We start from the raw sequence: 72,089 nt of genomic DNA, 5'->3' as shown, positions 1-72,089 counted from the left end.
TACAATAAATTTCAACTACTCTAATACAATAGAGTTCGACTACTCAAATACAATAAAGTTCGACGACTCAAATACAATAAAGGTCGACTACTCAAATATAATAAAGTTTGACTATTCAAATATAATAAATATCGACTACTCAAATACAATAAAGTTCGATTACTCAAATTTAATAAAGTTCTACTTCTCAAATTTAATAAAGTTCGACAACTCAAATACAATAAAGTTCGACTATTCAAATAGAATAAATTGAAGTATGTAAATTTCATTGAAAGAATAGTACTTTAATCGCCGAATTAAAAGTAAAATGGAAAGTTAAACTTGACTTACTTTGACAACATTATCGAGTGGTAGAGCGCACGACTGTGTACCCAAAAGCCTTGAGTTCAAATCAAGTCCGCAGGACGTCCTTGAGTACACTCAGCTTTAATGGGTACCCGGTTCTAATCAGGATAAGTTAAGATGGCTAGGCATAGTGCTGACCTCACAATCGCTTCCTATGCCTAGATCCCAGTTACTGGTGCCCTGTGATTCATAACCCACACGGACCGACAGTTTCAAAAGGGCACATTTTTATGGGTCCCAGAAAGAATTAGTTGTGGAAATTGTTTTGTGTCCCACCAGCTTTTCAGGACACTGCACTCGGTCCTGGTCTGGTAGCCCCTAATTTCCCCAGTGTAGCTACTGGTACATCAATAAATTTATTTGACGACAGAATCATCCTAGCTGCAGTACTTTGTTTCTGTAAAGTAAAAAACCCTCCAATTGAAGTTAGCTACAATACAATGTTTGTAACTCATGGATGTACTTTACTGTGCAACGTCAAAACGGCCGGAATGATGAGAGTTGTTTTGTCGAGAGCCTGAATGATTGGAGCCTTTTTGTTGTGAGCCTAAATGACGGGAGCCTATTTTTCGGGAGCCTAAATAACGGGAGCCTTTATGTCGGGAGCCCAAATGACGGGAACCTATCTATCGGTAGCCTAAATAACGGGAGCCTTTATGTCGGGAGCCCAAATGACGGGAACCTATCTATCGGTAGCCTAAATAACGGGAGCCTTTTTGTCGGGAGCCTATAAGACGGGGGTCCATTTATCACTGGCACTTTTGACGGGGTCGATTCGACGTGGCTCTTTTATCGGGGCCGTTTTGTCACGGTCGTTTCGACCTGGCCGTTAGGTCACTGGCCGTTTTGAAGCCGCAACGTACTTTATATGTGCATTTATTCTTTAAAATACATTGTTCCAAGTGTTAGTTGGATGACATTTGACTCTGCTCAATACTGAGATAGTTGGGCATGACGTAGTATATGAAAGTAGTGAGTTCAAAGTATCCCTTCATATATTGGTCCGTGCTTCCGTAAACTCCATTTGAATTATTATGTCTGGTTGTTTTTCTTAAATTTCTGGTCGCGACGTTCCAAATCCGGGTAATGGATTAAGAAAGCAAAAAACAAATTAAAGATTTGTATTTCATTAAAGATATCCGCGTGGACTGTTAGTTAATTGGTTTCTAATTAGTGGGCCGTAATCGAGCCACTTGAAACTGGGCCGCGGCCTAGTATGACGTAAGGTACAATGTTTTTTCCAGACTATTTTCTCCGGGGGGGGGGGGGGCACTTGTAATTTTCGGGGGGCGGACTAAAATTCCGGGGGGCGGGGCTCTGCGAGATGCCTGGAAGAAACACTGGTAAGGTAGTGGGCCAGTAGCGAGTCTCAAGCAAAAGAGCCGTTAACTAGTTTGTATGTAGCTAGTACGACACCTGCTAGTTGAATACAAGATAGTCGACCGCTAGATAGTGAACCACAGACTTGTGAGCTACCAAGAATTGGGCTTCAGACTACAAGGCCACACGCTTGTATGAAGTCTAACAGACCACGGCCTTGCCATTAAATACGAACAGTATTTCTAAGGGTGGTGTGTTTAAGAGGTAGAGAGTACAATGACTAATCCGAAAGTCTCGAGTTCAATTCACTAGTTCAAGTCTGTATGATGCCATTTAGCCCAAACATCTTTGATAGCTACATGACTTAAGTAAAGAATGTAAAGACGTCTTGGCATAAGCCTGACTACACTATCCCTTGTTATATCGAGGTCAGATAACTAGACAAACTCTTCTTCAACTATCACCGACCGTCTAAAAAAACTAACATTTTATCATGCTGGTTAGAAGGTAACCGCCTTATTACCAAACATTTCGTGACCCCCATCTTCTGTTGTGTCGGTGCCGCTAATTAAGTAGAAAATAAAACATTAAAAAACAATAACCTGGAAATCCCAGCAGTAAATTAAGTTAGAAGGGGAAAAAATGTAGCTTAGGGTTAGCGTAAAAAAAAAATGACCACGCAATTTTTTTTATCTATATATCGCGTACAAACGGCGACGAGCAAAGAAAATTGGGAACCGCCCATTCTTGCTTAATTAGCATGTTCGTGTAATTAAGCAATATGCAACCTGCGGATTCTGCGCCGCACGGGGCCCTTTGAAAGAATAAATGTGGCTTTTTGTATTGGGTATGTGAAAATATTGATAAGAAAATAGTGTCTGAAATGTTTAATACAATATTTCAGTGTAGTTTTAATGATTTAAAATGTCTTTGCTAAATTCAATTTCTATGACGGGCGTCCTTAAATTTTTAGCAAGGGAATTTACTATTATATTAAGTGATTTTTCTCCGATATTCGGTTATGATATAAAAAAAAAACCTTATGACTCAATTGACTTCAGGTACAAATAAGTCCAATAAAAGCTTTAAATTAGATATAAATTTAAATTATTTTTTTTTTTACCTTTTTTATCTTGCATTTAATATTCTGAGTGTTGCTATTTCGAAGTGTTAACCCTTAACGAAGGTTTCTGAAAACTGTTTTTAGCATCATTATTTGTGTTTATTAATGGTATGATTTATTCGGTGCTAATATTTTAATGGTTGGGAGTTGTTAAAAAAAGGAGTTGTTTTTTTTAAATCCAATACATTGTATCTAAAAATGTGGTTGCTTTGAAAGCAACAAATTCGTCTTTGCATGACAGACAATTTTGCCCACACGATCGCAGTTTTCTCCCCTTGTGGTATCAGCGTTTACAAGCAGAGATTACTGCGCGGAGAGATCGCTGGGCAGGAAAAAAAAAGGAATTGAAAGACAAACAGAACAAAACAAGGAACGTGCCAGTGTAAATGCACTCAGCCTTGACCTAAACACCCTTCGTAGCCATGGTAACGTGTTGATGCGGAAGACAAACTGGTTATAGTACATCAGATTTTGTGATAACGTGAATATTCAGGGTGTGGCGAATAGAGCTCCGTATGCCAAGAAAAAAAAATGGAAACGAAAAATGTATCAGGCAGTATCATGGCCGGCAGAGTTTCTTCCAAGCATCTCTTCGGGGGGGGGGGCAAACCACACCGAAATTTTTTTACGCCCCCCCCCCCCCCCCCGAACGAAATGAAATTTATATAATTTATATAGAAAATATATACTTTTAATAGTGCCCGCCCCCCCCCCCCCCTCCCGAAGAAAGTAAAAGTCTGGAAGAAACACTGATGGCCGGTATACTCGCCAAATACTAAAGGCAAGGTACTTGTTATAGCTGAGTATGCGGCGAGTCTTCCAGACGTTGGTCAAAGTACTGGAGTGGAAAACAATTAGCATTGATCACACAGTTATATGTCAACAGCACGATGCATTCTGTTCGTTTTGTCAGAAATTGGAAACATTAAAGGAGTTAACCAATGAACATGTTAATATTAAATTTATAATACTCTTGGCGTTAGATTTCAGCTTTTTAAATTTTAAACTTTTGAAGTTCGGCTACTCAAATACAATACATCGATGTATGTAAAGTTAAAGTATAGTAATTTAATCGTAAAATTTCACTGTTAAAGAGCTAAAATTAACCTAAACACGATATTTAGTAATTTGCCATTAAAAGATTGAGTTCGTTGCTTCAGGTAATATTAAAATAAATCCTCTTGCGTTGCTTTAATTGAAGGGTACGTAAAATCTGATTACTCACTTATTTTATATCAAGCAAACTACAACATAATATTGAGCATGTCACAATAATACGAAATATCATAATATTACAATATTAAATATATCACAAATATCAAACATAGTACAATATTGAACATATCACAATATTGAATGTATCACAATATCGAACATATTGTACATAGCATAATATTGAACACATATTAATTATATCACACACAATTTGTAAAATATCGCAATATAGAACATACACCAATATTGAACACATCACAATATCGAACATATCACAGTTTCAAAGACAACAAATCACCTGACAAGTGTCTAATTATTTACACAGATTGCGTTGCGTGTTCCACTCTACTCCTTCCCTATTATCATGCCCCTGACTGGTGTGTAATTCGACCCCTCCAGCCCGCTCCCACTTCACGCAATTAAACAAGGATTTTCAAATCCCCACTGAGGTTTAGTATCCCCACCAGTAAATACAGGACCCCACACTTTGTCTTGTTCGGCCACAGTCGCCATTAAAGCATGAACATATCTTGTAACAAACCCACCCGGGTCGTAAAATAAAAATCGTAACATACAGCCGCGGTTTTAAGCTTATAGTCAGTTAAGTGTTCGACATGACAGTTTATTAAAGGTCAGAAAGGTTAGTATCGATTTGCCATAGCCGTGTATTCTTATAGATGGTATCGTTGATAACGATACTTTAAACATGGTTGGGTATCGGGTTACAGTTAGTTTTTAAGGGGAGTCGAGCTAGGCTTTGTGGTAGGTGTAGAGTTTAAGTACCATAGTCTGCTATACTTGATATATACATATGTGGGTATGTATACGTGACAATAACAACCAGGAATCTTATTTTATTTGTAATATATTCGCAATAACAAACAGGAATTTTATTTTATTTAAAATTTATTCACAAAAACAACCAGAAATCTTATTTTATTTGTAGTATATTCAGAATAACAAACAAGAATCTTATTTTATTTAAAATTTATTCACAAAAACAACCAGAAATCTAATTTTACTTGAAACATATTCACCGTAGAATAGATCCATGAACTCAAATATTTTTAAAAGAGCTGTCAGTAAAGTAAGTTATGGCGGAAATGATTACTCCTTTATTTATAAAAAAAAACAACAACAAAAAATAGACCGGGAATACGTAAAGTTCTTTTATACAAGCGACGCGCATGTAATGAAACAAAAAAAATGTGCAAATATCGTTGTGACAGATTGTGTGCCAATTTCATATCGTGCAGCGTAGAATTCTGGTGACATAGAAAAACGACCAAAAAACAACAACAACAGCAATAATAATAGCATAAAATTTGAGGAGAGGCTAAATACGGATTGGAAATGAAAGACGGGATCTATTTTTGGAGATTGCCACCAAGCTCATTAATTTGGAGGTAATTTTTTTTTTTACAGATTCTTATCACGCATGCGCGTTGTAATATTTACAGCCAAATGCCTCTCTAGATATTGTCAACTTTTCTTCTTACATCTCTAAATTACATATGCCCATATTATTTCTTTAGAAGGCTCACGTTTGACCTAATCAAATATGTATTACATTGCTTATGTTTATTGTTCATTTTTTTTACAGTTTACACTTATATATTGAAAGCAAAATAATAAAGACGTTAATCGTTTGTCTTTATATCGCAGGGAAGTTGTTTTCAAATAAGTCTTTTAACCAATTTCAGAACAAAAATTTATGATGACATACGCTTAAAGTAGACTTAAACATACACATATTAATGTCGCGGAAACAATTTTATTTCCTGTTGGGTTTATCGTTATATGAAAAAGTGAGTTCGAACCGTAAACCCCACATTGTATTCGTTAAATGAAGTTTGTCCATTGGGCAGATTCAGATGCTATGGATACCCAGCATCTAGATACGCCATAATAGCAAAGTAAACCAAAATGACATCATGACGTTGGTCGATCTAGTTCAGAATAAACCAAGATGATTATTAGAATCGGGTTTTGTTATACTTAGTGAACCCTGGGTGGTTTTAATTATTTTCGAATTTATTTTAATTAACCCAATCTGTTTATAATTACCAAATCTCGCTGCCCGCGCGTTAGAGACGATTTCCTGGTCTGATTACCCGACCGTTTGCCAGTGAAATGGATTACAAACATTTAGACACAGTGCGATGAAAACGACCCGGAGACACCCCCCCCCCCTCTCCCACCCCTCCCTCACTTCCGTCGTTGGGTCTGGCTCACCGTCTTGATAACAGGGCGCCGCTTATCAAATGATGAACGTCGCGGTCACCACCCGTGTTTGACAGTGTGTGGGGGGGGGGGGGGTGGTGGCACCCCCCCCCACACACACTCACTCACCTGCCACACACAGATACCCGGGGGCAGGATCGTGGCACCCCCACCCACACACACACTCACCTGCCACAAACAGATACCCGGGGGCAAGATCGTGGCACCCCCACCCCCCACCCCCCCTACACACACTCACCTACCACACACAGATACCCGGGGGCAGGATCGTGGCACCCCCAATCCCCCCCCCCCCCCACACACACACTAACCTTCCACACACAGAAACCCGGGGTTAAGATCGTGGCACCCCACCCACCAGCCACACGCAGATACCCTGGGACAGGATCATGGCACCCCCACCCCCCACACACCTGCCACACACAGATACCCTGGGGCAGGATCGTGGCACCCCCACCCCCACACTCACCTGCCACACACAGATACCCGGGGGTAAGATCGTGGCACCCCTCACACACACTCACCTGCCACACACAGACGGGCATCCATCACCCTTGATGTGATGGCGGACACTGGAGCTGATATGAACACGGGGTGGCTTCGCGGATTTCTTTCACCGGTGATTTGCTCCGTGGAGCACGATGACAAAACGCCTACAGCCCGTCAAGAACTTACTCTAAGGGGAGAATTTGACGGACCAAGGCGAATAAAAAAATAAATTAAATAAACACATTTTTAAAAGTCGTCTTTCGAAATTCTGAAAGTTAGGCCTAGAGAATAGGTTTTTTTTGTACCTTTCTACACCAGTAAAACTATTCCCTTCAGCGTATATGGTTAAGCTTTTATTCCAGGATAAAACTAATGTTACAGATACCATGTTTAAAATTTGCTAAAAATATAAATTCATTTGGCTTGTTGTCTGGAAATGGATATGGTCAAAGTGCACTGGGTGATATTAGACATACTGCATTTCCCCAGGAGCTAATACAAACTATAATCATGAGGTGTCCTGAGGCGCAAACAGACATTGTATCGTTTCTCCTTATTTATCGCTCATACGAATTGATCGCATACACCTTTTAACACAATCAGTAAAAAAGTAAAGTTATTTTTTTTTCCAAATTTGGTGATCCATTGAAAGCCTGCGATCCGCAATACCACATATAAACATACGATCACCAGGGGTATGTGGCTTCATGGCCAACATAACAAAATACGTGTGGATAGTTTTCACCCACTCACACATCCACACACACCCGCACACACACATACCACACACTTATACCACATACACACACCACATACCACAAACTCACCCCCCACACCCACACACACACCCACACCCACACACATACCACACACACATACACACACAACACATACCACACACACACACATACCACATACCACAAACACACCCACCCACACACACACACGTACCACACACCCACACACCATCTCGTGAACACCTTTATCACCTAGGCCCAAGCAAACATCGACTACCTGTTACCTGATACGTCCGGTGATAGCGTGCCTAACATTAAAACCCCCGCACCAATTCTTTATATTTCCTCAATCACACAGCACACCCATTGGTGGTTATTGGTCTATTGTTCTCTGGCTTTTGTCAAACAGTTTTTTTTTAATAACCGGACGCCTTGCCATTAAAAAATAATTACCCTGCAATCATCTTTAGTAGGGAGATTCGGGTTTAAACCTTGTAAACGGATAATTTAATCTCTTCTATTTGTTTGGAATATAAAAGACATTGTCCCAATCTACCCTAGCAAAGAATGTAGAGACGATGTCACTAGTTTAAATGGGACGGCGTGGCCTAGCGGTAGAGCACTGAACTGCTAACCCGAACGTCTCGATCAGTTAAATAGTGTAGACTGATGCTGCGCATTAGCATTGAGAGAATCTGGCTAGTAAAAATAAATTCACGTACTTCCATTCGATGTAGGAGTTAGAATTATCTCATGTTGAGTAAGAGGCGTAGCGACCCCTTCCGGCGCCCGGGGACAAACTTTCAATTTGGCGCCCCCCCATATAATTTTATATTTATAATTCAAAATAGCAGCTAAAATGAGGTTATTTTGGCGCCCCTATGGTCGGCGCCCGTGGACTACGTCGCTACGCCTCTGTGTTGAGTACTGGGCTCACACTATCTTAAATATACGGTTGGCTTTACCTTCCTCGCTGTATAGCTTACGTTTAATCTAAAGCTAAGACTAATTTCAAATCTTTGTTTTAAGGCTGCAAAAAGTTTCCAGAATTACGTTACGTTATGACGTGTAACGGAATAACCCTTTAACTCCAATTTTTACTCTAGCCTGGAACTTCTACTACTCTCACGACGATGCCGAGACGAGTAGAAGAAAAAAAAAACACATCATTCAGACTTGCTTTCAGAACTACTTCCGGTCTCTGACGTAATAAACCCCCAAAGTTGTGATGTCACGGTCACTAAAGCTGTTTGCCTTCGGTTGATAAATGTGTCGCGTTAGTATGTCTAGACGTCAACACGTCTTGTCTGTCTAGACGTCAGTACTTTTAGTATGTCAGGACGTCAGTACTTTTAGTATGTCTAGACGTCATTACGTCTTGTATGTCTAGACGTCAGTACTTTTAGTATGTCTAGACGTCAATACGTCTTGTCTGTCTAGACGTCAGTACTTTTAGTATGTCTAGACGTCAATACGTCTTGTCTGTCTGGACGTCAGTACGTCTTGTCTGTCTAGACGTCAGTACTTTTAGTATGTCTAGACGTCAATAGGTATCAGTGGACGTCAGTACTTTTAGTATGTCTACACGTCAATACGTCTTGTCTGATTAGACGTCAATACATCTTGTCTGTATGAACGTCAGTACTTTTCCTATGTCTGGACGTCAGTATTGTCTTGTTTGTTCATACGTCAGGACTTTGTATATGTCTGGACGTCAATACCTCTTGTCTGTCTCGACGTCAATATATCTGTGTCGACGTAAATGTCTGTAAAGTCTGTACGTCAATATGTATAGTTTCTCAGGACGTCAACCTATCTTGTACGTCTGTACGTCAATACGTCTAGTCTTTATGGGCGGCAATATGTTCCGTCTGATTAGACCTCTATAGGTGTAGTGTATCTGTAAGTTTGTAGTCTAGTCTGTTTAGACCTCTCTGTGTGTAGTCTAGTCTGTTTAGACCTCTCTGTGTGTCTAGTCTGTCTGTAAGTCTGTAATCTGTACGTCTAGCCATGTGTAGTCTGTCTGTAAGTTTCTACTTCCAGTTAGATTAGACGTATATATGTGTAGTCTGTCTGCAAGTCTGTACTTCTGCTCAGTCTGTCCACGAAATTTTTGACGGGGATACCTTCCCCCACCTCCCAGTACCGTTACATCCCAACACTTTACCGTCATAAATTCAATCACAAAGAGTTCTCTCAGCTAGCGGTAATTTTAAATGTGATCTGCCTTTACACACGCCACTCCATTCAACTTTTCACACCGTCCTTTCTCCCACAATATCCAAGCTATTTAGGCCCAAACACGTGACTTTCTTTAAAAGTACGCGTGAAAGAAACTAGGAGTGCTTAGTTTTATTCGAGAATTTAGATTTCATATACACGTAGTGGGGAGTACTTTTGCAAAATCTCTATCACCAATTTAAAAAAAAATGAGGTACTCTTAACGCCTTATTAATTAAGTGGAAATTAAAACAGAATACTAATTTATGTTCTAAAATGTATAATGTGAAATACTTTTCTTAAAAGTAAAATATAAAAATAACCATAAGGTTAGTTAACAAGAAAAAAAAGTTTTAAAGTCGATCTTCTCAAAATCAGTCAGAAGTGATTTAGCAGGTTTTTGCAAGTGGACTCTTGAAGTATTCTTGCTTACAAATCAAGATCATACGCTTTAAATGCTCTGTTAGTTCAAGGTTAAATTCGATTTTTATAGCAGTACATTACCTACGTAAATTGTATTCGTAATCTCCTTACATGTACTGGACCATGAGTAAAAGCTGAACTCGTCAAACTTTAACATTTACATTTCACATGGAACATTCCGTAATGTTCGAGTTTTCTGCTTGAGAAGACATCCTGCCCAGGTCTCTGTGTGTGAAGCTTGGATGTAACCAGGTCACGAGTCTCTAACTTCCGATCTATACAATCGTAATGGTATCAATTTCTGCTTAAAAGCCACCTAAAAGATGTATTGATCTCTTAAAAAACACGTACACGATGTATTGATTACCCCCCTACCCCCCTCCCACCTTAAATGATGTATTAAACCATGTTTTTAAATTTTAAGAACCTTGAATTCTATGTCCGGGTTCTAGATCGTGGATTATCTTTCATCTACAGCGGAGACAAGAGGCCAGAGGCACGCGCGAATATGTAATGTAGCTATTTATAGCTCCGTCTGGGTTGCCAGACTGGCCTGCGCAGTGAACTGGAATTAAAATCAGAACATTTGGCCGGGATTTATTGCCGAGGGTGGATCGAGTCAATCCATGGTGTATTTATTACAAAGACGTTGGAAGGAAGTCGACTTGGTGAGATGGTTAGACCAGGGGCGTGACCTTTACGGACTAGGCCAGTGCAAGAATATAAATAATATTTTAGAACTGTGGAGCTGTGAGAGAAATAATCTTCAAGGATTGTGGTGTGGTGCTATATATGTAAATAATGTGCCAGTACCAGGACACATATATCGATGTGGTGTGGTGCTATATATGTAAATAATGTGTCAGTACCAGAACACATATATCAATGTGGTGTGGCGCTATATATGTAAATAATGTGCCAGTACCAGGACACATATATCGATGTGGTGTGCCGCTATATATGTAAATAATGTGCCAGTACCAGGACACATATATCGATGTGGTGTGGTGCTATATATGTAAATAATGTGTCAGTACCAGAACACATATATCAATGTGGTGTGGTGCTATATATGTAAATAATGTGCCAGTACCAGGACACATATATCAATGTGGTGTGGTGCTATATATGTAAATAATGTGCCAGTACCAGGACACATATATCGATAGGAAACTCGATGGCTTAGATGGTAATATGACAAGTGTAGCTTGTGATAGGGAGCGCGCTTACAGCTTGTTTTCTAGCGTCTCAAAGAAGAGAATTATATATATATATATATATATATATATATATATATATATATATATATATATATATATGGTTATGTTATCATAAAGCAGGATATTACCCTCTGGTATTTTGATACCCCCACTTTACATAAAATTAATTACCCGTAAGGGTAATTATAAGGTGGGTAATTCACCTGTGGTAATTGAACCGGGGGGGGGGCTGGTTTCGTAGATTCGTCTAAGTACTGAACTTGCCATGAGACAGTGTAATCTTTCACGAATTGAAAAAAAATTATTTCAAGTAGTAAACTACTAAGAATGGCATATTTTCCACACCATGTTAAGCAAAAATTTAACGAAATGTTTTCTACAGAATAGATTTTGGTAACCTATTTATAATGGATAAAAAAAAAACAACCAAAAAAGAAACAAAACAAAAAACAGCAGTAGCTAAACTAACTACTGCTCCTAATAATGGCAGTATAATTAAGTATTTTGGTAGTATTTCAACATTCAAAAACCCCATACACAAAGAGTCTAAATACTCTCCTCGACCTCCCACAAATAACGCACTGTTTAACCCTAGGCTAAAAGAGCATGTGTTTAATCTGGGCACATTTATGTGAAAAACGAGGCATAAAACAGGAAATATTACAGCTCTGTGACATGCAGTCTTGGTTATCATGGCACCGCCCGTGGGTGGGGAGCATCCAGCACCGCCCGAGGGTGGGGACCATCCAGCCTGGTGAGTGTCCGAGTGATGTCAGAAACTGCCCCTCCCTGACATAGTGGTATGTTTCGGGGTTTGTAAGACCCCGTCTAGCTTTGTTTATGATCTATGAGACCCCTTGTGTGTTGTTGCTGGGTTACTATGACCTTCATGTGTGTTGTTGCTGGGTTACTATGACCTTCATGTGGGTCGTTGCTGGGTTACTGAGACCCCCATGTGGGTCGTTGCTGGGTTACTTAGACCCCATGAGGGTCGTTGCTGGGTTACTGAGACCCCCATGTGGGTCGTTGCTAGGTTACTGAGACCCCCATGTGTGTTGGTGCAAGGTCTGATCTAAGTCACCTGAAAACCAAGACTCATCTTGATATTGACAACCTATGGCCAGTGTTTCTTCCAGACTTTTTTTCTCCGGGGGGGGGGCACTTGAAATTTTCGGGGGCGGGGGGGGGTAGACTTTCTTCGGGGGGGGGGGGGCGGACACTGTTAAAAGTTTATATTTTCTATATAAATTATATAAATTTTATTTCGTTCGGGGGGGGGGGGGGGGGCGATAACATTTTTTCGAAGAGATGCCTGGAAGAAACTCTTCCTATGGCTGACAGCTTTGGTCATATTCCCTACCATCTGAAGTAATTCTATCCAATCGGAAATGAACTTTTTCGCAAACTTTTATAGTCTACCTCCACCTACTGGAGTTGGTACATATGAACTCACGTTGCAATGAATCCAAGATTTCCCTGTTAAGATATACTTGTTATTTTATACCTTTTTATTTCATAAAGCACTAAACATTTCAATTTCTTGCCCATTTTTTGCTAAGATGTAAAGACAAAGTCATATTTAATTCATAGATGGATGTATAATGAACCGGAATTTCAGAAAAAAAACTAATATTTTTACATTTAAAACAGCGCATCCGATAAGGCTTTTAACCCTTTAGAATTCAGATAATAAAATTTTATACCGGTAAAGTTTAGAATAGAATAAAATATAAACCAGCATATTTAAAACTTATTTTTTTTTTTATTAATGAAATAGAGTTTAAGTTATGTTGAGTAAGGGGACGATACTCCGGAGAATCATTAATGTCCAAGAAAAACAACTGCGGACCCAACCTATAAGAGCGGGCAATAAAACTGGGCAATAAATTTTAATGTCCACAACCCCCAAGATCAGCGGGTTCCATCTTATGTATGGGTTGTGATGGTGTGTGATCTAACTGAAGAATATTTTTACGCTTCTTTTTGCGATGTTAATGATGTTGTTATATCACTTGTGTTGATTAAGTTGATGTGGAGAGATCTAACTGAAGAATATTTTTACGCTTCTTCTTGCGATGTTAATGATGTTGTTATATCACTTGTGTTGATTAAGTTGATGTGTAGAGATCTAACTGAAAAATATTTTTAAGCTTCTACTTGCGATGTTAATGTTAGTTATTATATCACTTGCGTTGATGGAGTTAATGTGTAGAGATCTAACTGAAGAATATTTTTACGCTTCTTTTTGCGATGTTAATGTTATCACGTGTGTTGATGGCGTTGATCTAACTGGAGTATATTTTACACTAATCCTGTTCATATTTTTGTCAGTCAATACATCACTTGTGTTAATTGTTGTGTTATGTAGAGATCTAACTTGCGTGTATTTTTGTGTTACTCCTTCCAATGTTAATTTATCAATGGTCGTCGTTATATCACTTGCGTTGATTTAGTTGATGTGTAGAGATCTAACTGGCGTGTATTTTAACGCTACCACTTTTAATGTTTCTGTTAGTCATTACATCCCTTGTGTTGATAGTCGTGATGTGTAGAGATCTAATTGGAATGTATTTTTACGATACTCCTTTTGATGATCGTCTTAGATATAAAATCACATCAATCGGTTCTGATGAGATGTAGAGGAGATCGAACATAATTATTCATCTAATATACACAAGTCCGCATTAATTGCACTATTGGGGAGCTTTTTCTTGTAAGAAAAATAAACTTTTATTCATCGAAATTAAATTTCCTGATTTATTTTTTATCATAATCTTTCTTTAAATACAGAAAAAAAAACGAACGTTGCAAGAAATTAATTAATTATTTTTTATATTATTTTCTATTTTTATCTCGTATTTAAAAGAATGTTTACATGCACACATTCCGATAAAACATTTTTTTGTGATGAATTTATAAACGCGTCTTATTTATTGTGATTAAACTTAAACATATTTTTTGAATACTTTCTAAATGTTTTGAAATACTTAAATAATTGAAAAAAAAATGAAGCTTTTTTCGAACCCGAAACTCGCGACCCTGGATAAAAGGACACTGGAAGATTTGTCTCAGTTTTAGTTAAAATCAAATCATAATGCCAATAACGTTATGACTTTTAATTTGCATGAATGTTGAATAAATAATAATAGAAAAACCTTAACCTGAAATTTACATAAAAACTCAGTCAGTAATTAAGTAAGGAAAGGACGATAGTAGTAATAAGGTAAACATAGCCAACAGCTATTTTTTTCAAGTTTTCATGAGATTTTAAAGTTCATTATTGCTAATTATCTCAATTTGTCTTAATTTGATGAAACCGGTGCCAATTTGATAGATCCGAAAATTTAGGAATTTTCTTCTTAGTTCTTAAATGTAATAATGAAGGTGATGACCACCAACACAATTAAGTACTACATGCCGTCATGGTGTGCGCTAGATGGATCGTTTGCTTCGATTTCAGCCTACTTTTCTTTTTGGATTTGCTTCAGTAACCTTTGTCCGACCGATAGTATCTTTACTTCTGCTTCGTTCTTAATTCTAGTGTTGGTAGACATTCCCTCCAACACAATTAAGTATTACGTGTCAACTTGTTTTGCGTCATGTAGGCTTATGGCGCCGTTTTTAGACTGCTTTTTTGGATTATCTTCTATAGCCTTTGTTCAACCAAGAACAAACAACAAGGCAGCAGTTGTTTGATTTTGAAGTTGTCTCTCCTAGAAGGGTTGGAACTCGAGACTTTTTGGTTATACACTTATGAACTTTACCGACTCTACCACGCCGACCCCTCGACCAAGAACGACCTCTATGCCAGCAGTTGTTTCTTATGCTCCCCAAGATGGTTAGCTGTCTCCAGTTAACGAGCCTCAACTTCACAGGGATTCGAACTCTGGACTATTACAGTTAACACTCGTACGCTCTCGTGTCCAACCACACTGTCCCCTTTCGGGGCCACCACGCCCCACTATAGTTCGACACACTCTCCCTTGGTCCGGACAGACCCATCTAGAATGTTCTTGTATAATCTCTAAGAACAAGTCTAGTACTTACCTCATTTCCCTCTACTTATCCGGCCCGCTGACTAATGGCTCGGGTATTCCCGCATGAGCGATCTCAAAAGGTTTTTAATGAAACAAACCCTACAACCGGAAGTGAAGCGTCTCATATCCCAGCATCCCGTTATTTGCTTTAATCAACTACACCTTGGGTCTAGTCGATCTTGTCATTTTCTTCTTTACTAAATAAACAAATTATTCCCACATGAACCTATGACCTAATCACATTATTTTTTGTAGTTACCGTGCTGTTGTTCTGCAGTACGTGTTAATGGAGTTCAATGTTGATGATGGAGACGGTTTGTTTGTGCCAAAACAGTGGCTCATAACATTTAATGTATAGCTCGTCCGACAATATAAACAATGACCGCATTCTAAACCTCTCACTGTCAACTATGCACGCATCAACTAGCTGCAGAATATCTTAAACACTTCGGTCTGTGCACTATATATTCATTCTATTTAACGACAACCAAATACATATGTACACACGCACTCACACACACACACGCACACAAACACACACACACACATACACAGACAGACAGACACACACATATCGTTATATATGTGGTGTGTTAATAATATAATTTTATGTTTATATATAAATAAATTTTAAAAAAATATAAATATATATATATATATATATATATATATATATATATATATATATATATGTCTATGTGCGTGTTTGTTGAATGCTTTATAAATCATATTTCTTTAACCATGTCACATTTCCTACAACTTGCAGGCGCTGAGCAGGTCATCTAGCCTTGACTGGCCACTAATTGGTGAGTTGTCTTCTGATTAAGCCTCCACATCTCCATCACATTAGGGCTCCAGTTAGAGAAATCCCATCCTTTGCCTAAGGCTAGACGTAATTGCTTTAAAACAATGAACGCTCCCTTCCCAACGTTATTGATCTACTTCCGGTCTCCTCTCTAAAGGACGACGGGAGGTCAGCGTGACCTTTATGGTGGAGGACATTTTTCGGGGACGTTTCGTGTGTTGTAGGGGGTTGGGTCTTGGGACAGTTTCAGTTTTGGAAAATGAATGTGCATGTGTGGTTGAGTATGTGTGTGTGTGTGTGTGGTTGTGTGTGTATTTATGTGTATAGTGTAGGATTGGGAGAATGTGTCTCATATATCGATTTAAACACATGTTTAGTTAATGTCTCACATGTTATATCAGACACATCTCTAGTTGGTGTCTCACATTTTATATCAGACATATCTCTAGTTGGTGTCTCACATTTTATATCAGACACATCTTTATTTGGTGTCTCACATTTTATATCAGACACATCTGTAGTTAGTGTCTCAGCCTTCAGTCAAATGTCTCACGTCTGTAGCTACTGTGTCTACTTATTAATACATGCACATGCCAAGCTACAACCTTCAATATCTAGCCCTGTATTATATAGATATTCCTTGTATCTTGTGCCAGATATTGCTGCTGCCAAGTTCATTAACAATTCTATTAACTAGACTGGGTTCACCCTGATATCACAGTCCAATATCAGAGATCGGCAACCATTTTTTATAGACAATATTAATTTTCTTTTTAATCGTTTAATTTTGCAGAATTCATTTCTATCGTTTTAGTTTTTAAATATCTATTGTGGAAACTAATATAACTTTTCTTTTTAATTGTTTAATGCTGGAGAATTTGTTTGTATTTTTTTTTTAGTTATTAAGTATGTATTGAGGAAACTGCTATAACTTTTCTTTTTAAATTGTTTAATGTTGGAGAAACTGTTACTATCGTTTTCTTATTTAAACAAGTAATGTAGAAAATAAAAACTTAATGCAATGCATATTTAGACCATCGATTTATAAAGTACTAAAGTAATTGTCGATTTCCATTTCATTCTAAAACAACTTACTCGGCTAGCTGGTCATAGTGTAGCCTAGCTATTGATCCCGCATAGAATCTTTACTTCCAAACTTGAAGAACGAACTCTCTAAACATTTCCCTTACACGCATAATCAGTACCACACCGCGCATAATCAGGTCCTCGTTCTTCTTAAATTAAATTTCTTTCTCTCTTGTTTTTGTCTAACCCAGTCACCCTCACGGACTGTATGCAAATCTTTATTTCATTACAAATCTAAGGATCTATTACAGCCCTACCGCGCCAACCTTGAAACAATAGCCAGTCCTTGTATAACCCGTCTCCTCTAGTGATAAGATATTCACGTAAATCACATCAGTTGTCCAATTTAAAGACCTTGGAATATTAAAACCTAACATTTACAACACATTAACTCATTTTCCTATCACGGAATATTAAAACCGAATACTTTACCAGATAAGCGCTTTTAACAGTGGAATATTAAACTTATCACTCCACTATATTAACCCTTTTCGACCTCGTAATATTAAAACCTAACACTCCACCAAATAAACCATTTTTTAACATTGGGATATTTAAAACTAACACTCCACTATATTAACCCTTTTGAACCTCGGAATATTAAAACCTAACACCCTGATATTTTAACCCTTATCGACCTCGGAATATTAATACCTAACACTCTACTATATTAACCCTTTTGGACCACGGAATATTAAAACCTAACACTTTTATATTAACCCTTATCGACCTCAGAATATTAAAACATAACACTCTACCATATTAACCCTTTTGGACCACGGAATATTAAAACCTAACACTTTTATATTAACCCTTTGGACCTCGGAATTAAAACTTAACACTCTTCTATATTAACCCTTTTGGACCACGGAATATTAAAACCTAACACTCTACCATTTTAACCCTTATCGACCTCAGAACATTAAAACCTAACACCCTTCCACATTAACCCTTTCCTTGACGCTTCAATCCCACACAGGATCCCATTCCACACCAATACAATTACAGACGCATTAGGGCGGCACAGTAGACTCCCGATCAGCTTCAAACTGCCGTTACCTAAGACAAATGATATGCGATAGAGATCAATCTGTCTCACACAGTTCGATCCGGCGCTATCCTGGGACTAAATAGAAAATTAAATTTAAAATGTCTACATTCTAAAGACCACGGGGCTCGGGTGAAATTGTAACTTCAGTTGCGAAATACTCGAAGACATTACGGTTGAAATTTTGAGTTTAGAATTTATGTGTATTGTAAATATTGTAAAGATCTGTTACATCCCAGCCAAGCCTTGCAAGAAAACTTGCTCTATGTAACACGTCTAAATCCAGTTAACATAATAAGATGATCAGACTGAATGTTTAAGTTCATGTGCTAAAACATACAAAAGACCAAGAGACTAAAAGTCTCATTTTACTAAAGAATAAAAAATCATGGGACTGAATGTCTAACTTAAGAAGTAAAGACCATGGCACTGAGTCTAACTTCACTTAACAAGCAAAGATCATGGATCTTAGTGTAACATCACTAAACAAGCAAAGATCATGGATAGTAGTCTAACTTCACCAATCATACACAAACCTAAGGCTGAAAGTCTAAATTCACTAAACATACAAAAACATAAGGCTGAAAGTCTAAATTCACTAAACATACAAAAACATACGGCTGAAAGTCTAAATTCACTAAACATAAAAAAAACCTAAGGCTGAAAGTCTCATTTTACTAAAGAACCAAATACCATTGGACTGAAAGTCTAACTTAACTATACAACCAGAAACCATAGAACTGAATTTCAAACTCCACTAACATACAAAGACCAAGGAACTGAACACAAATTCACTAAACAAAGACCATGGAACTGAAAAATCTAACTTCACTAAACGTACAAAGATCATGGGACTGTGTCTAACTTTACTAAACAAAGACCAAAGAACTAAATCTAATTATACTAAACATACAGAAACCATGGAACTAACAAAATCTAACTTCTCTAAACACACACAGACCATGGAACTAAATCCTACTTCATTAAACGTACAGAAACCATGGGACTGAATCTATCTTCACTAAACATACACAGACCATGGAACTAAATCCAACTTCACTAAACATCCAGAAACCATGGGACTGAATCTATCTTCACTAAACATACACAGACCATGGAACTAAATCCAACTTCACTAAACATCCAGAAACCATGGGACTGAATCTATCTTCACTAAACATACAAAGACCATGGAACTAAATCCAACTTCACTAAACATCCAGAAACCATGGGACTGAATCTATCTTCACTAAACATACACAGACCATGGAACTAAATCCAACTTCACTAAACATCCAGAAACCATGGGACTGAATCTATCTTCATTAAACATACACAGACCATGGAACTAAATCCAACTTCACTAAACATCCAGAAACCATGGGACTGAATCTATCTTCATTAAACATACACAGACCATGGAACTAAATCCAACTTCACTAAACATCCAGAAACCATGGGACTGAATCTATCTTCACTAAACATACAAAGACCATGGAACTAAATCCAACTTCACTAAACATCCAGAAACCATGGGACTGAATCTATCTTCACTAAACATACACAGACCATGGAACTAAATCCAACTTCACTAAACATCCAGAAACCATGGGACTGAATCTATCTTCCCTAAACATACAAAGACCATGGAACTAAATCCAACTTCACTAAACATCCAGAAACCATGGGACTGAATCTATCTTCACTAAACATACACAGACCATGGAACTAAATCCAACTTCACTAAACATCCAGAAACCATGGCACTGAATCTATCTTCACTAAACATACAAAGACCATGGAACTAAATCCAACTTCACTAAACATCCAGAAACCATGGGACTGAATCTATCTTCACTAAACATACAAAGACCATGGAACTAAATCCAACTTCACTAAACATCCAGAAACCAGCAAAGAATTGGTCACGAGAGCCAGCATCAAGCTTGAGTTTGACATCTTTAAAACCTGCCTGCATTTATCTCCCCTAGACGTCACTTCCCCTGCCTAACGATAAAACTCGGTTATTCGCCCTTATTTATTCACTTCCATTTCTAATCGGGGAAATATATTCAATTTTCGTATAAAAAATAGTTATAATTATTACAATCATTCAAAGAAAATTGGATAAAAAAACTTAAATATGTTCGATATAAACGTACATAAAAATAATTCTTTTTAGATCAAGCTGTTCTTAAGTGCTTCATCAAAAACTACTTTAAAGAAAGGTTACTTTGACTTTTCTTTTTTTAAGTTAAGTGTAAACATACATCAGCATACTGTGCTGAATAACCACATGCTAATCTCGCCGTTGCATTTAATTAATAATTATTTTAATTCGTATTAATTTACTGACAGCCGTAGTAAGCAGCGGTGCAGTCTGGTGGGTGGAGGGGGGGGGGGGGTCTAGCAAGCTTGAACCAGATGTCTGTTATGTTATCTTTTGTCTTTTTTCATCCAAGGATTGCCTTGTTGTATTTTTTTGTATGTGTACGGCATCCACATAAAATCTCCGTCTGTCGTGTTGTCCGTCATTGCGTCTGTCATACGACAGAAACAATACTATCATTTTTGTAAAAACAAAACCAATGCAGCGTGCAGTAAAGATTTACTAAATCCTTCAGAAGTTTTTATGTTACCAGGTTAATAAAATGTGACGTTGTTGGCCCCTGATACATTGTCGTTAGTGAATATCTATCAACTTTGTTATTGTGTAGGTGGATGGGTCGATCTAATTGATGCTTATTAGATAAAGTTGATAGAATTAAAAAAAACCATTCCTGTACACACTTGAAGAACAGATAATTTTCTAAAGAGTCGATAGAATTGACTGGTTCTAGTTGAAGCTGAAAGAATGTTTTTACTATAGCTTTGTATATTTGATGGCCATTTTTCAATTTCAGTAGCTCTTCATCAGATCCATTAATGTTTTTCTGCTGATACGCTTTTTGAGGGTTAAAATTTGTTAAGAATTTTTTTTGTTTTGAAATTGGGTAAAATTATGTTATGGCTACGATTAGGGTGGGAGTGGAAATTAGTGTTTTTTTTTTCAGGAAACTCCCCCCCCCCCCAACCCCCAAAGCACAACTATCACTACCCCCCCCCCCCCACGAATAAAATATAATTTATATAGAAAATTTATACTTTTATCAGTTTTCGCCACTCTCCCCGGAAAATTTAGTCCTCCCACCCTCCCCCAAAAAAAGTTTCAAGTGCCCCCCCCCCCACCCCCAACTCCACCACTTGGAGAAAAAAGTTAGAAAAACACCAGTCACAACAACTGATAGTCTACTATCAGTGAATTACAAAAAAAAAAACAAAAAAAACGACTACATTCAATGAAAAACAAAAGTGTAATATAAAAATTGAGATTGTGAAACATAAGGCAGAGAGAGAGAGAGAGAGAGAGAGAGAGAGAGAGAGAGGAGAGAGAGAGAGAGAGAGAGAGAGAGAGAGAGAGAGAGAGAGAGAGAGAGAGAGAGAGAGAGAGAGAGAGGGATCTTTAGCTGGGATCATCTGGATTAATCATGGACGAGACTAAAAGAGACACAACAGGAAATGTTAAGCCGAGAGTCACTTTGGTTTGGGACACATAGAAGTTTAGATAAAAAAATATTTTGGAGAATAGCAAGACCGAGGTAAATTAGCTAATTAGCTATAATGATCCCTCGCTATACCCCACTACTGGAAGTGCGCTTTTTGCTTCGATAAAGTTGTCTGTAAATCTCGCGACTCACTCCATGTAATTGCAACACCCAACCAAATCCCGCGTCCTGTATCTCAGGTTGGAAGTACCTATAAATATCAATTATTCACCACACCCCCCCCCCTTCGCGTGTTTGTGTTCGGGGGTGAGAATCTGATTTGACGTCACTACATTTTAGACAGGTATGTCTGACGATGTGTCAATTCAATGTGTCAGTCGGTCGATGTGTCAGTGGGGGTTTCAGTTAGAGTGTAAGTGTGCAATTTCAGTGTGTCGGATTGTCGGATCGTATGTCAGTCGGTGTGTCAATTCAATTTGTCAGTCGTTATGTCAGTCGGTGTGTTTGTTACTGTGTGCGTGGGTGTGTCACTTTCGGTGTGTCTGTATGAGTGCCATACAAATGTTACAACAAAATATCTATCAAAAATACTCTTTTGAACTTGAATTGGATTACTGAAAGCCGTATAATTTATGTGCAATTAACCTAATAGAATATAAAGTACTTTTAAATGTACTGTAGAATACCGAGGGATATTATTAAGAACATTCATAAACTTTTGAAGATGCGGTACAAAACAATATCTACGACAACATACATACTGACGTGATCTACGACAACATACATACTGACGTGATCTACGACAACATACATACTGACGTGATCTACGACAACATACATATTGACGTAATCTACGACAACATACATACTGACGTGGACAGACAACATACATATTGACGTGATCTACGACAACATACATACTGACGTGATCTACGACAACATACATACTGACGTGATCTACGACAACATACATACTGACGTGATCTACGACAACATACATACTGACGTGGACAGACAACATACATAATGACGTGATCTACGACAACATACATACTGACGTGATCACATAGACATACTGACGTGGTCACACGGACATATAGACAAACAGGCAGACGACTATAGACAGAGCGTGATCACGTGACCGGGAAGAACAATCTGGCAATTCTTTCATCAACCACGGCCTCGGAGTTTTATGAAGAGTCAACAAAGAATCACGCAACAGGACCCAGTTTATTTGCGCACTCACCCTTTTGTTAGCATCATTTTCATTCGTCCATTTTTATCAACTTGCCGGGTCACGTTACAAAAACAACCAATCGAAATTGTCAAACAATGCAGTACTATGAAACCATCAAACCTAGAACTGTTGAGTTCAAATTTACATTTTTTCGAGCATTTTGTTTTATTTGAAAACGTGAGTGCATTGAGTTGAGAAAATTACATAAAAACAAGTTAATTAAAAAGTCTAGTGACATTTAAGCGCAATTTCCTTATGTTATCTAAAATAGCTTTGTCGTAGCGTAAATCAAGAGCAGGGTTAGTTATTAAAACGTTTTTTATTAATTTTTTTTTTCAGTATTTTACATGTTTTATTTACAACTAGGCATGCTGCCCAGCTTCGCTTAGGCTTTCGAAAACATTGAGAATTTGAATGCTTAATTAATTCGCCCGAGGGTCGGTCTACGACCTCAAGAGTTATGAAGAGGTTCCTCCGTGGACATTTTTTAAAAATTTATAGCTCATATAAGGTACCGGTCAGTCGATGTCAGTTTTGACCCCCTCATCGTAGACTTTTCGGCCAACCGGCCCCCGTGTTCTGTCGCCCCAAGGCAAGGTCCTGCCAAATTTGAAGCGCCTGCGGCGCCGGGAAGTGCCGGACACCCGACAATCTAGATCTAGATCTAGATTCCTAAAAGAATTTTTTTTAAAGTTTAGCCCGAGCATAATAAAAAAAAATACATTAACCAAGTTGACTTGGTGTGTCTCGAACCCGCACCACCTGCGTGGTTTAATGTACACTAACATCTCCGCTATTTAGGCACCTTATAAAGTACGGAGAATGAAACACGTATTTTAAAATCTTAACTTACGCGAATATGCCTATTTTTTCAAATTAATTTTTTTATCCCAAATTAGCCAGTTCCAAACAAAGATTTTGTATAAAATAAATAAGTCTTGAAATAGTTTAGTCCTAGTATAGAAATTTATTTTTGGAATTGATTTTAGAGAAGTTAGAGTCTAAATCAGTAAATCTAGATCTTAGCGTCTACGTCTAGATCTAGTTATTGCGTAGATTTAGATTTAGATTTAGTCTAGATCTAGAATCTCTAGATCTAGAATCCAAATACATAAAATAAATTTTATGAGTTTAGGCCGGAAAAATTGTATTGTATACATTTCATAGTGTACGTAGATCTAAATCAAATTTGAATGAAATAGTTCATTTCTTTTTATTCAAAACACGGCAGATGACGTCATTAGTTAATGTATAAGCAATAGTGACGTCACAGTTTTATGCGTTCTTTTTCACATCTATTAATGCTTTTCCGGTTGCATAAATAATACTGTTTCTCTACATTCGAATACGCCTTTAATTTTTATTTTTCTTCTTTAACTAAAATTGTGGTTATACATTTAAAACATCTAACATATTATTTTCAACAAAAGTCCGTAAAAAGTTCTCGATATATCGCTGCCGATTCTGACGTGATGTCCGGCGAAAATTTTTTGCGGACAGAGAAAGAGAGAGAGAGAGAGAAGAGCGCACATGGCCTTTTATAAATTAGGATAGAGTTACATGACTAAAAACCATTGCGCGCCTAGCTACTGAACGTGATGACGCAGCCATTGAACGTGATGGCGCAGCTATTGAACGTGATGACGTGTGTGGTGTGGTTGGAAAAAATGCCTACTAATTCGGTCCAAAGTTTAATTAAATCAAAAATTTTTTTGTGACCGAACGAAAGGATATTTTTGAAAACTTTCTTCGGCAATATTGTTCTAAATTATGTCAGGAATCGATTGGTACATGTTTCAAGTCGCTAAGTAGTCTGGTTGCCGAGATATGGGCAAAAAAACTGCATTTTTTCGAGGTTTTTTGGCTTTTCCGGGAAATCCATGAAAGAAACCCGGATTTTTTATGGCCTATGCTCATCCTCGTAAGTTGCTTAACATAATTGCTTTTGGAACTAGTCATCGATATTGCTTCGTTGAGGAGGAGATACGACTTAAAGCTGCGGACACACATTCATCCATTCATCCATCCATCCAGAAATGACGGGTTAATAAACGCAATTCTCCAGAATGGAAATTGCGCTAAAAATTGTTTCATGCTGAATTTTCTATTATGTTTGTATGGTATCCTTCTTCTTTGTTCTTAATTTTTAGTGTTGGGGGGGCTCGAACCTTATCTGCCAAAGGGTTTGACTCGAGACTTTATCGAATTTAACAGTTATGAGCTTTTACCGACCCCTGTATGGTATCCGAGATTTCGACCCACATATTTCATATTTATTCTTGTATTGACTATGACATTTCGGCCTATACCGAGAATCTATTTTTTTCCGCGGTAATGAAATTTGTAAGTAGGCCTATACTCAAAATTTTCTTTTTCTTATATTTTGCATGGTATCTAAGATTTTAGCCTACTCTCTGTGGATACACCCATACACATCATACAACATGCATCAACATTCAACAGTGTAGTGAAATATGTCTATCAACTTAAAACTGTGTAATATAACATAAACAAGCTACCTTGAACGTACTGGTATATTTGTGCTCATGTTCGTCTGTGTACACTCAACAACGTATTTAAAAACAGGAAACAGGGCCATCCTTTCATACTTCACAAAAATTACCCCCCCCCCCTCATCCTTACCCCCTCCTCCTATTAAAGTTTGTAAAAAAAAATCTTATCGATGTGCGGTGATGTGAAACACGGTTAATAACGCGCACTGCGCGAATCCCGCGAACACCTTCAAACACACATTCCCATTTTTTAATCTACTGGCCCAGCATTGATGTGGTTGGCGTGTGTGTTTTTATGTGGCAGCTAAACCACAGGGACTTGTCTCTTGACGGTTTGATTCTTGTTTCTTTTCATACATTTAAAGCGGGGTGACTCGTTCTGTTCTTAATGTTTATGTTGTGTAATCGCATGCTCGCGCTATTTCAATGTTTTTTAAAAAAAATATCTTTAGCTTAATCGTATGCATAAATAAAAATACTTTTTAAAACTCGTATCTTTAGAAATATAATAAAATTTATATCCTAATGCCTGTATCGTTTATTCGCTCGATTTAAATTGATTTAAATAATGCTAAATAATTATAATACGCACTTATGATTACACACAGTGCAAGAAATAAATACGTTCTGTAAAGGATGAACTTTTTATGATTTCTTTAATTTTAAATATACGTAACAAGAGTTTCATCTGTTTATTGAATATATCATAATCTTATGATATTCGTGCCCAAGACACATGTGGCAAAATAAGTAGAGTTAATCTGTTTCAATGACCTTGGCATTCAAGGGGGTCGGTGTGGCCAGTTTCACACCGAGCCAGCTTGCAAGTCTTGATTTCTTCAGCGTAAGTCAGGTACCCATCAGAGTTCAATGAACTCACGGACGTCCTAGAGACTCGAGCCCGGGATCTGAATCGGAAAATTTGGTTTAGCAGTTGTAAGCCCTACCGCCCGACCACGCCGTTACAATTTGAAGATATTTAACAAAATGAGTGTATAAATAATAGAGGTTTTATCTTGTTCTGCTCTTTTCTCCCAATTCAACTAAAGTACGGTTCTAGCTGTCCAAAAAGTCGACATGTTTTTGCATGTGTTCAAGGAAATCTAAATATAGCATCCTGCATGAACGGAACCATCAACAACAAAATAAAGAAAAAAAAACCTAAGCCTGTATGATTAGGCTCGTGTAAGCATAGGCCTATCACGTCTATTTTTACATATTCCGATACGGCGCAAAATTTTGATGCCATGTTTTCCGCAAGCCGACCATATCAGAATATTACTCGCGGAAAGATAAGCGCCCGCTTCCGAATTTTTTTATGGATAAAATCCCCTAATGTGAATTTTTCATAAAAAAAATTATCATACCTATATGGTTTAAAAAAAAATTAAAATTCACAAAGGTAATTTTTGTCCATAAAATCTCTAAAGTAAATTTTTGTTCATAAAATTTCCTAAGTGAAGATTTTTGTCAATAAAATTTCGAAATGTAGATAGTGGAGTTTTAAAATTGAATTATTCACTCCCAAAAGTTAATGGTGGATATGACGGCATTTAAGTTTTAGTGTTAGGCTTGTATTACATTTAAAGCCAACAAGTTTTGATTAAAAAGTTGAACGTTGACGAAGATAAATATTATCATTAGAGCTGGATGAAGGGGGTAGTAGCGAATAAGTTGAAGAAATGTTGGGTGAGGGCAGGTAGTGACAGGTGAGGGGAGGCAGTGACAGGTGAGGGCAGGTAGTGACAGGTGAGGGGAGGCAGTGACAGGTGAGGGGAGGTAGTGACAGGTGAGGGGAGGCAGTGACAGGTGAGGGGAGATAGTGACAGGTGAGGGGAGGTAGTGACAGGTGAGGGGATGTAGTGACAGGTGAGGGGATGTAGTGACAGGTGAGGGGATGTAGTGACAGGTGAGGGGATGTAGTGACAGGTGAGGGGAGGTAGTGACAGGTGAGATAGGTAGTGACAGGTGAGGGGAGGCAGTGACAGGTAAAGGGAGGTAGTGACAGGTGAGGGGAGGTAGTGACAGGTGAGGGGAGGCAGTGACAGGTGAGGGGAGGTAGTGACAGGTGAGATAGGTAGTGACAGGTGAGGGGAGGCAGTGACAGGTGAGGGGAGGTAGTGACAGGTGAGGGGAGGCAGTGACAGGTGAGGGGAGGTTGTGACAGGTGAGGGGAGGTAGTGACAGGTGAGGGGATGTAGTGACAGGTGAGGGGAGGTAGTGACAGGTGAGGGGAGGTAGTGACAGGTGAGGGGATGTAGTGACAGGTGAGGGGAGGTAGTGACAGGTGAGATAGGTAGTGACAGGTGAGGGGAGGTTGTGACAGGTGAAGGGAGGTAGTGACAGGTGAGGGGAGGTAGTGACAGGTGAGGGGAGGCAGTGACAGGTGAGGGGAGGTAGTGACAGGTGAGATAGGTAGTGACAGGTGAGGGGAGGCAGTGACAGGTGAAGGGAGGTAGTGACAGGTGAGGGGAGGTAGTGACAGGTGAGGGGAGGCAGTGACAGGTGAGGGGAGGTAGTGACAGGTGAGGGGAGGTAGTGACAGGTGAGATAGGTAGTGACAGGTGAGGGGAGGTAGTGACAGGTGAGGGGAGGTAGTGACAGGTGAGGGGAGGCAGTGACAGGTGAGGGGAGGTAGTGACAGGTGAGGGGAGGCAGTGACAGGTGAGGGGAGGCAGTGACAGGTGAAGGGAGGTAGTGACAGGTTAGGGGAGGTAGTGACAGGTGAGGGGAGGTAGTGACAGGTGAGGGGAGGCAGTGACAGGTGAGGGGAGGCAGTGACAGGTGAGGGGAGGTAGTGACAGGTTAGGGGAGGTAGTGACAGGTGAGGGGAGGCAGTGACAGGTGAGGGGAGGCAGTGACAGGTGAGGGGAGGCAGTGACAGGTGAGGGGAGGTAGTGACAGGTGAGGGGAGGTAGTTCCAGGTGTGTGTAGGGGTGGTAGTTACAAGTGAAGGGAGGTAGTACAGGTGAGGTAGTGACAGATAAAGGAAGGTAGGCAGGTGTGGGTAGCTTGTGGCAGGTGAGGTGAGCACTTGGCAATAGAGGTAAAGTTGTGTTTAGAGAATGCAGGTATTCACTAAAAATTTAAGATATCAAACAAAAAAAGAAACAAACAAAAGAAGTAGAACAACGAATATCGCACACCTGCACTCTAATTAACTAATTAAAAAATTGATTATTATAGCAAAGTGTATCGCATATAATTTTAGCAAAATCCACAATTTGCTTTCCAAACACTTGCGTTAAATCTAACCCCATACCCACGCAGGGGATATTGTATCACTAGATATTAACATGACTTTAAAAGATGTACACATAAAAACACGCTTATCTAATCTAAACACGTTAATCCATTTTCTCCCTACACCACCCCACCCACAAGAAGTGTTTCCAGGCGACGCCCACAGATGTCAAGGATTTTTTTTTTTTTAAAACGTCGTCTTGGTGCCAGATTCTCCACGCTCTAGTAATTCTGTGCCAGCCACAGCGAGACCTCGCACGCCTTATCATTTAACATTACGGAAACACTCGAGCGAGCCCTCAGATCCTCGCCAAATAAAATTAGTTTTAATCTCCCGTTTCCACATGCAGTAAGCCATCGCTCCGTGAACTAGAGTTCATTCCCTTCCTACGAACAAACTGGGTTAAACCACAGCTTAAAGGGCAACAACTCTGCTCGAGGTCTGACTAGATGAATCAAATTTAGAATCAGACAGAGTTGTCGTTATTCGAAAATTTGATGGAATACATTTCAAGCAATTATGTTGACGGAGATTCTCTTTGAAGTTAATATTTAAAGGGGGAAATTTTCGAGGTCTTTGATTCGTTTCTATTTTACGATGTATTGATTTACTGTTTTACTTCATCTTAAACGAACTATGTTATACGTTTTTTTAAAGAGAGACACTTTGGTAGTTTTAAAAGATATTCAAATCAACATTGTATATATACATGTATATATATGTTTTTATACAAATAATGAGAGGGCAAACGAGTATAAACTTACGCCAAAAGCTACTTTCTTAATTACTTATAAGCTAGAAAACTATACTACTTTTCTTTTAGAAACTTACATTTTGTATACAATTAGTGTTGTATTTCAAAGATCTATACAGAAAAGTATCAGTTATCTGCAGAATGAGGGTATCATTTATTTACCATAGAAATTAATCCGTTGTTTACAAAAAGGCAGTGTCAGTCATCTAAATTAGCTTTACATTAGTCATCAATTCAAAGGTGCATCAGATTTCTGATTTTATCAACATCAGTTATTTACCAAGAGGTGCATCAATTGCCCAATGGGTGTGTTTCTGTCATATACATATGAGTGTATCAAGAATGTACTGAATGGTGAAACAGACACATAGTGGCGCATACGTAAGTGCTACATTACTCACCAAGTAAGCAATTCGTGGTTCTTTTTTCTTAATACATTTTTTTTCTTCCTGTTTATGAGCCAGCACTCATATATTGTGTAAGAGTTACGTCTCTTTATTTGACCCCCCCCTGAAATCTATACTAGTTAACGCCCTTTAAAGAAGACGCAATGGTTTTGGGAATGTCTTTTAAATATATTGGTCATTGGTTTAACGGCTCAACCCAGTTCTGTCAGTCTGCACGGGAGAGCACTCCGCCCCAACAAGCTTGACACCTAACTGAGTTACTCTCCCTTGCAGCCACATATCCGCCAGGGAGAAGAGGGTGAGTAACAATTAACGTCCCTCTCACCTCGGGCAGGTGGTAGTAAAAAAATTTGACTTTACAGTCATGTGTTACTATTTTTAGATTTTCTCTAGCGCTATCGCTTATGAAACATTTTGAATTCTAAAACTGTACACTTGTAAATGATAAGCGTGGATAACAGTACTCAAAAAGTTCATCAGAGAGAAAGTGCGCTTTACGAAAATATGCGGTGTTATTAAATTTATTTTACATAAACTGATATGCTGTTTTTTGCACATGCTTGCTGATTTAGGCTACGTATGCCAGTCAATTTATTTACATGCCATTAAGACTATTATATTTATGTATATTTATCATATATCTATACTCATTTAGTACATATCTATACTCATAAGTCGGGCAAAATATATACGTATATACGTATATATATATATATATATATATATATATATATATATATATATATATATATATATATATATATATATATATCTATCTCTCTATCTCTCTCTCTATCTATATATATATATATATAAGAATATATATACGTATAGATGTACGCATATATATCTATATATCTATATATATATATATATATATATGTGTATATACGTATATATGTATATATATATATATATATATATATATATATATATATATATATATATATATATATATATATATATATATATATATTCGATTGTATACTACGACTGAGTAAAAATTATTGGCTTGTGTGCCCGACGTTCCCGCTGTAAAGCCCAGGGCTAGAATGTCACAGATGTAAAGTTTTTTTATTGTTGACCGCAGTCTTGTGGCGACCCTGTCGCAAGCAGCTAGACGTGGGCATACGTTAGCGAGTTTAATTAACCCCTTTTTCATTGTGGGCAAATACAAGCGCAGATAAGAAATTAGTAAACAAGGGAAATGACTCGAAAAGGTTATCTCAGTCAAGCCATGGAGATGCCCGATTCTAATAAGGTCACCACGAAGTTATCCCCTCTTTGATAAGGATGATCTATTTAATGAGTTGCTTCACTTTCGATAATTATTTTCTCTCTCTGTTTTCTTATATAACACTATCTGTTTGCACGACATACATTTCTTACCTTGTGTAGTGCTAATGGACTCTGATATTATGTGCTAGATGTGTGTGGAGTTTTGGGGTTCGGGGGTCATAGGTTGATACATAGGGTTGTAGGGGTTGCAGAAATGGTGGTAGATCTGTTTGGTCCTGGATGGTTGGTCTTGGAAAAGTTGTGCGGGTTGCGCTTTCGGCATGGTGGATTATTGTGGAATGTTGGGATGCTTGGATGTGAGGGGTTGGGTAAGATATGCGTGTGTGGTGTGTTGTTGGAAAGAGTCATGGAAAATATAAGAGGGATGATGGGGTAGGAGGGGTAGTGATATATGTTATATATGTGAGGGTATGTGTGGGGCGAGGGGGGGGGGGGGGGGGGTTGGCGAGTGGGGCGAAGAGGTCGTTCAAGATGTGTGTGGGTGTTGGGGAGATGTAGGGTGGGAAATGCTGGGGTAGTTGTCTGTAGATTTTTATTTTATTTTTGGGGGGAAATGACCCCCACTTGTATCCCTACACTCTCCATGACCCCCACTTGTATCCCTACACTATCCATGACCCCCACTTGTATCCCTACACTCTCCATGACCCCCACTTGTATCCCTACACTCTCCATGACCCCCACTTGTATCCCTACACTCTCCATGACCCCCACTTGTATCCCTACACTCCCGATGACCCCTACTTGTATCACTACACTCCATGACCCCCACTTGTATCCCTACACTATCCATGACCCCCACTTGTATCCCTACACTCTCCATGACCCCCACTTGTATCCCTACACTCCCGATGACCCCTACTTGTATCACTACACTCCATGACCCCCACTTGTATCCCTACACTATCCATGACCCTCCACCATGGCTCCCCTCCCTATCTACTATGAGCACCCCGACCCTCTAAAAACAACAGTGACTCAGGCTCATTAGATACTTAACTATTTCCTGCCGTTGCTATTGTCTCATTGGCCGGCTATTGGTGGTTGTTTATGTTAGAGACGAGTCACGTGATAGTGGTGAGGATTATAGGGAGGACGCGAATTTTCTGAGGTCTACTTTCACTTAGTGCATTTACACTATCTACTTTTACAAAGTCTTCTGTGATGAAGTCTATTTTATCAAAGTCTAATTTTATTAAGTTCAATTAAAAAGAAATCCTAAATTTATAAACTCTACTTTCTTAATTTAATGACCAATAATTCCCCAGTCTAAATACATAAAATTTGCTTTCTTATATTCTTCTTTCTAAAAGTCTACTTTCCCAATATTTAACCTTATGATCCTTCCCAATGTCTGCATTCGTAAAGTCTACTTTCTCGAAATCGACTTTCTGAAAATCTACTTTTTCGAAAACTGACTTTTCCGAAATTCAACTTCTCAACATCTATTTTTCTCAGTCTAATTTTCTAAACTTTACTTTTACGAAAATCAGCATCTGCCATCATCTACTATTCCATGGTCTAATTTCTTAAAGTCTACTTTCCCCACGATTTATCTAACAGGAGTGTCAATACTAACTTTTATCGACGCCTCGATATGCGGGGAATTGAGTCCCCTAAAACAGGTTCGCTGTGTAGGAAAACATAACTCCGTCAGGTGCAGAACTTATTAAGTTATTAACAAACGGAGACGCTCAGAGAGATTGAGGCTGGTTATCATCGTTAACATTTGTGGGGGTGGGGGTTGGTGTGTGGGGGAGTGGGGGGGGGGGGGGGGTGCGGCAAACAAGGTCGCGTGACCGATTATTTCTCGGCCATGCTTAACTTTTTTGAATTTTTTGAATAGCGAAATAGTCCGTGCATAGCAATTAGACAAATACTGCATTCAATATAGAAGTATTTCAATGTTTTGCATTGCTAAAATACCTAACATTGCAATGTTGAAGGTTTAAATTCTCAGGTCAATATGTTAATGTAATTTTAAAACTATCCAAATGATATATTACTTTAATAAAAAATGAACTTATAAAAAATGAAAGGTGTAATATTGCTTATTAAGCAGCTAGACACAACACTATTTAAGCATTAACCCATAACATACAAAAACTAAATGATACATTTAAAAAGTATCCAGCGTGAAGTTAACAATAAAATATAAAAGGGGGAGTGTAGTTTTAGAACATTCAGCCCTTTGGGCTAGGGCAGAAAGAAACTTAGTGAAGTATATTATAATGGTGTAGCCATCATTTAGTGCACTAGAGCATAATGTAGTTAAAACCTAGTGCACTAGAGCATAATGTAGTTAAAACCTAGTCCACTAGAGCATAATGTAGTTAAAACCTAGTCCACTAGAGCATAATGTAGTTAAAACCTAGTCCACTAGAGCATAATGTAGTTAAAACCTAGTCCACTAGAGCATAATGTAGTTAAAAACCTAGTGCAGTAGAGCATAATATAGGCAAAACCTAGTGCACTACTGCATTATGTATCATAACCTGGCGCACTAAATCATGTTGTAGTCAAAATCTAGTGCACTAAATCATGTTGTAGTCAAAATCTAGTGCACTAAAGCATGTTGTAGTCAAATATAGTACACCAAAGCAGTAAAACTTAGCGCATGATGTTGCCAAAATAGCGCAACGTAGCATGCTTAGCAACACAGCAGAGGTGTAACCAAAACGCTGATTACATTTATCTGTAATTTCATTAGCGCGGAGATCAAACACCCAACACAAACCGCGGGGGTTTTGTACACAAAAACACGGCAGCTAGAGGGTAAACAATCAACACTTCCACTGGGTGAACTCCTACACGTTGGCCTCGTGTGTTCAGTGTGATCAGATGTGTTACAACAGATGTGTTACCGGCTAGCGTGGCGTGTTGTCTCGGTCTTGTTTACATTGCTGTGGGTGTGAACAGAGCTCACAACACCGGTTGTTGATTTGTGTTGGGATATGAATCTTATATAGAAAAAACAACAAAATATCCAATGGACTCCGGCCTACGAAAGTGCATTGAGAAGTCGGACTATTTATAGAACGTTTCACTACTCAACCACACTGTCGTATTTATCAAACCACCCATGCATGAATATCTGGTCAATTCATCTCGAAATATAACTGTTTTTATTTGGTTTTAGATGCACTAGTTATGTGCAACCAGCTTCAATGATATTTCTTTCAAGTTGCGATGTTTTAAATAGCAGATTATAAAGCCACGGCAAATATAAATTTAATACTAAGATAATTTAAGACGTATTTCGGTAGCTGTAAACATACAGACGACAAGCTTCGAGATTCATAGTCAGGTAATTGAGTGTCTGTCGTCGTTTCGGGAAAAAAAACACGTTTAGAGGTAACACGTATTTTAAACTCGTCAAATCTACTTCATCTGCAGCTGCAACGTCTTGAAAGGTGACTTAATTTTACTACCCTAGCGAATTCCCCCCCCCCCCCCACCCCAGTTTCCTTCTGTAATCCCCTCTCCAATTTTTTGTTTGGTTGTATACAGTTCTAGAACTATATCGAGCCAAGTTATTTTTTTAAAGCTAAAGTAGAACAAAATTAACTTCTAATGATCCCCCTTCACCTGTAGATCCATTTCTAATTATTTAGGAGGTTAAAAAAATCATTAAAAAAAGAAACCCCCCATAATTTTAGCTTCAAAGGATCAACTGTAAACATTTTAAACCCTGCATGAACATTCTATTACAATTTTAAATAGGATTTAGTTGTTTTTTCTTTTTTTCTGGGCAGGTAAGCGCATAAAATCGACGCAAGCTGATAAAGGTAGCTCTTCCGTGAGTGGCAGTTCAATTCTGCAGCACTTCCGTTTAATAGTTTGATACGATAAGACTGCATCCGATTTGATAACAAGACGCTTTTAAAATCTCTTTCTGTCATGTTTTCGTTAATTTTAGACGAAAATAGAAAAAAATAAATGGGTTGTAAAAAATAATTTTGAATTAAATTTGAACTTGCTAAAGGAAATAGCTGCCTATTTTAAACATTAAATCGATAAGGATTATCAGGATACTAAACCATTATCTAACTTTCAATTCTAGCCAGTTCCTAGTCCTGATCTTTTCCCCAAACTTCATACTGCATCGAACTCAAATCTTAAAAGCAAACCTGTTATATATTTATTAGGTTTCTTGCTATGTAGGAAAGTCCAAATCTAAAAAAAAAAATCTAATTGTTTGGCACAATTAAAGAAACGTGAAATATTCTAGAAACTGAAATATCCTAGTTTTAAATCAATTTTTTTTTTAAAACTTGGGTATAATGTGGAGATCGCAAGGGCAGATAACTCACCTGGCTAATTCATCTTGCCGAGTTATCTTTGATTTACTCGAGCAGTCTGGTCTCCCCTAATGCTATCTGACAAGCAGACGTGTCCAGAAACTGGGGAGGGGCATCCATGAAGGTCACGGTGATTCGGCTGGCAGCATGGCATGGCGGGGGTCCGGTCACGTGATAGGGTCACAGTGTAAAAAATTACCCGAATATCAGGGTGGGATGGGGGGTGGGGGGGGGGGACGACAGTGTCAGAAAAGTGTAGCAAGGTTAAAGGTTAGAAAACTCCGCGGTGAAGAGATTAGGAGTAATTTATCAAAACCAGAAAATAGTAGAAAGAAAGTAAGTGAGTAGGCGCGGGTTCAAATCTTATATTTGACGTTTAGCTCAAAGCATTATCGTCTTCAGGGGCGTAGCGAGGGGGGGGGGCGGGGGGTGCGGACCGCACCGGGTGACACCATTTTTGGGGGGTGACACCAAGGCAAAAAATAGCAAAATATATAGAGAAAAACTTGAGGGGGGGGGGTGCAAATCGAAAGTTTGAGGGGGGGGGGGTGCAAATCAAAAACTTGAGGGGGGGGGGTGCAAATCAAAAAACTTGACGGGGGGGTGCAAATCAAAAACTTGAGGGGGGGGTGCAAATCGAAAACTTGAAAGTTTGTCCCCGGGAAGGGTCGCAGCGCCTCTGGGGGGGGGGGGGGGGGTGACACCATTAAGTGCCGCACCGGGTGACACCCGACCTCGCTACGCCACTGATCGTCTTTTCCTCTTTGTGTCCAAGACCGATGGGGGGGGGGGGGGGGCACCACAAAAAGCACTTTACACCTTTGTTTAACGCTTGTTCTGCACTATTGTTTGTTTCTCAGTGTGTGTGTGTGTAGTGGGGGGGGGGGGGGGGGTGAAAAAAGGGGGGGAGGTGTGCGTTGGTGGGTGTGGAAGTGTGTGGGTTCCGTATTGTACAGACAAAGAATACCACATCGATCCTACATTTCACTTTAAAACAGCAAAAGTAATTAGATAATTACTTATTGGTCGTATTTCATTATTTATTTACTGACTTAATTATCTTGTAGTTATTTTTAGCCATCATCTCCTGTACACAATAGTTTTTCTTTATACTAAATTGAAATTGTTAACGCCCCACCCCATCCCTTGCGGGGCTATGGCCTCCACATTATTTTCTAGCATTGCAATAGAGCACCTGCTATCTATATGGTACAATCGTTAGGCTAATGTTTTATCGTTGTTGCTACACGATTTCTGCACTACCCGCAAACAGCTGTACACAATCCGCCAGATACTCTTTCATTACTCACACGGACGAAATGTTCAAGGCTAGATTTCGGGGTATGATTCCAAATAGATAGACGTCTGTCGCCCCCCCCTCCCCCCGCACAGCCGCCTACGATAAGACAGGGAATAGCATATCGGTTCTTGAAACATTGGCTGCCGTTTTTAAAGTTGAAGCTTTAACTGAGTAACTGTATACTATTGCTGTCGGTTATGTTTCAGCAAAATTTTTGAATACAGATTCATCTGATTAGCTACACAATATTTGTCAAGGGCGAGTACGTTTTTTACAATATACACATATATATATATATATATATATATATATATATATATATATATATATATATATATATATATATATATATATATATATATATATATATCTTTCTCTTTCCTTCTCTCTCTCTATCTATACATCTATGTATATATATATATATATATATATATATATATATATATATATATATATATACATATATATATATATATATATATATATATATATATATATATATATATATACATATATATATATATATATATATATACATACATATATATATATATATACATATATATATATATATATATATATATATATATATATATATATATATATATATATATATATATATATATATATATATATATATAATATATATATATACATATATATATATAATATATATATATATATATATATATATATATATATATATATATATATATATATATATATATATATATACACATATATATATATATATACACATATATATATATATATATATATATATATATATATATATATATATATATATATATATATAGATGTATAGATAGAGAGAGAGAAGGAAAGAGAAATATATATATATATATATATATATATATATATATATATATATATATATATATATATATATATATATATATATATATATATATATATATATATATAACCGCATCCGGTTATCGAGGTGGCGTTAACATCGCCCATTAGTTTTGCAAATACGCCCGTTTTCCTCGAGCCTCATCTGTGCACCTCAATGGGTAGGCGGATCTGGCAGGCGGTCTACATCATCGCAGGAAGTGGACGTCATAATTATGTCGCGTGGGACAAAATCCAGCACACCTCTTTAGACATACACAGAAAATCATGGCTTTCCACACCACGCCCACAATGGACTTCCGACTTCGTTTCCAGCTTATTGGGATGTGATATTACTTTTCTGAAAGTCAAGCTTTATCAAAGCTCTGACTTAAACCTTGTGTCTGACAATAGGCTTACACTAGTCCTTGACCTTAAAAGTATTTGATAACAACCGAAAAAATGAACAAAACAACTCAGTGAATGTATCAAACACTTAAGTAGTTACTTAAGATTCGGTAAAATATATTATACTTTAATAGAACTTGAAGTTTAAATTATACTTGTCAAGGGGCAAGGCGGGGGGGGGGAGGGGGGGGGGGGGGGGGGGGAGGGAGGCGGTTACATTTGCGCCGACCATAGGGGGGCGCCAAATTGAAAGGGAAGGGTCGCTAACGCCTCTGATACATGTTAGTCCTCAGCTCCCTCCCCCTCTGACATCCCTTTTCAGTCATCGTTTAAAAGAAATGTCTACCCTTTATATTGTTGACATGTTAAAGTTTAAATTTTAACCTGATGGAAATTGTCTGTGAACGACTGGACAAAACTCGCTGTGTGCCGTTTAAAAGATTCTCTCTCAGGCGAATAATTGCTCTAACGTCATTAGGACATGTGACGTAAGAATGCTATATAGAGGCGTAGCGACCCTTCCCGGCGCCCGGGGCCAAACTTTTCGATTTGCACCCCCCCCCCCACACCCCATCAAGATTTCGATTTGCACCACCCTCAACCTTTCAATTTATTTTTCCACCCCCTTTTTGGCGCCCCCTAAGGTCGGCGCCAGGGGACATATGTCCCCCCCCCCCCGCCTCCCCCCTTGCTACGCTACTGATGCTATAACAACATTAGAAGTTGTGACGTACGTAATAACGCTTGTAACAACATTGGGGGCGTGTGACGTAGTGATATTGTAGCAACATTAGGCAGTTTGACGTAAAGTTGTTTCAACAGCTTTAGTTGCTGTGTGTCGAAAAAAAAAACGTTTTTTTTTTCTGGATTTGTTCGATGCAGTAGTTCCCGAGATTCTGTAACTTGTGTTGTATTAAGTTTGTGATGTTTGCAAAAAAACCATATACCCGCATTTTTCTTATATAATAATTATGTTTGTATCGATATTGACGGCGTTTTTTCTTCTTCTTCTTCGTTCTTAATTTTAGTGTTGGAAGGGATCCCCTCCAACACAGTTAACTATACGTGTCAACTGGTTATTCGCCATTGAGGCCATTGACTCTGATTTCAGCCTGCTTTTCATTTTTCGATTTGCTTCCATAGCCTTTGTCCAACTTAGAAACAAACAACAAGGCCAGCAGTTGTTTGATTTTGGAATTGTCTCTTCTAGATGAGTGGATGTCGCCAGCTAACGAGCCTCATCTGCCCGAGGGTTCAAACTCGAGATTTTTCGGTTTTAGTTACCATTTGAAGTAATAGGGCGATAATAGATGAAAAGCGCATTAAAAATCTGTGACCCTAAAAATAAAACAAAATCCCGTTTAAAGCTTTAGAAGTGATTCATAGGCAAGAGTAACAAGAATCTTACCATAGTTGTTCTAAATAATGTGGTCAACTGGAAACGAACTCTCATCCTCAATATACACAAGTCATTAAAACTGCGATACATCAAGCTGCAGATTTTAGGACATATGATAGTGTATGATTTCGTTTTAACAAATTTAAAGGGGAGATAAAACTTGGGAAGATGGGAGGGTGGGGGGTAGGGTGGGAGGATTATCTTGCACGTAAATCATTACACATATTCGTATGATGGCTCTGATCTGACGTGATTATGACGTGTATCTGTGACAGATGACAGATGAGATTGCTGCATGTTATGCCGTTAAGTAAACATAAAATTAAACATAAAAAAAGAAACAGTGGCTGCACCTTCTGAGTTCTATTAGGGCAGGACACACGTTCAAAGAAGAGTTTCATTAATAGGCACATGTTCAGGTAGTTTTCTACAGTAGGGCACATGTTCAGAGAGTTTTCTACAGTAAGGCACATGTTCAGAGAGTTTTCTACAGTAGGGCACATGTTCAGAGAGTTTCTAAAGTAGGGCACATGTTCAGAGAGTTTCTACAGTAGGGGCTGCGGCACATGTTCAGGTAGTTTTCTACAGTAGGGCACATGTTCAGAGAGGTTTCTACAGTAGGGCACATGTTCAAAGAGTTTCTACAGTAGGGCACATGTTCAAAGAGTTTCTACAGTAGGGCACATGTTCAGGTAGTTTCTACAGTAGGGCACATGTTCAGAGAGTTTCTACAGTAGGGCACATGTTTAGAGAGTTTTTACAGTAGGGCACATGTTCAAAGAGTTTCTACAGTAGGGCACATGTTCAGAGAGTTTCTACAGTAGGGCACATGTTCAGAGAGTTTCTACAGTAGGGCACATGTTCAGGTAGTTTCTACATGTAGGGCACATGTTCAAAGAGTTTCTACAGTAGGGCACATGTTCAGAGAGTTTCTACAGTAGGGCACATGTTCAGAGAGTTTCTACAGTAGGGCATATGTTCAGAGAGTTTCTACAGTTGGGCTCATGTTCAGAGAGTTTCTACAGTTGGGCACATGTTCAGAGAGTTTTCTACAGTTGGGCATATGTTCAGAGAGTTTCTACAGTAGGGCACATGTTCAGGTAGTTTCTACAGTAGGGCACATGTTCAGAGAGTTTTCTACATGTAGGGCACATGTTCAAAGAGTTTCTACAGTAGGGCACATGTTCAGAGAGTTTCTACAGTAGGGCACATGTTCAGAGATTTTCTACAGTAGGGCACATGTTCAGGAGAGTTTCTACAGTAGGGCACATGTTCAGAGAGTTTCTACAGTAGGGCATATGTTCAGAGAGTTTCTACAGTTGGGCACATGTTCAGAGAGTTTCTACAGTTGGGGCACATGTTCAGAGAGTTTCTACAGTTGGGGCATACGCCCAGTTGTTTTGTTATTGATTGCTGGTTAACCATTCAATTGTTTAGGGGCTATGTTAAACCAATGACTAGTTTTATTGTTACGTCAACTACGTCAATATACCCCTCTAATGTTAAACTTATATCTAGTATATTTCTAGATGTTAAACCACTATCCTTTAGTTTAACTTGCAATGTTAAACTCTCCTGCCGCTGCTTAACTAGAAATAACGAGGTGCTAATTACAAAACACTAATTACCACACTCCACACCCGAGCCCAATGTCTATTTATAGAACAACCTCGCAGTGAAGCTGTCGAAATACTCTCAACACATCTTAAAGTAAGATTTTGTTACTAATTATTTTATGAACACGACACTCCTAATTAGATTCTCAATTACACTTATTAGGTGTATTTTTTAACTTAGATCAATTATCTATTTTCAAACATAATGACGCTGTTTTAGAATTTGTAAATGAGTTCTAGTCCTTGTATGGGTATTATATGACTTATTCCTGTATGCAGAATTTCTTGGTTGCGTGTTTAGTTAATTAAAAAATAAATTGCACAAGCAAGTACTTTATAGTGAATAGCAATGGAGAAAAAAAAAACGTGAATCAATAATGCTAGTCTTTAGTCTAAAGTACATTAAACACAAGAACCAAAGCTTAAAAGTACACTTGTTTATTGTTTTGTTTTTTGTCTCGACCGTCACGAAACGACAACTGTGGTAGAAACAACGAACCGTTTTAAACTCAAGCTGTGGTTATCTTTACATTAAATATCAGGGTGATCTCCCTTTAATTGGTCCCTTTGATTTTTTGAATTGTTATAATAATAAAAAAAACACAAAAAAAAAAAAAAACAACATCGGTCTTTTAAACCCATTTAAAGATACGTCTTGATGGAAGGATTTTAACACACAGATAGCAAAGGCACTGTTTATATTATTTTAAATTTATTTAAAATAAAATACTAATAAAAGAACATACTTGTAAAATAATCTACTAAATATAATTTACTAACAAAAGACATAAATAACTAAATAATTATTAATACAATAAATTACCCATGTAAAAATTAACAAATAAAATTATTTCCCAGTGAAATAATGTGAAAAAAAGTCAGAAAGACTTTTATTTATAAATAACAACATTAATTTTTAAATAGGCGTGACACACAGTAAAATAATGCGCTATTCAATTAATGTAGAAAAATTCCATTCGCTATAAAATTAAATATGTATTAATAAAGTAAAAAATCGGACACGCGTTGAACTGGAATCAAAGTGGGTGGGCTAAATAATCCTGGAGAAGGATTGTGCAAGAAGAAGCAAGGGCTACCTCAGAGGCGTAGGCGACCCTTCCCGGCGCCAGAGGACAAACTTTCGATTTGCAACCCCCCCCCCCAAACTTTCAATTTGCACCCCCCTCGAACTTTTCATTTGCACCACCCCCCCTAAGGTCGGCGCCCGGGGACATATGTCCCCCCCTCGCTACGCCCCTGGGCTAGCTGCAGCTCTTTGTTACTCTTAATAGGACTAAGATGACTACTAAAGTAAAACATGTTCGCGAACAAATCTAATAGCTGGCGAGTAGACACTACATGTGTAGTGAATAATTCTACCAACAGAAATGTAATAATTATAGCAACAGAAATATAATAATTATATTAATAGAAATATAATAATGCCATCAATATAAATTTATTACAGCTAAAACAAAGGTTATCTGATTCAGTGGCCGTAGATAACAGCGTGACATACAGCCAGCCAGAGGAGTCGGGAAGCGTGTGCGGGCGGACACCACAGGGTGAAATCATGTATGGGGTGACACCATGGCAAAAAATAATTCAAAATTTATAGAATAAATATGTTTTTTTTGAAAGTTCAAAGAATGGTTAATTAGAGTTGAAAAGTATTTTGAGTACATAATTACGATCCCGACAAGGGAGGGGTGGGTGACACCATGACGTAAACATGCAAACTACAGATACAACAATACCACTCCCAGCTGTATTAACAACCGACAATAGATAAACATCATTAATATTAAATGTGAACACTTTAAAGCATTTACCGTAGGGGGAGGGGGAGGTGGGCGACGACGACGACACCAACTGCAAAATTTACAGAGTAATATATGTGGGGGGGGTGTGACATCATGAGATGACGCACCGGGTGACACCCGACCTAGCGACGCCACTGCAGCCAGCATCATGTAGTCGCATGTTGTAGCAGCATTCTTTACGTCCACTCGACACACATCCGGCATTGTGTTTGTTGTTTTGGTGCCATTTGTTTATTTACTCCCAGATGTCGCGGTCTTGTAGACAGGTTGTTGAATCCCAGTCCATTTCCCCTGTAACTTTAGGTAGAATCGTGTAATCCAGGGGAGTTAACCCTGTTGTGAAGTACCCAACAGTGCAGCGAAATCAGCAGAGTCAAACACGGAAGTTGACTACATTTTTTTTTATCTTTAACTAATGACGTAAAAAATATCATTTTGGCATTTGACGATCATTTTTAGCGCTGTGGCGTAAAGGAACGAACTCCGATGAAATCCAAATTTAAAAAACAAACATCAGAAAAAAACATGACCAAAATTGAGAGTAGTTTTAAAGTACCGAGTCTAAAGTGCAAAGATTCTACCCCGAATGTTACGAGTATGGTCGTTAAGTGTTTAGTCGTGTACGCGTGTGTGTGAGAGTGTGTGTGTGTGTGAGTGTGAGGGCGGAGGTGTGGAGTGTGTGGAAAAGCATGGGCATAAAAATATTTTTCTAATCCCAGCGCGTCGGATTCGCTGATCCGAATCATCTCCCCTTCCCACTGGCGATAAAAACGAAGCAATGTGGTATTCACATTATAGTATACGTATTCATTAGCCGAAATTGTTTTTTTTTTTGAGAAATATTTTGTGGATAAATTGTGAAACGCGTATAAGCGACTACTATATCAACACATTGGTTAAAAGTCTCGGCTGTTGTAAACGGTGGTGTAAATATAACAGAAAGAATTGTTTATAAATAGAATCGTTAATTTTTTAAAAACATTTCTTGTAATTAGAGGGGTGGGCTATAGAACTAGAAGTCTAGAACTGGGAAAAATATTTTTTAAATTGTGAGTTAAAATTTGTAAGAGTATCTACATGTGGCACAACCAGGAAGATGGTTTTGTAAAGCTGTTTGTGGGGGTGCCCCTCCCTCCTCCCCCCACCCGAAACACATCTAACGCTCTCCCAGCCCCCCCCCCCTCCTAAAAGAATTTATATAGAAAATATATACTTTTAGCAGTGTCAGCCTCCCCCCTCCCCCCACCATAAGTAGACGTTTCAAGTGACCCCCCCCCCCCAGAGAAAAATTATGAAAGAAACACTGTAACTATCCGCGGAAGAAAAAAGTACCGAGGATTAAGGATTGGTAGGGAGGGGGTGGGGACTGCGAAACCAAAAAAAAAAAAAGAAGGATCAGAACTTGTGTATACTTTTTTTTTAACCCGTTTCTTGAAATAATTGGAGTTCGGAAAGGGGAATTTCGGAACATCTAATGACGGAAATATGAGATTTGTATTGGCGAGGCTTCGGAACAAGGACAAAAAGAACAAATTGGCATCTGGGGAAATGTGAGGGTGGGGGGGGGGGGGGGGGGGGAGAGGGAGGGAGGGGCAAAAAGTCTCCGGAACATTCGGAACAGTAGGTTAATCTAGAATAGGGGTGCAATAGTTGAGAAAGTTGTGTGTGAGAGTGAGTGGGTGTGAGTGTATGTGTATGTATGGGGGGGGGGGGATAATGAAACATAAAGAAAGTTTGATAAGCCTATGGCCGACAAGTGTGGACAAAAAGGAATGGTGGGAGGGGGAGGTGAGGGGAGCGGTTTGTAACATAACGAGAAAAATATTTTGTAGATCTAGAATAGGAAAACAATAGTGGAGAAACGTGTGTGTGGGTGGGTGGGGGGGGGGGGGTGTAATGAAACCAAAACAGTAAGGACGTTTGATAATCTATGACTGACAATTAGGGATATTTGAGGAATGGGCAAGGGGGGGGGGGGTAAGTAACAGAACTGGTAGAATATTTTGCAGATCTAGAATAGGGCTGGTAAGTAGGTCACCAACCAGTTCTCATGCAGGTTTTATTGAGCCGTAGAGCTGGTTGGTGACCTACTTACCAGCCCTATAAGAGACCAATAGAGAAACATGTTTGTGTGTGTGGGGGGGGGGGGGAGGATTGTAATGAAATCAGAAAAGTGTGATAAGACTATCACCGACGATTAGGTATAAGGGGAATAGGGAGGGGGAGGGGGTTAGAAACAGAATTGAAGAGCAGTAGTGAAGAAACGTGTTTGTTTGTGTGTGTTAGTGGGGGGGGGGGGGGTTGGTTGATGCCACAAGCAGATTTGTTAAAAACATTTAAACATTTATTTACTAACACATCTTGGGCAAGTGAGGTAATTGGGGTGGATGATGGTGATGGGGGTGGGGGGGGGGGTGTTAGTATATCAACGAGAACAAGAGCGAACATTTTGTAACTCTACAACACGAAAAATCTGGAACACGTTTGGTAAAGGGGTGTGAATTGAAGAGGCTGAAGGGGGGGGGGGGGTGAGGCGTATTATATCTAGAACAGGACGAACATTTTATAGCTCTATTGACCGACAATTCTAATAATACCGTGACTCCAGCGATTTAGATAAGCCGGTGGGGTGCCGGGTGATAACGAGCGGGGCGCCTCAATGGGCGTCTTTCACGTGCGGGCTTTTGATACTCAAAGCTTGTTTTGTGCGAGCAGTCACGCCTCTTCCCCCCCCCCCCCCCCCCAATCCCATCCCTTCCCTACCCTCCCCCCTAACTGAGTGTCCCTAATCAAAACAACTCAAAGTATAATATAAAAGCATTGAATATCAAGGTTATGTGCAAATTATTATCATCTGCCATTTCTGTGTTTATTGATTGACGAGTTATTTAAAAAAAAAACGGTAATCTTTGGAAGGAAATTATGTAACTAGTAGCAATTTAATGGATGTACAATGGAAAGGGTATAAAGTGTAAGACGGGTGCGATGAGGTGGGTTTGTGGGAAGGGGGGTGAGATGATATGAATCGAAAAATTGGGACGGTGCGATATCAAAATTGATGCTTGTTACTACCGCCCTCCGCTTATATAATGCGTTCTGAAACATTTCGGCTTACGTATTCATTTACTAACTTACTCTTTCATAGCGCGGAATATGTTCGAAAACCTAATTAACGCAATTTTTAGAACATCCATATATTAATTCTTAGCCCTTGATGGGGTCTTTGGGGCACTACCAGTTGTGTGTCTGGTACTAAGTTTCATATTGCGGCGTCGACCCCTTACCATGCTTGACCATAGCTGGATACTTTCATCTATGTGGCTCGCATTGGTAACGAACATTTGGCCTTTGAAGAAACGCAAATCAACATTTTAGAACATACATAACATACATGTGCTTAAATAAAGCAGCTTAAAAAATGACAGTTTAATATTTAATATTATAAATTCTGTTCCTCACTTAATCCCCCAACTCAGTCCTCCCCCCTCCCCCCCACCGTGTATACCACTCTGACCCCTCAACCAACCACAGAACGAAACCAGCTATTTAGAAAAAAAAACAGATTTGTGTCAAATCGAGTCGATAAGAAATGTATATAAAAAAAAGTGAATAAATAAGAAGAAATATCTACCCCGGCTGTTTTTTTTTTATGTGTGATAACATGGCCGATTAATGGCCAGTGTAGGACGAGAACGTATTTATATGCGCGCGGCGAGATTTATCAAACCGGAAGTCTCGGGGTGGTGGTGGGCGCGTGAAAGCGCGTGATGTTATTTATGAAGTGGGGGTGAAGAGAAACACGATGCAGGTGACTGAAGGGTGTCAGGGGAGGGGTGGTGTCATGAATTTTGTTAGGGAGGGGTGGTGTCATGAATTTTGTTAGGGATGGGTGGTGTCATGAATTTTGTTAGGGATGGGTGGTGTCATGAATTTTGTTAGGGATGAGTGGTGTCATGAATTTTGTTAGGGATGGGTGGTGTCATGAATTTTGTTAGGGATGGGTGGTGTCATGAATTTTGTTAGGGATGGGTGGTGTCATTAATTTTGCTAGGGATGGATGGTGTCATGAATTTTGTTAGGGATGGGTGGTGTCGTGAATTTTGTTAGGAATGGATGGTGTCATTGTTTTTGTTGGGAATATATGGTGTCTATAATCATATAGCTAGTAGTGGATGGTGTTATTTGACTTGATTTTTGAATGAATGGTGTCTTAGATTAAGCTAGGATTAGATGGTGTCATTTTATATGTTTTTTTTAAATTAATGGTATCATTTTATAGTTCCTGAATGAATACAGAAATATTTTTGTTTAGAGAAAGTAAAGTAACAAAAACTTTACTTTTTTTTAAGTACTGTAAAGTACACGACTAGTGCTTCATGTTAGATGATGTTAAGTACACAGATTGTACTTTATACATCATGCATTGTTAAGTGCAAAAATTGTACTTCATACGTCATTAATTGTTAAGTACAAAAATTGTACTTTATATGTTTTGAATTATAAACTACAAATACGTTTTAAGTTATATTTTTCTTAAAACTTGTTCAACAATGATTTACACTTGCGCCGCTACAGTAAGGTGAAGGACACGTTATCACCATGGGCGGAACCTTTTTCGGGTTTGATCAAAGCGGTGGGTGTCTGCAGGAGTAACGCCCCACGATCAGGCATATCTCCGGGGAAGTGGCGCCCTCTCATACGTCCCCTCCTGAAAGATCGCCCGCCCCTTCTCTCCCAGAAACAGAATTGAAAAATTTAAATAAAAAATTTACTTTAACCGTTCTCATAATTGCGCCCCCCCCATCCCTCTTCCCTGATCATTCCAGTAATCCCCCCCCCCCCCCGCAGGTATCTAAATAGATACCCTGCCTAGGGTTCCGTTATAACAACTTGGTCACAGAACTCCGATCTCAATCATATCTTTTATTCTAAGGCTGCGGCCAGCATTATTTAGACGTCACGTCGTGAACTGTGACCTGATCCCCTAAACCCGTTAGTTACCTGATACATCAAGACGGTGATTGGAATGTCAAGGTCGGACTGTAGATAAACCTCTAGGTGGTTAAGTGTTTATTTCTTTACAAACAGGTGAACTGAAGGTACGGGGTGGGGGGAGGGGTGGTAGCAGTTAAATACTACCTGGGCTAGATGTCTAGATTAGAAGGGGGTATAAACAGACAAGAAGAATTAGCTTCGTTAATTTGAAAAAAAGAAGGTACGTTATGACTAATTGCTCTGTGAGTTACGGACGTTATCAAGGGCGTTTCTCCTCGGCTTGAGGCGTTGGGGTGATAGGGAGATGGTATACGACCGTAGACTTTGCCCCACCTGACCCCACCTCCACTGCTCAGGAGGAAATATAATTTTTTTCTTTTTTTTTTACATTTTTTTTTTATTTGAGAAGTAAAACTTTCTCAACTTGGACGAATGCTGTGCTACAAAGTAAAATAAATACAGTTAAACATGCACTAACACACGTGAAAACCAACACGTAAACACGCATAAATCGAATGAATGTGCTATAACAGTTTTGTCACTAAGACGCTTGTGACAATATTTACAGTCACCCCTGTGTAATCTTTCACAAGATATTGTGAGTTGAACGTGTCGATAATAATAATTGATACGTATTGTGTTTCATACAAACTTTAAATAAAGAACATACGTCGTGTTGCTATTTCATAATGTATGAGTTAAAGTCACTGATAGGGCCAGGTCTGGACAGTTTTAAGCTAAACTCGTGTGCCAATGTTAGACTGTTTTCCAAAAACACATTGGGCAGGAGAAGTAGAGTTCCTCTGTTTCATTTACATCGGCATATAAAGGGATAGTGTAATCGGCATTATGCATATCCGCATTTATTTTCCCTAACGTCTGTTAGGTACCCATCAGTGCTGGGTGGACTCCAGACTTTTTTCTCCGAGGGGGGGGGGGGGGGCGGACGATGTCCGAAGTATATTTTCTATATAAATTCTACTTTGTTTGGGAGGAAGGGGCCGGTAGACTTTCTTCGGGGATGGGGGGGGGGGGGAGGGATGAAGAAACTCTGGTTTGTGTTAAGGTTAGGCAAAAAGTTCCCTAAAAACCTAATGATCCATAACGCAGAGAAAGTAGAGTTTCATCTGTTTCTTTAAGCTTGGGTTGTGCATGGATTGTTTGGACAGTTCTATGCACAGGCAATTTTTTTATTTTCAAGAGCTAGTTTGACCCAAGGAAGTTCTACGAACTTGAATAGAACTGTTGACTTTCCGGGCCAGTAGTCGTGTGCTCTATCTCTTGACCACGCCGTGTTATAGGATTAGATTACGAACAACCAAAATTCCAAATTCAAATTTTATTAGTTAAAATCAAATCAAATCCTTTTTATATAAAATTATTAATATGATTCATAAACTTTTTATATTTATCGTTTTGTTTCTTTCTTTTCCAGTCGTTCAGCTGAATTCTTACGCTGCGGCCAATAGCAGAAAAATCTGTCTCTTCATGTGTGCACTAACAGAGAATGTAACAATATAGAACCACAGAATCCTGTAAACATTAGACTTGCAATTCAAATTTTCACTGGCAAGTTCACCCTCTCACAGTCTATAGTGAGACAAGCGCAGCAAATCTGACGAACGCGGAAATTACTCTCTGAGACACATCAACCATAATGATAAACGACAACATTATCTCCAGTGAACAACGTTGGCAATGAGCAATCTTGACCACTACTGACCACCATATTAAAATTTATCCACGCCATCCACCACACTTTCTTCAACTCCGTCCGCATCAACGCTAACGAACGATAACTCGTCTGTGCAGAAAAAGGGAGATAATTCACGTTGTGAACCCTAGCATGTTATTTTAAAAACCTCCACCGTACTGCAACACCAACCTGCCCGCCATGTCGATGACCAGTGTGTGGACAGGATTCTGTCCCCTGCTTCTGCTCTTCCTCGTGCAAGCTGTGACGTCATTCGACCATTTACAGGTGAGTGTTTGAATAAATGACGTCACTCAGGTGACCCTGCTGTTAATTTGTTCGGCGAAATTGTAGTTAAACCAAGGTTTATCGAAACGTTCGTTGAAGCTAAATCAATGACAGATAAAGTTGGCCTGACACACATCTAAGAATATCTGTCTGGCCTCATTTACTGTGTACACTAACAAAATCAAAACAAACTGATAATAACACACACTTTTGTAATAAATATAGTTATCTAAAATTATTCAAAGAAGTGTTACTCTTATGCAAAATAAAGTCTATTTACTATATATATATATATATATATATATATATATATATATATATATATATATATATATATATATATATATATACATATATGTATATATATATATATATATATATATATATATATATATATAATGATTTGCTTTAGGAACAGAGGATCCAACTGAAAAAGGCTGAGTTTGATTGTTTCAAGACTATAATGAATGTAACAAGGCCTGATGATGGAGGTAATTGAAAGCCATTAGATATTATGTTATGAATGTATATTTGAAAGCTATTTAGTGCCTGCGTGTGTATGATCATCTGTGGGTTTTAACATTAGATTATTTGATACAAAAACGTTGATTCATTTTTTTCTTGGTTTATTTGAGACGTTGCTGTTTAAGATGTAGTTATATGAATATCTTGTAAAGAAATGTACTGTATACTTGTCTTGTCTAGAACTGTATGATTGTCTTGTCTAGAACTGTACTCTATGATTGTCTTGTTTAGAACTGTACTCTATGATTGTCTTGTTTAGAGCTGTACTCTATGATTGTCTTGTTTAGAACTGTACTCTATGATTGTCTTGTAGAACTGTACTGTATGATTGTCTTGTAGAACTGTACTCTATGATTGTCTTGTAGAAATGTACTCTATGATTGTCTTGTAGAACTGTACTCTATGATTGTCTTGTAGAACTGTACTCTATGATTGTCTTGTAGAAATGTACTCTATGATTGTCTTGTAGAACTGTACTCTATGATTGTCTTGTCTAGAACTGTACTCTATGATTGTCTTGTAGAACTGTACTGTATGATTGTCTTGTCTAGAACTGTACTGTATGATTGTCTTGTAGAACTGTACTCTATGATTGTCTTGTCTAGAACTGTACTCTATGATTGTCTTGTCTAGAACTGTACTGTATGATTGTCTTGTACAACTGTACTCTATGATTGTCTTGTCTAGAACTGTACTCTATGATTGTCTTGTCTAGAACTGTACTGTATGATTGTCTTGTCTAGAACTGTATTCTATGATTGTCCTGTCTAGAACTGTGCTCTATGATTGTCTTGTCTAGAACTGTACTCTATGATTGTCTTGTACAACTGTACTCTATGATTGTCTTGTCTAGAACTGTACTCTATGATTGTCTTGTCTAGAACTGTACTGTATGATTGTCTTGTACAACTGTACTCTATGATTGTCTTGTCTACAACTGTACTCTATGATTGTCTTGTCTAGAACTGTACTGTATGATTGTCTTGTCTAGAACTGTACTCTATGATTGTCTTGTCTAGAACTGTACTGCGAGCCTGCCTGGGACAACATTATGTGCTGGCCCAACTACACGAGAGCGGGGGAGACAGCCACACAGTACTGTGCCTGGTACATCGATGGCTTCAACATCAGAGGTGGGTGCCAGAACTTTGTCAAAACCATTATTTCTAAAATAACATATAGAGATACATACACATTCGACCCTAATTTTTTTTGGTAAAGGAAAAATAATTGGTAGCCATTTTAATGGTGTTGAGTAATTATCCGTAAAGGCTTTTTTAAGAACCCGAGCTAAGGTCAGGGATATTTAGTAGTCCGACAATGCAAATATGAGTATATATATATATATATATATATATATATATATATATATATATATATATATATATATATATATATATATATATATATATATATATATATATATATATATATATATATATATATATATATATATATATATATATATATATATATATATAACAATCTTAATCCAGAGAAAGCATCCCGAATGTGCCTCAGTGACGGGACTTGGAAGATCCACCATTACACCAACAGTTCTTGGACAGACTTCGGCAACTGCATGATACGACACGACAGCGTGCCAGAGTTTATCAAGGTACTTTTTGCTGTTTTGTTCACACAAACTCGTAGCACATTCTATTGCGGTAAAGTGAAGAATCATCGTTGGACCACTGCGCAGATGAAGTAGAGTTCATATGTTTCTTAACCTCTGCATATGAAGGGAAGGTGTAGTCAGCATTTTGCCCAGCCGCCTTTACACGAGTTAGTCACCCATCATAACTGAGTGGGCTCAGGGACGTTATACTGATTTGTACCCGGATTCAAACTCGAGACTTTCATGTTAGCAGCATAGCGCTCTACTACTTAGGCCACTAATTCGTATAATAGATCTCAGGAACAGAAATACAAGTATAAATCATATAGTGTTATTACAGCGGGCTATTTCGACGTATACAGGAGCAAGTAATTATAAAAATAGAATAGTTTAACAATTCATTGAATCGGTTTCCACATTGAGCTACATGTTTTTACTGCTTTGATTTGTGGATTGAGCCTAGAATTTTATTTACAAATAGACACTTGTATTTAACGCTTTGACCAGTAGACTACTGCTAGATGCAAGTCTAGAGTTCGAGTCCCGGATTCAAGGCCGTACTGATGGGACGGTGTGGCCTAGCGGTAGTGAGCTAGACTGCTAACTCGAAATGTCTCGAGTTCGAATCCTTGTTCAAGTCAGTAGAACGTCCCTGACTCCACTCTGATGGGTACCTAACTCACGTTAGAGAAAGTAAAAGCGGCCAAGCATACTGCTGACCACACTATCCTTCATATGCTGAGTTCACAAGGGCAAGAAAACTCTACTTTTCTTGCCCCATAGACCATCAGGTTTGGAAGGTGAACTTTTACGTCATCACTGAGTCAATGGAGCTCTAATGGATACCTGATTTAAGTTAGGGAAAGTAAAGACCACAGGTCGTATGACTGACTACGGTATCTTTTTAGATACCGAGGTAATAAAAACAAATGGAAGCTTCTTCATCTAACAACATGAAGACTACCATAAAAGCAAACTTTTCCTGATCGTATCAGAGCACCCTAATCTAAACTACTACAGATCTAACTTGATCAGAGATTGATTGTAAATAAAACCCCTCTCCTTCCCACAGCAAAACATGCCGATTGTTTCCAAGATCGCCACAGTCGGCTACTCGCTGTCGCTTGGTGCGTTGCTGGTGGCTACCTCCATCATGGTTTGCTTCAGGTCAGTGCACGTTCTGTTAGCCACAAGTGTAATCATTTAGTTCAAATCCATATCCTAAGTAGCATAATGTATTGCAATAACAAATACAACTCCGCGTAGCTGTCAAGCTATAACATATAGGCCAGTGGTGATTGTCGACTGTCTTTCAATAGCTATTTACGTTTCTATGTTTATTTAGATCTATATATAATACGAGATAGTTTATTCATATATATATATATATATATATATATATATATATATATATATATATATATATATATATATATATATATATATATATATATATATTCTCTGTGTGTGTACCTGCCAATATAATATATATTTTGTCTTTGTGTATCTATAAGCCAATAGTATATAGACCTCTCTCTCTCTCTCTCTCTCTCTCTCTCTCTGTATATATATATATATATATATATATATATATATATATATATATATATATATATATATATATATATATATATATGTGTGTGTGTGTGTGTGTGTCTATGTGTGTTGTGGTAGTAGAAGCACAAGTAGACCACCAACTAGTCACGAGATTCCCCGCCCCATTACGATATATATGTATATCTGTGTGTTGTGGAGATACCCCGCCCCATCCCGACCAACCTCAACACATTTCACCATCCAGCCTTCTCTTGCAGGCGGCTCCACTGCCAGAGGAACACGATCCACATCAACCTGTTCATCTCCTTCATGTTCCGAGCTGCCGTCAGTGTCCTCAAGAACGGGCTGCTCGTCCAAGGGTTTGCCCTGCCCAAAGACGTCGTGGTCAAGGAGAATGGGGAGCTACAGTTCATCAAAGACGATATTGTGAGTAGTGTTTTAAGTCATCGATATTGTGAGTAGTGATTTATGTCATCGATAGAGCGAAAAGTGATTTAATTCATCGATATAGCGAGTATTTACTCTGTTATATCGGACAGATGAGACTCGTTAGCTAGGGACAGCCACTCTTCTAGGAGAGGCAACTCCAAAATCAAACAACTGCTGCCTTGTAGTTTGTTCTTGGCTATGGAAACAAATCCAAAAAGAAAATCAGGCTTAAATCGGAGTCAACGGCTGATATGGCGCATAACCAGTTGACACGTATAGTTAATTGTGTTGGAGGGGATCAATTCCAACACTAAAATTAAGAACGAAGAAGAAGAAGACTCTGTTATAGCCACACAAATGTACACAGTCATATAAGTACATATAAACACATACACATATAAACACACACACATACACACACACATATATATACATATATATATATATATATATATATATATATATATATATATATATATATATATATATATATATATATATATATATATATATATCGATATATATATATATATATATATATATATATATATATATATATATATATATATATATATATATATATATATATATCGATATATTTATATATATATATATCGATATATATATATATATATATATATATATATATATATATATATATATATATATATATATATATATATATATATATATATATATATATATATATATATATACATACAAGTACACATGAATACACAAACACTCATATTGCCCCCTCCCCCCTCCACCCAACCAATGCATCAATCAGCACTGGGAGTGCAAGCTACTCACCACCCTGTGGCACTACTCGCTGAGCGCCAACTACATGTGGATATTTGTAGAAGGCCTGTATCTGCACACGCTCATCTTCTTCGCCGTCTTCTCACAGTCCCGGAAGTTCTTTAAAATCTACATCGTCATTGGCTGGGGTAAGTGGCACCGTTAAGTCGTCAGCAAATTCTTGATAACTGCACTTATTCGTCAATATAGTTACTTAATAGCACCTATTAATTTATAATTACGTATAAGATTTCAATGTCTAAAAATAAACACCGAATATGCATACATGATAATGATAAAATATTTAATATAATGTTTGATAATGAACGTGTATTGACTGAGCATGACGTCACGCTATTTGAACCACGTTCGCTATCTCACCTTCCCACGTCACATCGATGTATTCGCACTCTGCTAAAATGACGTCATAAAGTTTATGCTAGCTACACTCGGACACCTCCACTTTTCGAATAAACGTGGAACAGTTGTTTTTTTTCATTAGTTTAATAAAGAAATATTTTCAGTAAAGAAAAAAAAAATTGTCAGTAGTCTAAAAAAAAAACACCACAGAGAATAAAAAATACATCTGGTCTTGGTGTTTTGTTATAAACGTTCCAATAATTTAATATTTACAAAAGCATTGATATTGTAAGTTTATTGGATGCTGCATTATAACCATAACTTGTTTAAGAAATTAATGACATATTTAATAATGTATCACAAAAAGATCGACGAGGATGGGATTCGAACCCACGCGGGCAGAGCCCAATGGATTAGCAGTCCATCGCCTTAACCTCTCGGCCACCTCGTCTTGTACTAGCTTCAAGATTTTTAAGTTAAAGTGTAACTTCAAACCTTTCGTTTCATTTGTCTCTCTCTTTACTTTTTTAAAACATCTGTGTTCATTGATTTATCGAAATGTTACATTATGTTAACATAATCCTTTACAGAAACAGCTGTGTTTAATTTTAATAAAAAAATAACTTTGACCCTTTGATCAACAGTTCTGCCCATGTTGTTTTTGATTCTGTGGGTCGTACTAAGGGTGCACCTGGATGACCTTTAGTAAGTGTCTTACTGTCTACATTCCTTTTGTTGACTTTGTTAACTAGTGTTTACATTTCTAGCGTCAACTATGTTAACAGGTTGCTGAATCTTTCTGCGAATTTTGTTTACGTATTTTGGGAATCGTCAGTGTTGGTGGATTTTATTTTTTAACATAATGTGATATAAAACAACTATTTGTATTGATGAAGTTTATGAACTAAACGTGTTATGATAGTACTAATTACATCGCTGAAGTTCATGAACAAAATGGGATATGAACTCAACAACTTGATAGTTAGAGAGTAACATTTTAAACCAGCTAATACAGCCTTTATTCAATTTCATAACCTTAACTTTAACCCTATTCTTATGTCTAATTAGCCTCACGTGTTAAATTATCGTTATTGTCAACACTAATTGTTGGCAGTGTTAATTTCATCAATATGTTAATACCCTATTGAAGTAGACCAACACAATATAGGATCTATTGACATACTCAAAGGGAAGCAACTGGTGTAATGTTATGACGCAAGCTGTGTAGTTTCTACACAATAGGGATACCGGTGTGTTTACACAACGCGCGTAGGTCACCAGGAAGAGAATTTAAATGACTGAACCGATCTCGCTAACAAAAGACAGGGCTATAAGCTTATTAGTGGGGTTTTACTTCACACGTGTCGTTAAGCTTTAATCCGTTGAATGGGAGGTGTGGTCATACTCTGGTCCACTATAGGCGAGAGCGGCGTATCTGTTGGTATCTGTTAGATTTGGATTAGGGCGTCAAGGGAGGGGGCCGGGGAAACATTTCGGACTTAAGAGGTAGTTCGGTCAGGGGAGAAACAACGGTTTTAAACCCGGGTTTTGAACTCGAGAATTTCGGTTCGCATTGTTACCGCTACCGCTAGACCACGCCGCCGTCCCTTTCTGGTGGCATCCTTCCTAATCCCGTAATCCTATTGTCTCTCAACAGCTGTTGGAACATGGACAGCCACGGAGTGTACTGGGCCCTGCACGGGCCAATAGTGGTCTCCATCTCGGTGAGTCACAAAAACTATCCCCCCTCCCCACCTTTTTGTTTCTCAAAACAGTTAAACTCAGAAAGTCGATCAAGCAGGAACTCGTATCCCGCCCCTCCCCCGCCATCTTTTCTTAACTAAAATCTATAAATTACAACATTGTAATATTGATGGCGAACTTAATAATTTACTACGCATTATATAGATATAATATCAATAAACAATTTTATTTTATTTTAACAAAACAAGTTATTTAATTCACGAATTCTACCAGTCAAGACAGAGTTATCTCCATTGTGAAATGAAATACTTCTACATACACAAGGCTATGTGCTCAATAACAATATGAAACACATCTCCAGTAATTCAAAGATTAAAATGTTTTACTTTCTTCTGTAGTTTTTTAGCCAATAAGCCATCTTGGTTATCTCGAGTACTTCTCGTCTAGTAATGTTGTTGTTTGATTTCTTCAGTGCTAGTCGTCTTGTTATGTTGTTTGATTTCTTCAGTGCTAGTTGTCTTGTTATGTTGTTGTTTGATTTCTCCAGTGCTAGTCGTCTAGTAATGTTGTTCATTGATTTCTCGTCTAGTAATGTTGTGGTTGATTTCTCTCTCCAGATCAATTTTTTCTTCTTCCTCAACATCATCCGGATGCTGTTTACAAAAATCAGGAACTGCAACACCAGGGACCCAGGTAGATACAGGTAGGTGCCCCGCACCCCCCCCCCCTCTCAAACCTCCAAACATAGCAAAATATATTTTCACACTTGAAAATACAGTCAACGGAGTTCAAGGTAACGGTATGCTTGATAGTTTTATCTATCTGTCGAATCTTGACAAGCCGGTAGAAGGTAATGATAAAGTAAGCCGTAAGCCAAACTATGATTGGACTTGGTTTCGCAATGTCTGTGTTTAAATATTTCCATTTTTTGTTAAAATGCTTAGGTTGAATTGAAATACAAGACAATGTAAATTGTAAATATTAAACATAGACGAGGTTAAAAATGTTTCGACACAAGGCCTTCGTCAGCGCAGTATGGTGAAAGTAGTTTGATTTGTAACAACATTTCTTGTTTTTAAGTCATGACTGATCTCTGACAAAATATCTTCTTCTAAATGTGTTAGTCTTTGAGGAAACGGGTGGGGTATGGGGCGGAGGGGGGAGGGTTGGGATGTGAGACACAGACCATTTAGCTGCCCCAAAACGTAATGCATGCCCTTGTATCCAGAGTTTTTTTCCATGCATCTCTTCGGGGGGAGGGGGCAAAGCCCCCCCACCCTCCCCCCCCCCCCCCGAAATTTTTTTTTACCGCTGCCCCCCCCCCCCCCCCCCCCCGAAATTTTTTTTTACCGCTGCCCCCACCCCCCCCCCCCCCCCCGAACGAAATGAAATTTATATAATTTATATAGAAAATATATACTTTTAAGTGTCCGACCCCCCCCCCCCCCCCGAAGAAAGTCTACCGCCCCCCCCCCCCCCCCCGAAAATTTCAAGTGCCCCCCCCCCCCCCGGAGAAAAAAGTCTGGAAGAAACACTGCTTGTATCTCTACTAAACCTAACCTCTATCGTAATCCAAACCATAAACAAAATCCAAGGTCTAACAGTACCCTAAACCAAAAAAAACGTATCCTAAAACGAAAATCTTTTTAAAACTTTAAAACAAAAATCTAACCTGTACCCTAATCCTATCCTTAACTCTAAATTTATCCTTATTCGATACAGCAAAGCCAACAGTTTAATCTCCGTCACAATACAAAGCTACAAATTTAGTCACCCAATAACAATAAAACGTACCAAAGATATTGGTGAAACGCCAAGGCCTTACAGGCAAATCAGCACGTACACCCCGCTATCTGTTAGATCAGTTGAGCTAATGGGTCGGTGATCTCGTACTACGCTCATACATTACAGATTGACATGGATTCATTTACCACTGGGATCAAGCGAATCACAATGATAATCTTCAGGACATGGATCAGTTAAGTGTCCCTTATTTGAACCCAATACAAAAAAAAATAAAATAGCTTTAGCTCGACATGTCAGAACACAGATGACAGTTGAGATGGTGGCCTATGATTGGTTGACCTTTCAACCTCGACCTTAACTTACATAGGCCTAAATACATCGGCGAACATAAGTCCACATTGGAGTATCTGTTACCAGACTAGTTATCCGTTATCTGGTGCAGTACGGATATTACTGTCCCTAGATATTTTGCCCTGTCACCCAATATATATATATATATATATATATATATATATAAATATATATATATATATATATATATATATATATATATATATATATATATATATATTTGTATTTTGTGCTGTCTCATATGCTTCTTTTCATTGCACTGCTGATATCTAATTGCTTACTGGATTTCAAAATACATTTTTCTCTATTTTTTTAAAAAAGCTTTTAAGAGAAAGTAACACATATTTTGCTGCTGCTAAAATTTGTACTTTACTTGTTATGTTTATTTCGATGCATCCAAAAATAAAGCGTTTAATAATAATAAAAATAAAATAAAATATAAATTTGTTTGAATATATCAATTTCTGATCAAAGTTACACAACTCTGTAAATTATATTTGATCAGTAAAACATAGCTTATGCCCCTTATATGATTTTCATATTCAGATTGATTTTTAATCTTCCCTTACTTTTTATACTTTAATTTATACTTGTATCACTAGTCTTTATAAACCAACGGTTTCCAAACATGAAGGCACGCCTCCCTGATGAAACGCGAATTAGTGCTCAGGATGCTGCCAAAATTTTACAGTTACGAACAACATTAAAATAAATAAATAAAATTAATTGTTTATAATTGTCGTATTCAACCATACATTTCTTTATGTATAACATCATTATTTAATGAGCATGGAAACATTCTAATATTGATAAATAGGTTTGTTTTACATTGAATTCTAAATCTGCTGTAGTTACTTCCCATTTTATAATGCAAATGACGTCAAGGGATATAATATACAACTTCTACTAAAAATTAGTTGTAAACACAAATAAAGTAAATTGTAATAAAAAAAACAAATCAGATCTTTATTAGATCTTTATTATTCCATTAAAAATATATATTAGAATTTTAATAAAAAATTGTATAATTATTTAATATAACTAGCATTTTAGAATTATTTTAGCACACTCATTTAAAATTAAACACGTTCAATTACTTACATTATAGATTATATTAAACGTTTCATATTATCTTTTACCAGTGACTTTTACTACATGTCGGATAAGTATAACTTCTATGATAAAAATTCTCATGTTTCAAAAAAAAAAAAAAAAAAAAAAAAAAAAAAAAAAAAAAAGATAAAAATTCTCAAGATTTTAAATCTTTGTGTATACATTTACTCCCATCCATACTTAACACTTACTGTTAATGATGTACAAGCTTCGTCAACGAAATTGAAGAAAAAAAAGCTTCTTTAATTTCAACTGCCCACAGGGTTTGTTGTGAGCATTTTGTCTGTTACTGTTATTCCATGTCATCTATCATTTTGAAAAATTCATGAAAATGTGAACATTTCATTTTGTTTTCAAATTCTGGCTCTAAATTCATAAATTAATGAGCTCACATCTTTATATCTTTTATCTTAATATAAACATTGTTATTTTAAGTTACTGTATGATTAGCCACTTCATCATGACCATTTTTAATTTTTAAAAAAAATCAAGATTTTAAAATTATTCTAATTATTTTAGAAGACATGCAAATTCGCGAAGTGTTCCAATTTAATTCCAACAAGAAGCTAATAGTCAAATTTGTATAACCATATGTATTTATATAACACCGTGCATAATTTTTATAAAATCTAACAGGCTTTTAGAATAATTTCGACACTATTGTCGGTTGGGTCAATTACATTACGTCTAATATATAAAGCTCAATTCTGTATGTAATAAGTTTGTTTGTCGTTGACATACTTCTATGGATTTAAGTGGTAGAGTATTACCTTACTCATAGTCTAAATTTAATAGTTAAAAAATTACTATTGAAAGTGTTGGGAAATAATTTTCATTTTTCAAACTGATAGTAATAATTGTCGGCATGTTCATTAAACACAATTTTTAAAAAATAACAAAAATTCTAATTATGTCTGAAAATTATTTATATTTAGTCCTTTAGCACTTACTTCCCTTTGATAAATTTGGAAAACACAATTACTTCCCTTTATAAAACATTGCATTAGTGGAAAAGAATTTACTTTTTATTACTTTGCTTTGGTGTTGGGAAAAAATAATTACATAATTAGCGGGGATTGATCAAGTGCAAATGTTGTAGGTATTTTACGAATAAGCTTGGAGTATTATAATTGTTCATTTGGTTTGGTTTGGCACCTACGTTCGTTTAAGTGAGTGCAAAAGACTATGAATAAGTTGGTGTACTATAGTCAATTATTAAGCTGAAACAGGCGATTCTGCCCCGGGCTAGACTGTGAGCACTTTGCGTTTATGTTCGCGTTAGTGTTTTCTTTGTGTTTAGGTTGGGTTTGCGTTAGTTGTTGCGTTTTGATTTGGTTCGTTTTTGTTCTTTCTTTTTTCGTTTTCGTTTGTGTTTTTTTCTTTGGGTTTGTGTTTGTATTTGTGTTTGTGGTTGGTTTTGCGTTTGGATTTGGTTTGTTTTCGTTTGCTTTTTCGTTTGTTTTTTTCTTTGTGTTCGTATTGGTGTTTGTGGTTGTGGTTGGGTTTGTTGTTAGGTTTTTGTTTTCGTTTGCTTTTTTGTTTGTTTTTTCTTTGTGTTTGTATTGGTGTTTGTGATTGTGGTTGGGTTTGTTGTTAGGTTTTTGTTTTCGTTTGTATTTGTAATTGTGTTAGCGTTATGTTTGCGCTTTGTTGTTTTGCTTGGTTGTGGTTTGGGTGGGCAATGCCGGGTTTATGATGATTACTAAACACACAGGTAATGGTCTTTAACAGAAAGGTTTTTCACAGAAGCCAGAGCAGGGCCTGGCCGGGACGGCTAGTTATAATATAAAGAAGGAAAACTTTTTTTTTTATGTTACCAAGCACTAACATCTGTGTATTGAAAAGTACAAAAGATGCGATACTAGACAGCGCATTATATTTAAAGATTGACTGTTTGTCGATAAGAAAAACACACAGAAAGAAGCACCAGCTTGCACATTACCCCCTCACCTACACAACACCACGTCAAAGTGGTCGTTGTCGTAGAAAAAAAAGCATTTATTCAAACCTACTTTTTATCTTTTATTTTATCGTTGTATGTTATGGTTTGTATATGCTCTAGACGTAGAACACATATACACATAGAGCAGTGGTAATGGAGGTGCCAATATGTTGTTTATTTGTATAGATGCGCGGTGTGTCATGTTTAGAAACCTTTAATGTACACTGTTGAAAGACTTTATTTTTTCAACGTTCCATTGTTTTCTGAAGAAAAAATACATCCCACAGTAACTTTAATAAAGTAATAAGCCTATATAAAATGCTGTTCTTTATTTATATGTTTATCTTTGCCCACCAGAAAACTGGCCAAGTCTACGCTGGTTTTGATCCCACTGTTTGGTGTGTACTTCCTGTACTTTTTCATCATGTCGCACATCAAGGCCGTTCATCTTGCGGTCATTCACATTTATATAGAGACTGTGCTCAATTCGTTTCAGGTGAGGGTTGACATGGGCTGTTTTGTTAGAGGTAGATGTAAGGATGTATTAAGATGTAAGGATGTATTATAGGTAGGTGTAAGGATATATTATAGGTAGATGTAATGATGTATTATAGGTATATGTTATGATGTATTATAGGTAGATGTAATACTTTATTATAGGTAAATGTAATGATGTATTATAGGTAGATGTAATAATGTATTATAGTAGATGTAAGGATGTATTATAGGTAGATGTAAAGATGTATTATAGGTAGGTGTAATGATGTATTATAAGTAGATATAAGGATGCATTATAGTTAGATGTAATGATGTATTATAGGTAGATGTAAGGATGCATTATAGGTGGATGTAAGGATGTATTATAGGTAGATGTAATACTTTATTATAGGTAAATGTAATGATGTATTATAGGTAGATGTAATAATGTATTATAGTAGATGTAAGGATGTATTATAGGTAGATGTAAAGATGTATTATAGGTAGGTGTAATGATGTATTATAAGTAGATATAAGGATGTATTATAGGTAGGTGTAATGATGTATTATAGGTAGATGTAAGGATGTGTTATAGGTAGATGTAATGATGTATTATAGGTAGTTGTTATGATGTATTATAGGTAGATGTAATGATGTTTTATAGGTAGGTGTAAGGATATATTATAGGTAGATGTAATGATGTATGATAGGTAATGTAAGGATGTATTATAGGTAAATGTAAGGATGCATTATAGTTAGATGTAATGATGTATTATAGGTAGTTGTAAGGATGCATTATAGGTGGATGTAAGGATGTATTATAGGTAGGTGTAAGGTTGTATTATATGTAAATATAAGGATGTATTATAGGTAAATGTCAGGATGTATTTCGTCAATTGTATTCTGTTTATCCCCAATAACTAACATCAATTGCATTCTTTTTTATCCCCAGGGTACAATCATTGCGTTTCTCTTCTGTTTCTTGAACGGGGAGGTAAGCAATTTGAAGTCATAAAAAACTTACTTAATTAAGAATTATTCTGAAAAAGTCGTTCATTGTATAGTTAGATTCATTACAATATTTTTTATCTTTAAAAAAAAAACACACTTAATTTTAAAGAAAAGAAAGAGTCAGGTGATTTGGAAGACCACTACGAGATTGTCTATTTAAAGTTGTAAATAATGGCAGAGGTCAGGAAGGATAAGGGTAGATAGGTAGAAGAGGAGGGGGGGGGGGGGTAAAATATGTCTTCACTCAAGGAGATTAAGTTGAAAACTTGATTGGATCATAGAGACTTCTACCTATGAGCTAGATATAGATTACTTTAACTTAGAATGATAGCTTTTAAATAGCAAAATAAAAATTCAATCATGAACATATTTTTATTTTTATTTCCATGACCTTCCAAAGGTCAGAGCCGAGCTCACGAAGCGATGGAACAGCCAAATTACTTAAACAAAAAAAAATGTTTTTACTTTTATTTTCATGACCTTCCAAAGGTCAGGGCCGAGGTCATGAAGCGCTGGAACCGCCACTGGCTGCGACGTCAGAGCATCGCCTCCGGGAGGTCATCGCGGGCCTTCTCCACCACCTCCTTCTACATCGGGCGCGACCGGACCAGCGTCTCCCAGGGGATTCCCCTAACCGAGGCCTTCTCCAAGGACGGCACCACCACCACCACCACCACCCCGCCACACTCACCATTCAACAACAACAACTCGAGAATTTTCCACAAAGTGGCCAGCATGCCCAAGATGCCTTTCAGTGCCATCGCTCTGCCCAAGCCCATCCCGCGGGTCTCCAGCTCGCCGAAGGTGACCTTCAGTGAAACGCTGGCGGAGGTGGATCGAATCCCACCGACGCCGAACGGGGGTCCGGTTTTAAAAAGTAAAACCCACGCCAACGGTGACGCGTCGAGGATAGACGAAACCACGACGCTGTTGTGTAACGGCGTCGCCCCGGCGACCGAGGATCTAACCCAGCCCGGGGAGGCGTCCTCGCACCACGCACATTCAGGGCCGACTTGGACGGTTAAGTACAGGTCATCGCCAGAAGATGGCGCAGTGCTCACCACGCTCAACAGCGTGAGTCATCTGCCCCCGCTACTGGACGAGGAGGAAGAATAAAACGTCACAGGCGCTGGCGATAAACTGACGAGATTTCATGAGATTTTACGAAATTTAACGAGATTTTACGAGATTTCACGAGATTTTACGAGATTTCAAGATTAACCAATCTGACAAAACGGTACAGATTCTGATAACCAAAATGACTAACGGAGCCCCATGAAATTTTTTGATTTCAAACAAGTGAGAATAAAAACATTGGGTTTTACCAGGATATAATATTTTAGCATGAAGTGATGACCCCCTTAACGAGATGCCACTGTACAGATGAGACAACGGAGAGTTTATTTAGTATGAAGTGATGTCCCCTTGACTGAATGTCGTAATATATGGGAGTTAACTCGATATCAACGTACCCAGTAACAATATTGTCGATTTATTCGACTGATACACACTTAAAGATGTGGTAAAGTACATTCTCTGTATTGAAATCACGTGGTTTTTTATGTGTCTCATGTGACGTGTTTGCAAATACCAAATAATGTTTAGCTTTATTGTTATAAAATCATTTCTGTGTTGAACTAATTGTATACAGTTTAGCGTACATGCGAGAGAAGAGTCCGACTGAAGAAACACAGACCTATCTCCACGAAGCGAGAATTTTTACAAGTCAACGATCTGCAAAACCCAACTATTCACACAAGTCAACGATATCCACAACTCAGCTATTCACATTACGAAATTATATCAACAATTCCACTATTCCCACAGAGCAACTAACCCCACAACTCAACTATTCACACAAGGAAACTATCTACACAACGAACCTACTCCTATAATTCATCTATTTCCAAAACTTAACTAGAAATAGCAATCAAATGAACTTGGATTTAATGTTATTGTAATTTAATTACATGGGACAGCGTGGCCTAGAGGTAGAGTGTTAGACTGCTAGCCCGAAAGTCTCGAGTTCGAAACCAGGTTCAGTTTAGTAGAACCTTCCTGAGTCAACCCAGCTCTATCCCTTCATATGCTGAGGTGACAAAAAAGGTAAACTCTACTTCGCTTGCCCTATAGCCCGTTTGAAAATGGAGCTTATGTTACTTTTAATTCAATTACAATCACAGCTAAACATGTGAAATTAAACAAACTAAAAACCCAATAATATAATAACAAACTTAATAAAATAAAAATATAAATGAGAAATAATTAGAAATAAAAAATGTCGAAAGAAGCGAATCGTTTCAGTAGGCATTTTTACAATTTATCCCATGTAAATAAGCCTCACACCATTGAAAGGAATGTTTTGTAATGAATTTATTTTAATACGATTAAAACTTGTACATAGCTGTCGGCGTGATTTTAGCTCACGCCTAAGAAAATACATGAGTGAGATTTTAATAAATTGCGAGCGACTTTTTATAGAAATAAATGAGCATTTTTGTGAGCATATGAAATATGTGTACAAGAACTATATGCTTTGTGATAACTATTTATAATTTTGAAATATTTAGAAATTGTTTGTTTTCTACATAATCAAGCTAAAGCGAAAGATATATATGTAAATATATGTTTCAAAAGATAAATTAACTGTCAAATTAGGTTCTAATATACAATAAAATTATTTTATGGAACCGTTACCAGTGACAAAGAAATTTGTCTATGCAAATGAAGGTTGTCTGATATTGTTGATGCTTACTTTTAAACATCAATTTTAAGTCTGGTACATTCATTACATTTGTTTATGTAAGCTTTACTGAGTTAAACTTTAATACCATTGCTCTCTATTGTCTAAAATACATATTTTATTTATGTATATTATTTATACATTTTTTCTTTAACCGTAGTTTTAAAAATTGAGTTGAATGTGTTTAAAAATTAAACTAATATGTATAGACAAACAATGGCGCATTAACTTTGCTAGTTGTCACGTGATATAAGTAATTACTGTTTTATATGAACCACAGTGATTGTAATAACCTTAACAATTATTTCTTTTTTGATTAGAACATGTTCTTAATTTGTGAAAATATCGTTTCGTTTTAAACGGTGACACAATTGTTTAGGTTTTTTTTTTTCAACTTTAACATCATATTTTGTTATAAATCGTCAATATTTTATGAATTATATACAGTTCTAATGTACACAATGAAAGATTTTAAAATACATTAAAGTGGTATATTAATTATCTTAATTATCATGACTGTTTTTTAAAACCTGTCCATAACTAGGAAAGATAATACTCGAAACACTCGACTGGTGTGTTTTATCACGGTTACCTCCCTTGGCATTATGTGAGGTTATGCTATGCTAGTTATTTATTTATTTTGATTTGAGTATTTTTGTTTAACTATTTCTAAAAGTAGTAGTGAAACATAAAAATACGATATTTTGTGATATGATATACATTTTTATGGTACTAAAATTGTCGTGTAAAAATAATAATCATGTTAAAAGTGCTTTTATCTAATTAAAGATTATACCAATCCACTTATACAAACAAAAGCGAATCATAACGATAGATTGACCGCTAAATATTTTGACCAGTTGCTTGAATGGACAAACATTTATGACATCGTTCGACCATTTGACTTTAGACTTGTACATGGTCTGATTATGAAACATTTATTTTTTATCTACCACAAGATTGTTCAAACGTTTAATTACTTGGCTATTTGAACCAAAAACGAAAAAAAAAAAAAACAAAAAAAAAAAACACAACAAAGGACGGTTTTCTATTAGACAAATTGAACCACTTGACCAATCAGCCTATTCGACCAAATGAACAATCGACTTTCATTAGAGTAGGTATATAGTAACCAATAGCCTGTATGGTTTTACTTTTCGTTTATTCGATCATTGATCGTTGGACTATAATAGCGTTTGATATGTAAACCGATTAATCATAAGACCAATAGATTATTAGACCGTGTCAGACCAAATGATGACAGTACCAGACCAAATGATCACAGTACCAGACCAAATGATGACAGTACCAGACCAAATGATGACCTAAATGATGACAGTACCAGACCAAATGATGACAGTACCAGACCAAATGATGACAGTACCAGACCAAATAATGACCCAAATGATGACAGTACCAGACCAAATGATGACAGTACCAGACCAAATGATGACAGTACCAGACCAAATGATGACAGTACCAGACCAAATGATGACAGTACCAGACCAAATGATGACAGTACCAGACCAAATGATGACCCAAATGATGACAGTACCAGACCAAATGATGACAGTACCAGACCAAATGATGACAGTACCAGACCAAATGATGACAGTACCAGACCAAATGATGACAGTACCAGACCAAATGATGACAGTACCAGACCAAATGATGACAGTACCAGACCAAATGATGACAGTAGCAGACAGTACCAGACCAAATGATGACAGTACCAGACCAAATGATGACAGTACCAGACCAAATGATGACAGTACCAGACCAAATGATGACAGTAGCAGACAGTACCAGACCAAATGATGACAGTACCAGACCAAATGATGACAGTACCAGACCAAATGATGACCCAAATGATGACAGTACCACACCAAATGATGACAGTATTTGATCAAGTGATTATAGATCAGAGGCGTAGCGAGGGCGGGGGGGGGGGGGGGCGGGGGGGGACATATGTCCCCGGGCGCCGACCTTAGGGGGGGGGGGGGCGCCAAATTGAAAGTTTGAGGGGGGGGGTGCAAATGAAAAGTTCGAGGGGGGGGGGGGGGTGCAAATCGAAAGTTTGAGGGGGGGGGTGCAAATCGAAAATTTGCTCCCGAGGGGGGCGCAAAATTGAAAATATGTCCCCGGGCGCCGGGAAGGGTCACTACGCCTCTGTTATAGATTCAGACCAAATGACGTTATAATCAAACTACATGATGACCTGAGGGTACTATATAAACTACCATATCTATGTCGAAATGAGAACGTTTATGGAGACAGATGACAATGTACTGTGATATTACTGATGGTGTGAGTGTTATAATGTATATACTGCATGCCACAATATAATATTGACATATTTATTGTTGCTGAGATTATGTTTTACATAGCTATAGTCCTTGTGTGCATTACTTCATGAAATTAAAGAAACTGATAAAGAACGAGCGTTGCGGTGGTGATGTATGATGTTACTGTGATGTGGTATTCAATTAGATTTTGTGGTATTTTCGTCATGCTTCTGGTGGTTCATGTAATTGTTGTGTAGTTGTGGTGTTTGTAGTGGTGGCATTATACCATTATCCTGCTATTTATGGTATTATATTAAAATTAGAAATATGTTTTGTTTTCGGGATCAGAAACATGGATGGCAGCCATACAAATACACTGCTGTCTTTTATCAGGAAGGATAACACAATTAATGATGAATAGTTCGGAGAAATTTATTTTCTAAGTTGACAACATTCGGCAATGTGTGGTCGATACTGTAAAGTAAAATAATCAGCTAGTTATTTAAGAAATAGTATGTGATACTGAAGTTGAAAGCTGTGGTTCAGGTGTTTCTACATCAAGGAACCATTGTGGACTAGTCGCCCGTTGGATCGGCCATCGTAGACTGATCATCGGTCGACGAATGAGCCATCGTTGAATGGGCCATCGTTGAATGAGCCATTACTGTCTGGCCATGAGCTAACGGATGGGCCATCGTGTATTGGCCATTGGCTAACCTATGGGCCAAAGACGACTGGTCAGCTGCCCACTGCTGTAGTGGCCATGAAATAGCAATAGCTCGCTCGCTTACATTTACAGTGGCCAACAGAGACAGGCTATGGACCTTCTCCTATAGTGTCAATACTTAAGCATGAAGTTTATGAGCCATCCTTAAAGTTTGTTCATCACCCATCAAAGTCTTTGACACCATGTACAAGTAATATCAACATCAGTACTTAACCACCTAGGGGTCATCCATAAATGACGTCACGCTTTTTTTGACGATTTTTACCTCCCCCCCTCCCCTCCGTCACACGTCGTCACAAAAAGCCAGACCCCCCCCCCCCTAAAATGACGTCACACCTCAACCTACAACCCCCCTCAAAATTGCAGTTGAATTTTTTTAAAACATCGATATTTTTCCAAAATCTTGTCTAAACTATTACAATTTATTAAAACAGTTATCTAAAACGCGAAATAACGTCTAACATTCGTTTTCTAACATTGCTTTTTTATAATGCAAAAATGTGACGTCGCAACATCTGAACCCCCCCCCCTCCCCCTCATCACACATCGTCACAAAATTACGGACCCCCCCTCCCCCCTACGAGTGTGACGTCATTTATGGATGACCCCCAAGACACATTTGTTTCTTCTATACCAAAACGTTTTACATGACCCTAATCCTCACTCACCCGGACAAACTGTCACACCCCCCCCCCACACACACACAAGTACAATTCACTATACGGGTTTAACGTGGTGATTTTTTTTCTTTTTCTTTTGTTCGTATCTCTTGTCTCCGTCCATTGCCCCAATCAAATCTCCTAATGGGAGGGGAACCGCTGCGGTAGCACTATAAATAGATTGAAGGCAACAATCGGGAGCACGACATGCGCGCCGGCTAAACGAATTGAAAAGGTTGAAGGGTAAAGGGGGTGAAGGTCGAGGTCAGCAGCTGTACCAGGTGGCTCACACCTTGCAACATAACAACGCTTTTAGAGAGTCTCTGTGAGAGATCAACTACGATTATTAATTAGTAAAGTTAATTATGGTATTTTTTTTCTTACATTAATTCAATGGCAATGCTCATTAAAGAAAAAAAGAAATAAAGAAGGTTTAAATAGTTTTGCAAAAGAATATAAAAAGAAAATTAATTATATCATGATTAAAAACAAATTAATTTAGATGTAACAATCAATTATGTATTTCTATTGTGAATATTTCAAGAGCTAAAAAACTAAACCATTGTGTTTTTTTTTAACGCATAAAATATTAAAATATTCGTCTTTTTTTCTTTGCTTACCCATGAAGCAACTTGTTAATGGTCGTTATACGAAGGCATGTACGAAACTACGTCAACTGTCAATTCTTTTAGCAATTTGATTTTTTAAAAATCTATTTTTATTTCTAAAACATGAAATGAGTTTTTTCCCTTAAATAAGGGACATAACCAACACATTATCTTTGGACACCCGGGTTTATTTTGTCAATAACATTGTTAATCACTAATCAAATGGAAGGATTATAACAAATGTGGGTCAATATTATGAACTTTGATACTATAATTTATAAAAAGAAGATTTAAAAAAACAAAACTTCCTGTTAAAAATAACTTTAAAACATTCAAAATGGTGACGGCACACGTACATACCCGATTTCCTGTGCCCTACTCGCCTCTCACCATCACAGAGTTCCATCTCTCCCTTGTAGAGTATGACGTCATTGATTCAGAAGCTCTTTGTAATTTATCGAAAGGAGTGGTTGGTGGTAGAGATGTCGTACGGTAGAGCGCACGACTACTAACCTGTAAGGTATGTGTTCGGATTCTCGGGCTCGAGTCCACCCAGCTCTGATGGGTACCTAACTCACGTTAAAGACAGGACTAGTGTCTGTGAAGTACTGCTGACTACCCTATCCCTTCATATGTCTAGGCAGCAGAAACAGGTCAACTCTACTTCATTCCACCCAGCTCTGATGGGTACCTAACTCACGTTAAAGACAGGACTAGCGTCTGTGACGTACTGATGACAACCCTATCCCTTCATATGTCTAAGCAGCAGAAACAGGGCAACTCTATTACATTTGCAACATGGACCTTCAGGATCAAAATGGTAACTTTACTTTTTGTTAAACTAGCACTTTACTTCAATACAAATTGGTTTTGGAATAGGACTTAAACTAAAAATACTACATTCTATGTAACGCGCTGTCAACAGTTGTCTATACTATAAACCTACTTTGTTTAATTCTGATCCTCGATAGAGAAGGCAACAGTATACGATAAAATAAAACTAAATGTTTTATTTCCCTCGCTTATCTTCAAACACAGTCATGAAATAAATCACGTGTCCTTCTATTTATAAATCAAACGTCAATCAAGTATTACAAGCCAAAATCGCATATTGAAAATATAAAAGAAAACTCCTGACATTAAAAAAAAAACGGGTTCTATTTTTACAATATTTACATTCTTCTATTAATTAATTTCCGCGTTGGGTTTGCCTGTAATAATTAAAACCTCGCCCCCTTCATTGCACTATAAAAAAAAACCCCGCGCGTCATCGTAAAAAAACCGGCCACAACAATCCACACGTCGTGGAGCGGACCATTTGGTGCGGGGCAGCAAGCAAACAGACACCGGATATGGTAAAATACTGACGTTGACATGGGGATGAATGGACGCTTGGCCTGCTGGGATGGCACTCGACACGCCCGGCAAGTGTTGGGTTCTCACG

General features: G+C 37.8%; 1 protein-coding gene and 1 non-coding gene across 2 annotated transcripts; one reads left to right on the top strand and one right to left on the bottom strand.

Moving 5' to 3' along the window:
- Nucleotides 1–49,638: 49,638 nt before the first annotated feature.
- Nucleotides 49,639–65,704, top strand: LOC131929077 (secretin receptor-like). Its single transcript, XM_059285267.1, has 13 exons — nucleotides 49,639–49,989; nucleotides 50,402–50,480; nucleotides 51,534–51,647; nucleotides 52,011–52,132; nucleotides 53,205–53,299; nucleotides 53,947–54,115; nucleotides 54,909–55,068; nucleotides 55,924–55,984; nucleotides 56,937–57,003; nucleotides 57,601–57,686; nucleotides 62,493–62,631; nucleotides 63,565–63,606; nucleotides 64,113–65,704. The coding sequence occupies exons 1-13, from the start codon at nucleotides 49,903–49,905 to the stop codon at nucleotides 64,737–64,739; spliced, it is 1,848 nt and encodes a 615-aa protein (XP_059141250.1). The 5' UTR covers nucleotides 49,639–49,902; the 3' UTR covers nucleotides 64,740–65,704.
- Trnas-gcu (transfer RNA serine (anticodon GCU)) lies at nucleotides 55,649–55,730 on the bottom strand. Its single transcript has one exon. It is a non-coding gene; the product is annotated as a tRNA-Ser (tRNA).
- Nucleotides 65,705–72,089: the final 6,385 nt, after the last annotated feature.

Source organism: Physella acuta, unplaced genomic scaffold (genome assembly GCF_028476545.2).
Source record: "Physella acuta isolate Inbredline_101_S28 unplaced genomic scaffold, ASM2847654v3 ptg001591l, whole genome shotgun sequence".
In the NCBI taxonomy this organism is placed as follows: domain Eukaryota; kingdom Metazoa; phylum Mollusca; class Gastropoda; family Physidae; genus Physella; species Physella acuta.
The sequence above is the reverse complement of the archived record's forward strand: the minus strand, read 5'-3'. Positions and strand labels throughout refer to the sequence as shown.

Excerpts from the sequence above, each read along its gene's own strand:
- LOC131929077 (XM_059285267.1), top strand. The coding sequence starts at position 49,903 with ATGTCGATGACCAGTGTGTGGACAGGATTCTGTCCCCTGCTTCTGCTC. Across the intron at positions 49,990-50,401 it reads CGTCATTCGACCATTTACAG|GAACAGAGGATCCAACTGAA; the intron begins GTGAGTGTTTGA and ends GATTTGCTTTAG. Across the intron at positions 51,648-52,010 it reads CGATGGCTTCAACATCAGAG|AGAAAGCATCCCGAATGTGC; the intron begins GTGGGTGCCAGA and ends ATCTTAATCCAG.